At 36.8% G+C, this 72,089-nt stretch overlaps 3 protein-coding genes across 3 annotated transcripts; 1 reads left to right on the forward strand and 2 right to left on the reverse strand.

The window, feature by feature from the left end:
- Positions 1–10,874: 10,874 nt before the first annotated feature.
- On the reverse strand, positions 10,875–20,825 carry LOC121382739 (microsomal glutathione S-transferase 1-like). The gene is made up of 3 exons (XM_041512311.1): positions 20,593–20,825; positions 12,392–12,477; positions 10,875–11,252 (listed from the first exon to the last, which is right to left on the reverse strand). The coding sequence occupies exons 1-3, from the start codon at positions 20,719–20,721 to the stop codon at positions 11,009–11,011; spliced, it is 459 nt and encodes a 152-aa protein (XP_041368245.1). The 5' UTR covers positions 20,722–20,825; the 3' UTR covers positions 10,875–11,008.
- A 5,365-nt stretch (positions 20,826–26,190) lies between these two features.
- LOC121383838 (cap-specific mRNA (nucleoside-2'-O-)-methyltransferase 2-like) lies at positions 26,191–58,555 on the forward strand. The gene is given in 13 exon segments (XM_041513936.1): positions 26,191–26,322; positions 29,208–29,680; positions 34,028–34,236; positions 34,898–35,095; positions 38,311–38,338; positions 38,341–38,427; positions 41,584–41,849; positions 43,765–43,965; positions 44,291–44,428; positions 45,486–45,809; positions 46,377–46,475; positions 47,778–47,961; positions 50,087–58,555. Coding segments are annotated over 12 exon segments (2,310 nt in total). The 5' UTR covers positions 26,191–26,322; positions 29,208–29,214; the 3' UTR covers positions 50,197–58,555.
- Positions 58,556–70,282: 11,727 nt separating this feature from the next.
- Positions 70,283–71,939, reverse strand: LOC121383839. The gene has a single exon (XM_041513937.1). The coding sequence runs from the start codon at positions 71,912–71,914 to the stop codon at positions 70,451–70,453; it is 1,464 nt and encodes a 487-aa protein (XP_041369871.1). The 5' UTR covers positions 71,915–71,939; the 3' UTR covers positions 70,283–70,450.
- Between the last annotated feature and the right edge of the window lie 150 nt (positions 71,940–72,089).

Genomic DNA, 72,089 nt, shown 5'->3' on the forward strand with positions numbered 1-72,089 from the left:
ATATAGAAAACAATAGATCGAGTTTGAGCCGTTACGTCACTGTTACCGGTAACACCAGAATTCAGGACAGTCCCTTTAAATTTTTATGAATATTTATTCAAATACATACCTTCAAATGTGTTATCAGATTTGATATCGTCTTCCCTTTGGCTGAGTTATGAACATATATGAGGTATATTGTCAAAATGCATGTGAACAATTGATTTACTAGCCATTTTTTCACAATAAAGTTCGACACTTCATGAACGTGCAGTTATATATGCATGTGTGTTAGTCCATGGGCCAGATACCGAAACCCTCCCCCCCCCCCCCCCCCCCCCGGGATTTTGGGAGACAAGTATTTTTAGATACCTCATTATATATGTATTTAATATCTGCTTGTTTGCAGCAAAAATGTTGGTGGATTAAAAAAATATCGCCATTTGAATGGGGGTACCGTACCGTTGCACATTTTGTGCCCCCAAAACACTATATTATAAAATAAAAAAATATAGTGATAAAGTTGTCATCCATATAAATGTTTAACAGATATAAGGCCAAAATGAATGATATTCATCCTATACTAGATGTTAATAGTAACAAACCAAATAACAATGCAATATGTGGTATGAATAATGATATACTCATCAGCAAAAGTTAAGCAATGCCTGAAATGCATTATTTTCTATATTTACACATATTTTGGGCTGCTTGAACCTTTTACTATTAGAAATTGCACTGTATTTAATATATTGAGGCAGCATTATTCAAATATGGTTCAGTATATCTGCCTATACTATACTCAACAAAATTAATTAAGGTCCAATATATATTTTAGCATTTTTCTTTAAATATGGGGGGAAAATACAACTTCTTCCGTTGAAAGTTGTCAGCATTGTGGCATGTTCTTGAACTTAATGACTTAAATAACAATTTTGAGGGAACACAATAACAAAAAACATTCTGAACATATGTGTAACAAATACTTGCCTAATGCTCATTTCAATATTTTTCATAAGTATGTGAAATACCCAGTGTTTTTTGCATGTATAATGTTTACTGAAATAATGTATAGAAGCCATATATATGACCAAAACATGCTAAATTAATATGACAGTAACAAAGAATTATATTATAATATAAGAAAGTTTACTAGCCCTTAATTAATTTTGTTGAGTATGCTTATGCTCAGGTGTATATAATTAGTTTCTACATCAAATATTGTCTAGGAAAGTTTTGACTTCCTTTCATATTCCTTTGCATTTTCATGCAATTAAAATATGTCTGTCATGTTCACAATTTCTGGTATTCTCCTTCTTCAGACTCTGCTCTGGTTCCTCCATCAGTATGTCCATTAGCGTTCATAGTATAATATCACTATTTCATCACTAGTGTTCCTTCTAAAATTTCTCAACCATATGACAATTTGGTTGAGGAATAGCCTGGACTGCCTGGCATGACTGATACCAAATGACAACTTGGCAATTTGTTCTCTTTATGTGCATTGTCAGAGCATTCTCAGTGAATACATACATGTAGAGTAGAGTGGAGAAGGCTGATTTACACTCTACTGTAGTTCAATATTATCATCCTTGGTTTGGCAACAAACATTTCCAGATATTTCTCGTCATAATGTTTTTGTATGTTATTCACACCTGCACTCCCATAGATAAGGTATATGAAATGATCTGCTTCTTAAATATATGAACATCAATTTTTGCTGAACTTCATGAGCTAACAACATTTCAAGGAAGTCTTGGTGTTGCTTGAGAATATTCAAAACCTCCAGTTTTCCATTCTGCATAAAAGCACTGTTGGTATCATAGCTAGTAATGGCAAGCACAGCTGGAATTGCAAGTCGGTGTCTTCCCTGCATCCTTAATGATGCGGTGCACATCTATAAGATGCCTCTTGTTGCCAAGTTGAGTGTATAAATTTTTTCGTATCTGGGATGGTGAACTGGCAGCAATGTACAGACATTGAAGTATAATCTTTATTTCTGCATCTTCTTGTGTACTTTACAACACCCCCAGACATGGTTTGCATTTGAAACATGTATTTTGTCTCACAAATAGAACCCTCTTCCCAAGAAGCTGAGGGTAGAGTTTTCTTTTTTTCATTTAAAAGGTCTTCCAGTCTCTTAGACCTTTGTAGGGATTTCTTGATCAAGTGTGGCTTGGAAGAACCCCTTTCACATGAGAAATTTAGTGCCAAACCACAAATGCTGTTATTATGCTACTGTGGATTAGCTTGCAAACCTTCCATCCAGTAGATATTCCCTGTACCAACAGAGCAATTGGAAGAGAGCAAATTGCCATGGTCTCATATTAGTCATATCACAAAGTCCAGGGTATTCCTCAACCACATAGAAATGGCTGAGAAATGTCCAAAGAAATACTGAAGCTGAATTGGATGGTTTGTGATCTGATAATGCAAGAGCTGTTGACATATTGAGGGAGGAACAAGAGCAAAGGCCCAGAGGAAAAATAAAAAATTACAGATATTGCGAACATAATAGACATTATATTTGAGTCAGATGATAAGACTGAAATAGGAAATAAAGTCAAGTGCTAGATATGCCTGATGACTATATCTGATGTCAATTATATAAACCTAAGCATAAATTAAGCACAATTTAAATACAAATATGTTCTTAAAAATAGTACAAGCTTCTGTGAGATAGATGAATTGTAAATGTTTTAACACACATGCCGAGGAAAGGTACTTATAATTGGCTGGTACTAAGAACAGAGAGACATCTTCATAAATTTGTGAACATTGTATATAAACTCCATATACTGAACCACATTTGAATAATGAAGCCTCAATATGTTAAAAAAAAAAAGCCAGGTCTATTTGTTTTTTGAATAATAAAAGCTTCAGGCAATCCTAAGTATGTGTATACATAGAAATTAATACATTGCTTACTAGTAACTTATTTTGAGAAGTATATAATTATTCATACCTCATATTATATTGTTTTGTAATTGTTATTAACATCTACTTTATAGAATAAAAGAAAGGATGTAGAAATAGAAAATTGTAAACTTCACATATATCATATTTGGGTCACATAAAATGATTGAGAATTGGGAATGAAAGTTACATTTTTATAGTGCTAGATATTTGCCTGATGACAATATTCTATGTAGATATCAAATATATACACCAAAACGTAAGTTAAGCATAATATAAATAGAACTGCAATTCTAAAATATTACAAAAAGCAACAAAAAACCCTAGCTATTGTAAGATGAACTGTTGTGAGATAGATAAATTGTATATGTAACGCAGACTTGCCTAGAATTGTATGTAAATTCACTTTTTATGTTTGTAAGACTTGTGTGTAATATTAAAATATTCAAAATATCCATGTAAATGGTTTAGACAGCATGTACTGCACCATATTTAAGTAATGCTGCTCTCAAATATTAAATACCATACAATAATAAAAGGATCACAATATTTTAGGTACGGTATGAATAACATGTACATAGAGAATAACGTATATCGGGAACTGTGTAACTTTTGCTGGTGAGTATACCCCCAGTACTATATCCATACCACATATATTGCATTGCTTTGTGGTTTGTTGTTATGAACATGTAATTTAGCATGAATAGCATTCATAATTTGGTCTTAAACCTGTTCAAAATATGTATGCATGTTAACTTCAACATTGCCATGCAGTTTTTTCATATATTATGTTTGTAATACTCAGGACATTTTAAATTCATTGACTCACTATACTTAGTCAGATGCCAAAAATATATTAGTTTTTGGTGGAATACCAGTAACCCAGCTTTAAAGTAAAAGCAGTGATATAGTCCAGAATTATTTTCAAATATTTTTCAAAATTATGTGGAACATTCACCTTGATCAGAAATTTGCTCTGTTACAAATAAATAGGGTGCCTACACTCAAACGTGCCCTACAGGCACACCCACCAACAGATTGCCTGCAGACAAGCTGATTTGAATATTTTTATGGATAGGCTTCAAAGATATACTCATCTTGAAAAATCCCGGGGGGGGGGGGGGGTATAGTGGGCCCACGGTCTATGTATATCTATACCTATCTATCTATCTATTTCTCTATCTATATCTATCTATCTAACTAACTATATATATATATATAGACACACACACACACATGCACGGGCGCGCGCGCACACACACACACACACACAAGCATGCACGCGCGCACACACACATCTCAATGTTGTACTACGCTTGGGTCGTTTTCTCATCGATAGAATGCAAATAACCATATGTATCATTCGTAAGTCTATGCAATGTTTTTAGACAATCTTAGTCTGTTTAGAGTATTTGTTTTGCCCAATATCTGTACTTTAGCTCAACATAAATTAACACGAAAAAACAAACAAATACATAAACGTACATATTTTATTGGTGAACAACCCAAAGACGCCACGCCGTTAATATTGTCCACAACTTGTGGAATTTACAATAGTTCCACGTGATTGTGCACTCTCTCTCTCTCTCTCTCTCACACACACACACTCTCTCTCTCTCTCTCTCTCTCTCTCTCTCTCTCTCTCTCTCTCTCTCTCTCTCTCTCTCTCTCTCTCTCTCTCTCTCTCTCTCTCTCTCTCGATTTTGTTTTCGTTTATTTTTCTTATTACCGACATTGGTGGCGACGTGGTTAAGTTATTGACCTGAAGGTTGCAAAAGGCTCAATGGGTAGGTGTAAACCACTTGCACCGACCAGTGATCCATAACTGGTTCAACAAAGGCCATGTTTTGTGCTATCCTGCCTGTGGTTGCAAGGAGTTGGGTTTGCATCCCTGTAGCGGTGCAACATTTAATATGCACTCCCCAGTCATTATTATACGTATAATATGCACTCCCCCAGTTACTATTAGAATTTTATAATACACATTCCCCTTGTATTATTTGCACTCTCCCAGTTATTATTATACATATAATATGCACTCCCCACTACTATGTTACTTTTGAGTGATAATAATTCAAGTGCTATTTCTAAGGCCAGTTTGTTGTCTGAAGAAGAGATATGAAGAAAACATACATCCCGTTATACACGCATTCGGCTTGAATCTACCGGCCTCGGTGGCGTCGTGGCAGGCCATCGGTCTACAGGCTGGTAGGTACTGGGTTCGGATCCCAGTCGAGGCATGGGATTTTTAATCGAGATACCGACTCCAAACCCTGAGTGAGTGCTCCGCAAGGCTCAATGGGTAGGTGTAAACCACTTGCACCGACCAGTGATCCAAACTGGTTCAACAAAGGCCATGGTTTGTGCTATCCTGCCTGTGGGAAGCGCAAATAAAAGATCCCTTGCTGTCTGTCGTAAAAAGAGTAGCCTATGTGGCGACAGCGGGTTTCCTCTAAAAACAGTGTCAGAATGACCATATGTTTGACGTCCAATAGCCGATGATAAGATAAAAAATCAATGTGCTCTAGCGGTGTCGTTAAATAAAACAAACAAACAAAAATCGGCTTGAATCTAAAATCTATTGAAAACACACACACACACACACACACACACACACACACACACACACACACACACACACACACACACACACACACACATTAACCAAGAGGTGGGATCCATTCGATCACAACACATGATGAAGAAAGGAAGGAAATGTTTTCTTTAACGACGCACTCAACACATTTTATTTACGATTATATGGCGTCAGACATATGGTTAAGGACCACACAGATATTGAAGGAGGAAACCTGCTGTCACCACTTCATGGGCTACTCTTTTCGATTGGCAGCAACAGATATTTTATATGCACCATCCTATAGACAGGATAGCACATACCACGGCCTTTGATGTACCAGTCGTGGTGCACTGGCTGGAGCGAGAAATAGCTCAATGGGCCCACTGACAGGGATCGATCCCAAACCGACCGCGCATCAAGCGAGCGCTTTACCACTGGGCTACGTCTCGCCCCTAACAAATGATGAGTTATTATTTTTATTTTGCCCCCCTGATTTATATACCTAACACACTCGTCTAGATTCGCCACTGTGATTTATACCAACTTTTAAAAAGTGCACTGGTCATACAAACATAAAAAACACACCAAAAATATAATTAGGTGAGTGCATAAAAAAGTATTATAGTCTACGTATAATCCCAGATGTTCTCAATGGCACCGCCGAGGGACCATTAACAGAATACTACTGAATTAAACAATCAGATAACAGTCGCAACGCAAAAACTAATATTCTCTTGCCAATAAACCATTACATTTGAGGTGGTTTACAAACATTTCGGCAACAAGTATATTGATTAAAAGAATAATACAATTAAACATTCAAATAACTAAATAAGTTTATAACACATAGTTAATCACTTTCACACATGTACACTATAATATACAGGTAATATAATCAAACTTACAAATAAGTAACTTACGAAAGATAAATGTTTTAAAACAAGTCGTTAATCAAATTAATAAATGTACATAATTTCTTTATATTTGATATTTTTGTGGAGTTCAATAGCTGACTTAAAGGGACATACCCTAGTTTTTAAACACTAAGGCATATTTGTTACTATTAGAGCCGTTTTTTGATAACTGAAATCATACTTTACTTAGATTTTATTGTTTAGATTATCAATTTCCGTACATTCGAAGTGTTTTTGGTTATCCTGGTGTTTTTAACATCACAAAATACCTTTCTCATATTTTAAAAAACGCACGTTCGTCTGAGAAGTAACAGTTATGGAGTCGAATTTTAGTCTATTTTAGAAGGTATTTCACCATTTCAAAGTCACAGATTCATGTTTCATTGAAATGTAACTTTATCCAAATGTGTTGCAGGTTTGCAGATTAACTAAACTTAGTGTTAATTTTTACGTGTTGAAACTAGGGTATGTCCCTTTAATTTAAAGGTGTTGGGTCTAATGTCAAAATATTTCTTTTATATGTACTTCTTTCATTAGTAAAATGAGGACACTGAAATAATGGAACTCATCACTAACTGCAATGTTACAGAGAGGGCATATTATATCTTGTGGGGGTTTTTTTTCATTATTCTGTCATCTGCCTGTTTCAATCGGTAGATACTGATTGCTTGTTCTGAAGCGGCTAAAAATAATGCGAAGTTTTTCAAGCAAGTACAGAAGGTAGTTTTCACATTAATTTTTCGTTTTAAATATCCTATAGGTAATGCATTTTGGATAAGAGTTTTAGTTATCATTCCAAGCGTGTAGGTATTGATCTCTTAGTCGTTCAGAAACTCTACGAATAAAAGCTTTTTTATTTAAAATGTTTTAGTTTAACCAGTAATTACCCAAAGTTAGTTTTGGGTGTCTTTCCGGTAATCAACGTAGCCCAAAAACTTAGCATCCTAATTTTTATCTTCATATCTAATGGAAAAGCTCCTAATTCTCCGTAACTCGTGGGCAGTGGTGTACTCTTTCTTAGCCTCAATATATCTCCATAGTGACTATATCAGATTGTATAACCAGGCGAAAAATCATGTTTATATGATCTACATATAGCACCTAAAACACTAGAAGTCAAGAGTAGAAGGTTATACCAGACTTTTCTATGTACAAGTATTGTTATATTTGTAAACCATACTCTTTATATTCAGCATGTTGCTTTTACATGTAGTTATATACAACATAATGCCTAATGTTTTCTCCCAAGGACCATAATGAACATTTGTAGGGGGGTTTTTTTTATGGCTAGACAATATTAACAGTAACTGGAACACTGGAAAAATAAAAAAACATTAATGAGTTAAAATGCACACAAATGTACATAAATGCGCGCGCGCGCACACACAGATATATATATGTGTGTGTGTGTATGTGTGTGTGTGTATATATGTGTGTGTGTGTGTGTGTGTGTATATATATATATATATATATATATATATATATATATATATACATATATAGTCACAATATGTTGATTATGGTTACTGGGGGTGGCAGGAGTCGATTGTATACAATAAACAAATCAGGGAAAATACAGGAAATTTTAATTTGAAAATTCAGTGGGTACCCTGTATAGACAATCTATATTGCTTTATAACAATTAAATGTGTACATATATAATAACTGATCCCTCCAGTTTGCCTCCCACCCCAGTTACCGGCCTCTCCTGACGCTTATGTTTCGAGGACTTGTTTATATCCATCATCTTAAAATGGATCAGCAACATTATGAAATAATGCCAGACCTGACAATTGACAGGACAAAGATTTTCCTCCATCATGATTTGATATTCATTTGGTATATTATTATTAACCGCAAGTTAACCAATGTCAGATATATGCCCATTTTTCAACCTCTATACCTATAATGGAAGGTTCACACATCGCTATAAACTAGTTATCTGACATAACAGGAAAGTTTCAGGTATATATAAAATATGGATGGAGATATTTGGCCCAATATCTGGTGATAAGAAAATGACAGGAAAACAATACAAAAGAGAAATGAGAGCAAAAACTAGCATCTCAAGCTCTCCAACGTTTAATCGTTTTGCAATTAATGCTTTTCATAAACAGAAATGCAGCAACATTCACCAGACTTTTTTTAAAGCATGACAACGATGTATGTTCCTATTGTTCACAAAATTTAATATTAACCAGAATGCTAATTTCGAATTTTTATTAATGGTTTCAGTGTTTACAAGGGCAGTGCTTGGCGATCACTGGGATCAGTATCTGTACTCGTATTGGTACATGTTGCCATGGTTTTATAGATATATGTGTATGATCACATTAACTACAATTTAAGTGCACTGTCTATCATGCAGATGCTCATCGGTTGCTACATGAAATCCTTCGTGAATGGTTGTGTGTAATTTTATGGTCAAAAGGCCCAAAACGCCAAACTGCAATATAGTACAATCAGGTACAATCCTTGAGTTGAATAAGACATTTTACACCGACTATTTACAGCATACAAAGCCGGCCTGGAAGTGAAAACTTTGCTGATCATAAAGAATGACTTGCTACCCATACCGGGCGGGACGTAGCCCAGTGATACAGCGCTCGCTTGATGCGCGATCGGTTTGGGATCGATCCCCGTCGGTGGGCCCATTTCTCGTTCCAGCCAGTGCACCACGACTGGTATATCAAAAGCCGTGGTATGTGCTATCCTGTCTTGCTACTAAAACAAAAATGTAGCGGGTTTCCTCTCTAAGACTATATGTAAAAAATACCAAATGTTTGACATCCAATAGCCAATGATTAATAAATCAATGTCCTCTAGTGGTGTCGTTAAACAAAACAAACTATTTATTTTGGATCCACCATCTTGTTTTTCATCTTTTTGGTACAAAACTAAATTTTCAACAGATTTTTATGAATTAAATGTATCCACATATATGTTAATGTCAAAACAAATCCTATAAAGATCGTTGGGATACTTTTTATTAGGCAATTTTCCGCCATTTTCTTTTTGGCCATTTTGAACTATAAAACATAATTTCTCAGATAGCCAACATATTTTTGGGGGGATTCAGCATAACAAAATTAGGTTAAAAATCTATGTTGGACCAAATCCTAAATAAATGCCTGTACATGTCACATTTCTGAAAAATGGGACCAGACTATTAATGGATCATGAATAAAATGTCCACAAATTAGCAACTGATATCGTTATGACTAAAAACAAACAAAACTCTATTTCATTAAGATCACAAATATTTATTGATAGAAAAATATAAATATATATAAATTATTTCACACCATTCCACCGATGTGAAATAAATGTTTTTGTTATGAAATGCCGTAAATTCACACCACATTTTGGCAACACACAATAATCAAGGGTACCATGTATTTTTAATTCCTAATAATTTCGATTTATAATCATACCTGCCACACCCCTCCCCCAACACGACTACATGACCAGTCTTCCATTCCTCGAATAAAAATTAAGAAAAACATTCCCGCTACATGACAGTACGTCTTCAAGTACCAGGGCCGTAGCTATTTTGTTTTACTGGTTATTGATATTGAAGTTTTAAGTATGTAAGCTCCCTGAAATGACTGCAAAATGCAAAATGCCTCTGTATTTCAAAATTTCCGAGAGGGGTGGGGGATGGGGTGGAGGCATGCCCCCCCCCCCCCCCCCCCCCCAAAAAAAAAAAATCCTAACTACGGCCCTGCGTACTTTATGGATGTATGTGATTCCTAAACGGTACATGCAAAAGCCCAGAAATATCAACATATTGATGCCAGGCGCGTGTAGAAATTTATGCAGGGAGGGGTCTAGCCTGTAGCGAGAGGAGTTTATAAAGGAGTCGAGTGATGCTCTCCCGGGAAATATATTGAAGCCCTCCCCTGCACACGCGCCTGGGTGCGTACCAATCAGTCACATTAGGAGACTGTCTTGGGCTATTTATTTATAGACATTATGATAGCCAAGAACATTGGATGGCGAACGTTCGAAAATTAATATTCTAATCTAGAAAATTTAACATTCAACTAAAGTTATTGTACTGGGTCCCGTTCCACGAAGCGCTAAGATAGCTAAGGATATAATGCATTTAAGGTGATCTTTGGGCTAAGATTGTTTCGTGGTAACTGAATAACTCATGTCACAAGCAAAACTGTTTCCTAGCTATATTACAATTATTATTATTAATATTATTATTAATATTATTATTATTATTATTATTACTGTACCATGTACTACCATTACTATTACTACTACTGCTACTATTATTATACTACTACGACTACCATTACTGCTACCACCATTATTATTATTACTACTACTAATAATACTACTACTGTTACAGTTATTATCAATTAATATCATATACAAGTAAATACATGTATTATGTATTATCATATGTTATTATTTCATCCTCCTGTAAATCATCTTGTCACGTTTATACTATTTATTATGTATGTTCCTCTAACGCCGTTGTGGAACGGCCTGAGTGTAATAAAGTTCTGTTCTGTGGACCGGGCGTCGAAGCGATCTTAGCGCCAAGATCGTTAAGGGGATCGCTTCGTGGAACGGGACCGGTTTTTTATTTTAAAGGACTGTAACTTCAAAAGGACACAGCCAACAGGGTGCTGACTGCCATGGATGCTGTCGCTAAAATGCCAACAGTAAATAAAATCGCCCTCGCCGGCTGAGGAACAGCTAGCAGATAGACGACCGTGTGAGCCAATCGTGATCCGGCAAACAGCCGGAAGTGCAGGAGAGCCGAGGACAGACTCGGACCTGTAGCCACGTACAGCAGACCAATCAGGACAAACGGAATGACGTTCTCAAGGTCGTTTAGATGGCATCTGGAAAAAAAATAATACTTTTTTAAATCAAAAATTACTCCTCAACCATGACATTCCAGGTAGAACATGACTCAGTAGAAAGTCCCCTCCACTACCCCCACCCCCGGTTTCCAAAGTACCACTGAACACTGTATTAGTGTTTGACGTATGTATGTAATAAATTTATTTATTTGTTTAATTGTTGGTCTTGGTCAACTGAATGTTTTTTGTGAATATTTTCATATATATGTATATGTATATATATGTATATGTATATATATGCAATCCTTAAATAATCCTGCATCTGTTCCTTTTTACCGGCCTCGGTGGCGTCGTGGTTAGGCCATCGGTCTACAGGCTGGTAGGTACTGGGTTCGGATCCCAGTCGAGGCATGGGATTTTTAATCCACATACTGACTCAAAACCCTGAGTGAGTCTTCCGCAAGGCTCATTGTGTAGGTGTAAACCACTTGCACCGACCAGTGATCCATAACTGGTTCAACAAAGGCCATGGTTTGTGCTATCCTGCCTGTGGGAAACGCAAATAAATGATCCCTTGTTGCCTGTCGTAAAAGAGTAGCCTATGTAGCAACACCGGGTTTCCTCTAAAAAAACAAAACAGTGTCAGAATGACCATATATTTGGCGTCCATTAGCCGATGATAAGATAAAAAAATCAATCTGCTCTAGTGGGGTCGTTAAATAAAACAAACTTTACTGTTCCTTTTTATTTTAGATGTTCTCCTTTTTTCCAGTTGCTGAAAACCGTATACTACTGGATGGTGCATATAAAAGATCCCTTGCTGCTAACCGAAATGAGTAGCCCATGAAGTGGCGGCAATGGGCTTTCTCTCTCAATATCTGTGTGGACCGTAACCATATGTATGACGCACTATAACCGTGAATAAAATGTGTTAGTGCGTCTTTAAATAAAACATTTCCTTCCTTCTTCTCTTATACTACTGTGCCTTGATTTTCTTCTCTCTTTTTGTTCTTGTCTTGTCTTGTCTTGTCTTGTCTTGTTTTCTTTTTTTTTAACAGCAATTCTGATACAAATAATGGGAACCGATATTAAATATTGCAGAATGTACATAGAAATAAAATTGGTTTCCCAAGTAAAAAAAAAGAGTCAAGTTTTATGTCGCATTCTGTCCTACATACCTCCGTATTCTCTCCACACCAGGATTATTCGTAACCAGTTTTGTCTGTTTTCCGAAAGAGCTAGCATCCTCGGGATTAATGAACACCTGTAAATGAAATAATAAAAACTTTTTATAGGCATCACAAAATTACAGCAACTGGAATGGGGTCATACATTAATTTCCGTTTTCATCGGGAAGGGCGTCAGTGCATTGTCTTCAACGTTGGATGGGCAATGCTGTCCCTCCCTACCATTCTCGACGCCCATGCTTTTATTCACCAAGGTGAATCCATTACCTCTCGGGCAAATTGAAATGAGTTCCGAGAAAACAATTTTATCATTCAAACTTTTTTTTTTTATACTGTCCTTGTTATAGGTCCATGATCATCTGTAATAGCCAGTGTAAAAAACCCCTAATTAAAACATTTTTATTCAGGGCACAGTATCTCACGCGATCCAATCGGTTACGTAATGAACCATTCTATTCTAAAAATAAAGAGTTACAAACTTAAGGATCATCAGAACTTTATTCAAAATACAAATATAATCGGTTACCTAGGCGAAAATCACGCGAACAGAGTTCTGGTAACCAAAGCTTTTAAAATATTGTCCCCCATTTATAATCAACTGCTAGTGGAATGGTGACGACAACATTGTCCCCCATTTATAATCAACTGCTAGTGGAATGGTGACGACAACATTATCCCCCATTTATAATCAACTGCTAGTGGAATGGTGACGACAACATTTATATTTCTTAACAATTATAAATTAGGTTTAGGACATTAGACAAACCTAACCTCAGAATTATATTTCAGATCGGGGGGGGGGGGGGGGGGGGGGGGGGGGTGGGGTGGGGGGGGGTTACATATTTGATTTTTAACTGGCCCATTGAGTTCAGAACAACAGATGACTGAAAACTACCTTACCCCCTATTCGCGAATGCCAATGTGATACGTTTTATTAATTTCTGAATAGACGAACACAAATTTGGCAGAAGGTCACGGATAAATACAACTGAATTGATAAGGAAAATTATGACATATATAAGACTAAAGTTAAACTTTGAATAATAGGTACATGTACACGGATATAATCATTACATTTTTTAAATAGATCTGTAAAACACTTAATTTTCGCGGGAACTAAATTTTCGCGTTATTGGCACAAAGACATTTAGCGCGAATTTCAGGATTCCGTAAAAAAATTAAACCCAACAGATTGTGACGAGTTAAATGTTGTAGATGACCCGATAGTGACAACCTGCAACTACTGGTATTCAGCAGCATGCAAATGAACACGGGTGACACGTGATCAAAGAAAAAACCCAAATCACTTTAAATATTTTAATTTATTACAAAAACACAGCGCTAAATGCAATGGCTGAAGTTAATCAACTACTGGTACAGGCGGCAGGAATATACACAATGGCAATAGTGTTTTTGTGGTCAACAATTCGCGAACTTCTCGGTTCTGTGACCTTTGAAAATGTCAAAAAGACACAAAGCTTTTTAATCGCGTGGCTGCCCAAGTTGTTTGCGGGTCTAGGTCACATATACGGGTCGATGACGTTCTGGATTCGTTACTCCAATGGGTTTCCTTGTGGGTTACATCGGTCTGTTTTTCCGGCGTAGATTACTTGGAGTGGTAACATGTCTCCACTTTCGGTGATCGCTAACAAAACAGAAATCTGTCGTTTGACAACACCTGATATTGTCACCGGTTTCGCGACTCTCTCTTCCATAATCCGTTAGAGCCCATTGGGGAATTCGGGATTCGAGTTTCTTCCTGTAGTGCTCGAAAATGATCAATGTAAATATATTTAACATATAATTATGAATGTTCTTGTATTAGAGCGGGAATCTTTGACTACTGTTTGGGAGGCATATACTGCGCAATATTGATATAGATTGAACTGGTATCCTCCCATTTATGGTATGGGTAACTATATTTACGTGCCCCTATCCACGAAGGTTCAGGCACGCCCAATATTGACTCCGGAGCAGATTGGGGGGGGGGGGGGGTAAGTTTTGAAGTGGGCGGAATTTGGAAAAAAGCCATTTAGTAAGCGCGGACCGAATAGCAGACACTTCATAAACAGAAGTAACACCGAGTGGGAGCCGTGTTCTGATTGGCTGAATTTCGATTCCTCGGTGAAGCCTGTTTTTTACCTAAGTCTACAAAGAGTACTGCATACCGATACATGTCTGGACTCTATAATTTTAGCCAAAAAAGGTTAAGACTGCTCGGCCGAAAAGTTTTAAGGTGATTTTGAGCAATTGAACGGGCGCCAAAATAAAATGCGTTAGACTATTTATAAAAAAAAATAAACATAAGAATTTTGAACTGCGTTCCAAAACATTTAAAGTCTAACTAGCCCAATAAAAGAGGTTAGTACTCACGGAGGTAAAGGTTGTTAGGAGGTTGGGGGCTACGGCGAGCCGATGAAGTCGGTGGCGTCCAGTAGTGGAAGAAGATCACGCCGGTAGGGAGAGGCTGCTACCATCTTTGTGATGTGACTGTACTCTGTCCCCGCCAGGATTTTGAGGACGCGATGTAGTGACGGGTTGTCCATCTCCTTAAGTAGCAGCGCTTGATTGTATCTTCCCTTCCGGCGAACGGTGACGCAAACTGCAGTGATATCCACGTCCACCTGGACTCGATGGACAGCAAATTCCCCTTCATCGGGCTCGGTCGGTAGCGGAAGGTATGCGCTATGTTTCGGCTCCTAATGAGGCTGGCGCACGTCCTCGATGTTTGATCTTCATCAGCTGTTGGAACCGCGGATGGAGTTTGCCGGGTTCAGTGTCCATGGTCCCTCTGGTTGTTCATCTGGATTCGGCGGTTGAGTGAGTCGGGCGACTTGGCTTGGCTGGAGTGGCACTCGGGGGAGTGGTCGCCTGTTAACAACAGCCGTCCCGGGCCTTCTCAACGGGTGCCACCGTTTTAATCGGCGACAAGTCCGAAGCCCAGAAAACAGGCATATGACGAACTCCAAGCTGACTCGATGGACGGCTTATCACGGGCTCCGACTTTGGCTTGGCTGGCGTGGCACTCGGGGGAGTGGTCATCGCCCTTCCTCTTAACAACTAACGTATGCAAAGTAATGGCAGGCGGATCGGGTCGGATCAGTTGAGTCCGGCATATTTCCTCGGTTCCTGCAGAGGGGACGTTGATGACTGGGGCCGAGACCACTTCCATCTTCGTCTTCCTCTTCAGTTGGGCGGCGTTGGGCGATCCAGCAGACGGAGTCGCTGCCGGCGGTTTAGCCGCCGGTTTTGTCTCCCCCTGCGCCGCCGCTGGCGCACGTCTCCTCTTCCTCCACCTTCCTTTCTTCGGTGGTACCGGGTCCCCGTACACCAAGGTCACGGAGGCCCGTGACCCGGTGCACGATACCCGGTACTCTAACAGCATTCCGTAGGATTTGAGCAATCCCCCCAGGTGGGGGGGCAGATCGAGAGAGCAAGGGCTGACGTCCGTCTTCATCGATAAATAATACAGAATGCGCAACTGAAAATTTATTACACGTCCTATTTCTTACACGCCTTATAACAACATGCATGGTTGAGTGAACTGCTAATCCCATACCTTCTACCTAGTATGCAATAATAGACTCACCTTATAACAACATGCATGGTTGAGTGAACTGCTAATCCCATACCTTCTACCTAGTATGCAATAATGGACTCGCCTTCTATTAACAATTAACACACAATAACAGAACATATATTCACATTTATTTATTATAAATTATCTATTTACTATGTCATGATAGAGAATCTATGCATGTGGCTGATGTGCTGTAAACTGGAATAATATTGCTCACGGCTTCAGTTGTTAACAATTAAGACCGTTTTAGAAGTAAAACCGTTTATGAAGTAAAACAATACACATGGATTTTTAGTTTAAAGGCATACTGTCACAGATTACATTAACTTTTACAGACCAAATCTAGCTATTGCATCACTTTATCTACACCATGATGGAGTGAAATCCATGTCAACCCTCTCAGCAATGTAAGTTTTTGAATTATGGATCATTGCCATAATTCAATAATTTTTTACAAAATAAGTGGTGGTTATTTAAATGGTTGAATAAAGTATATTTAGGGACAAATCAAATATATATATTATTAAGTAATACTGTGTTAGGACATGTAATAGGTCAATGGTCTGTGACAAATATGCCTTTAAAACACGTGTTAAATTCCCGATTTACAGTATTCATACCAATTTACAAATGCATGTATTATCATTGATTAGTACTTTACCTTCGTTCAAAAGTTTATGTCGAAATTATTTCCTTTTTTTAATATTATTATTAAATAGTCCGATCCTCTCTTCTTTCTCTTATTTATTTTTGGACTGTCCTTCTAAAATGCTCCAAATTATATAAATATTCGGCCGAGCAGTCAATTCTTTTTATTTTTGGCTTGTAATTTTTTATTATTCTATTAACTTATTACTAATTGATATTTTCAAAATTCTGCCCATTTTCAACACTAACCCCCCCCCCCCCCCCCCCCCCACACACACACACATCCCGAGTCCGGCCAACGATCTTATCTAATTTCTTTTTGACCACCCGTTCTAATCTAGCGACCAAATTTAATGAGTAGAATTTTCTTTATTAATTATATTAGAGATGCGCATCAAAATTTTAAAGGCCCACTATTTAATTTTTGGATGTAAATTTCAAAATTGTCCCCTTAATTAATTTTTTTTTTTTTTCTGACCCGGGACAAGCCCCTGGCTATCCAGAGACAGGCCCCGGGACGGACATGCTCGAAACTCTAGTGGTATATGAGCATGTAAAAATTATTCGCACTCGCACTCGGGATGGGCGTGTTCGAAACCCTAGTGGTATATGGGCACGTTAAACTAGTTATCATCATCATCATTAAACGTGACTACTAACAATCGTATATTTTCTTCTTCTTTCCGTTTTTTCCTAGCACCGACTCGCAGCTGGTTACGGATAGTCCCGAGGTGACATTCGGTAAGTTCCGGTTCGCACATTTATCCGTTAGGGTACCGGCCTCGGTGGCGTCGTGGCAGGCCATCGGTCTACAGGCTGGTAGGTACTGGGTTCGGATCCCAGTCGAGGCATGGGATTTTAAATCCAGATACCGACTTCAAATCCTGAGTGAGTGCTCCGCAAGGCTCAATGGGTAGGTGTAAACCACTTGCACCGTCCAGTGATCCATAATTGGTTCAACAAAGGCCATGGTTTGTGCTATCCTGCCTGTGGGAAGCGCAAATAAAAGATCCCTTGCTGCCTGTCGTAAAAAGAGTAGCCTATGTGGCGACAGCGGGTTTCCTCTAAAAACAGTGTCAGAATGACCATATGTTTGACGTCCAATAGCCGATGATAAGATAAAAAATCAATGTGCTCTAGCGGCGTCGTTAAATAAAACAAACTTTACTTTTATCCGTTAGGGTATGCCACCTTGGGATGACACTCCCGATGGGAGCCGACACTTCTTTCGAATTAATTAACCAATAAATATACTATTCATTCCTCACTCCTTCTATTTTCCTTTTCCTTTCTTTTTTTCTTTAACCCTTCTATTGGGTCTAGTTGGCCTCAGATTACAGTTATCTTCCCATTTGGTTGTCCAAAAATCCGGAAGTTTCACCGCGCAAGTAGTCTGCTGTTTGACTGTGATTATTTCACGGCAGACAGCTATGAAGTGGCAACTGTTTGACTGAAGTGACAGGGGATAGCATGTAGTTTGTAAACATGTGTAACTTGTTGACATTGAAGACTTGTTTGTGGTAATTCCGGCCCATGCAAAAGTAGTGCTTTTTGTGTAAAATGGGTGTACTCCGGCCTGGTTTAGAGGGTGTGTCTGTTTAAACCAATATGCTGGGAGAAAGAGCTGGACAACAGGGGTTGTCCTTTTCAGGGTATGTGTCCCCCATGCAGGCAAAGGTACATACAAAACATCACGGGCCTGCTGATATTAATAAAAAATGTTATAGCCACTAAGGCTATATAGAAACATATAGCTAAATTAATTGTGGTCTGAGGCCAGTTGAATTGGTCTTGTTCTCGCGACAAGACCAACCAAGGAATCCAATATCAACCAATGATATTGTTGCAAATTATGGTGTCTGCTAGTCGATCCCGACAGGTATATGCGCCGCCAAGCCACGGTGACGTATCTCACACTCACTCAGACAGTCTAACAATAGGCTTACCTGAAAGTTTTTGTCTACCAGCGGTACGCGGATCGACTAGCAGACACCATAATTTGCAACAATATCATTGGTTGATATTGGATTCCTTGGTTGGTCTTGTCGCGAGAACGAGACCAATTCAACTAGACCCAATAGAAGGGTTAAAGAAAAAAAGAAAGGAAAAGGAAAATAGAAGGAGTGAGGAATGAATAGTATATTTATTGGTTAATTAATTCGAAAGAAGTGTCGGCTCCCATCGGGAGTGTCATCCCAAGGTGGCATACCCTAACGGATAAATGTGCGTTATACAGGGGGAGTCCCGGCGTACCGGAACTTACCGAATGTCACCTCGGGACTATCCGTAACCAGCTGCGAGTCGGTGCTAGGAAAAAGGAAAGAAGAAGAAAATATCATACGATTGTTAGTAGTCACGTTTAATGATGATGATGATAACTAGTTTAACGTGCCCATATACTACTAGGGTTTCGAACACGCCCATCCCGAGTGCGAGTGCGAATAATTTTTACATGCTCATATACCACTAGAGTTTCGAGCATGTCCGTCCCGGGGCCTGTCTCTGGATAGCCAGGGGCTTGTCACGGGTCAGAAAAAAAAGAAAAAAAAAATTACGGGGACAATTTTGAAATTTACATCCAAAAATTAAATAGTGGGCCTTTAAATTTTGATGCGCATCTCTAATATAATTAATAAAGAAAATTCTACTCATTAAATTTGCACGCTGGATTAGAACGGGTGGTCAAAAAGAAATTAGATAAGATCGTTGGCCGGACTGGGGATGTGTGTGTGTGTGTGTGTGTGTGGGGGGGGGGGGGGGGCAGGAAAATATCAATTAGTGTTGAAAATGGGCAGAATTTTGAAAATATCAATTAGTAAAAAGTTAATAAAATAATAAAAAATTACAAGCCAAAAATAAAAAGAATTGACTGCTCGGCCGAAAATTTATATAATTTGGAGCATTTTAGAAGGACAGTCCAAAAATAAATAAGAGAAAGAAGAGAGGATCAGACTATTTAATAATAATATTAAAAAAAGGAAATAATTTCGACATAAACTTTTGAACGAAGGTAAAGTACTAATCAAAATTATACCCAGGTGATTTTCCAGTCTTATATATTAGTTATGAAAATCCCTGGAATAAAAACCATAAAAATGTGTCAGTATTACCATGACCTGTTATGGTAGTCAAAAAATAAACCGGTAGAAAAAAATCTCTAGACACAATAAATGTGACACAACACCCACACGTGTGATATAGATAGAAATAACTGAGATAAAGTACAACTCTATTCCTAACTGGTTAATAATATTACTCACAAAATTTTAATACAGACTAATACTGGTACCTACACAATAAAGAATAACCCTTTACCTAAGTGCTATTTATATATATATATATATATATATTATATATATATATATATATATATATATATATATATCACAGCCTACAGACCCGGCAGCACCGTCGGTATAATTATTAAAATATTTAAAAGTCACATCAGATCGTCAGACTTAATTACGCCGGACTAACGATCGCCCTTCCAATATTTCTCGCAGATATCTCTAAAACCCTAGTATGTAAAAAAAACCGCCTGGGGTACAAGGCGGCAGAGGTATTTTTTCTCAGATCGTAGACTTACTGACGCCACGCCAAATCACGGGTTAAAAACCGCTTAAGTGCACCTAAGTGCATATAAAACTGCACACGGCCCTCTAAAACAATTAATATCGCCACAGGCGAAAAGAAATTAAGAGCATGTACTGTCACAATAAGTCTTAGTTGTTATTTTGTTTTTGTGTTGTTGTTTTTTATATAAAGATAATCTTTAAAACTCTAAAATCCTTAGGTTATAGTGAATACTAATAATTAGCCTAACAGTGTGTTTAAAAAAGTGTGGGAAATACAAGTATAAATCGAAAAGCGTAAGAGTCCGGTGTTTAGAACGTCGCCATTCGTGTCTGCTGAAATTGTCTGCTAGCGTAATTGTCTGCTAGAATCCGCTCGGTCATACACCTACCTTGTTTGTTATTCGGTATGCGGCAGTGATTCCACTCATTAACATCATTTTCAGTACAACAATAGTTGCATAAAATACAAAGTTAGCAAAAACCGGGTTCTCGGTTGTAAAAGGAGAATCTGTAACCATTTTGACTTTTGTTTTGGTAACAGTACTGTCAATCTATGTGTGGCTCTAAGTTAGAGTCTAACACAACGATAATACGACAAGACAAGGCCAGTTCAAAGATCAAAGGTCAGAAACGTTTGATACGTTACCTAAATCTCACCTCAATCGGCGCACCTTTCAAACTGTTGTTCTCAATTTCGGTTTTGGATCATTTTGCGGTAAAACAGAATTAATGACTTTAGTTTCCAATAATACATTTATATGGAACAATATTTCTTCTGCTCTACATAGTCTTTGTCTATCGTCTGCAGGAATATTGGTAAAACCAATCTTATAAATACTGAGCCTACTGGTAAATTAACTAGGAAGTGCCCCTAATTTTTAAACACTAAGGCATATTTTTCATTATTAGAGCTGTTCGTGATCACTGAAATCAAACAGTACTTATATTTTATTATTTACTATCTGATTATCCATTTCCGTACAACCAAAGTGTTTCTGGTCATCCTGGTTTTTCTAATACCACGAAATGCATTTTAAAATATTTTTAAAAATGCACATTTGTCTGAGAAGTAATGGTTATGGAGTTTTTATACTATTTTTAAGGGTAGTTCCCTGTTTCCACGTCACATAATATTGTTTCACTATGTTGTAACTTTATCGAAATGTGTTCCAGGTGTATAGATTAACTAAACTTAGTGTCCATTTTCATGCGTTGAAACTTTGACGAAACAGCACATGCACTCATGATCACTCGCTCACTGGCTTAATCCAGATACCGACTCCAAACCCTGAGTGAGTGATCCGCAAGGCTCAATGGGTAGGTGTCAACCACTTGCACCGACCAGTGATCCATAACTGATTCAGCAAAGTCCATGGTTTGTGTTATCCTGCCTGTGGGAAGCGCAAATAAAAGATCCCTTGCTTCATAACCATATGTCTGACGCCATATAACCGTAAATAAAATGTGTTGAGTGCGTCGTTAAATAAAACATTTCTTTCTTTCATTCACTGGCATGCATCCATACATGCATGAACATTCAGGAACGGTATACATCCATAGATCCAAACACAAACATACACACACACGCACAGCGAGAGAGAGAGAGAGAGAGAGAGAGAGAGAGAGAGAGAGAGAGAGAGAGAGAGAGAGAGAGAGAGAGAGAGAGAGAGAGCCAGGTTTGCCCACTGTTTCTTGCACGTAAGTGGGATCGACCGCATAGCTTGTAGGCCCCATGCATCCTTTTTATGGATGTCTCGATAACTCAGAACAAATCGTAGCAAGTCTGCATGAGAGAATTTGTGAGGCCAGAAAGGATTTAATTATCTTATTCGCTAGTGCATCAATATCTATGTATGTAATAGTCAAACCCGACATACATACAATATATAGATACTCATACATTATAAATAATTGGTTCCCTATAAAAAGGGGTGTTAAACAGGGCGATCCACTCTCACCTTACCTGTAATAAATAAAGACATATCTGGTATACATATTGTAAATGGAAATCATGTTATATGTCAATATGCTGATGATACATAGTTTATATTGGATGGTAGTGAAAAGTAATTTATGAGTACTATTGATACTCTTAATCAGCTAACCGGCCTTGGTGGCGTCGTTTTTAGGCCATCGGTCTACAGGCTGTGTCACGGGGATTCTATAATACCCGTAACTGAATAAAACACGATTGTCCAAATATCTCTCCTAACTGTATATCTATTAGATCTCTCTGTAACAGGCGGTATATACCCGCTGTGGCTCGTTTCTAGGTATGATCAGAGATACGATCTTATATAAAGTATATATTATATAGCACGTTTAGTTCACTAGAAAACACAACAAAAACACAATACACTTTGGAATCTGTATTAACCTACGCTGACAAATGTACAGCCGCAGTAGTTAATTAATAACAACAATAATAACAACCCAGAACTGATCACTTAATTAGTTAATCTCTAGGTGTCTAGTTTACACAATATGCTAATCACTTCACCGTGACACAACACCCACACGTGTGATAATTGAGAAACGCTTCCAGGGGAACTTAATTAATAAAGGAATTACAACACTATTCCTAACTGGTTAATTTTTAATTAACCCTTAACTACTCATTCAGTAACTTTGTAACACAGAATTAATACTGGTACCTATCACAATAAAGACAATAACCTACAGTTTACCTAGGTCCTCTAGGATGACTGGCTAAGCTTTATATTACCAAATACTCGTATAGTGTTAGAACAATAAGTCTACGATTTACTTCGTCAGATGACCGAAGACACTGTCTAAAGAATATTGGTATAATACAATATTAAAATATTTAAAGTAACATCAATCACATCAAGGTTATACAACAGAGCAGAAATAAAATATTTACCAAAGTCCAAACGGACAACGTTCCCGGGAAGCCTTCCTTTTTGGTTCTCCTCGATATCTCTAAACCCTAGCTATTTATTATAAAATCAGAATATCGCCTGGGGGTACAAGGCGGTCCTCCCCCTATCATCTGATATTCCACCTCTCACAGTCGGTATATTTCTCTCTGATCGTCAGTCTGGAGGTCGCCAATCCGCGAGCAATCCCCTGGCCATAAACAGAACTACCGGAGATATTACGTAACTACTAGCCACATGGCCTCCACACCTGCTCTGGGTGTGTATTAGAAAAGCTCGATGACCGTCGCGCAGAAGTATTACGTAACAAGTTGCCCACCTGGATAAGTGCAATTTGGAACTGCACACGGCTTTCTAAAACAATTAATATCGCCACAGGCGAAAACAAAATTAAGAGCATGTACCGTCACAGGCTGGTAGGTACTGGGTTCGGATCCCAGTCGAGGCATGGGATTTTTAATCCAGATACCGACTCCAAACCCTGAGTGAGTGCTCCGCAAGGCTCAATGGGTAAGTGTAAATCACTTGCACCGACCACTGATCCATAACTGGTTCAACAAAGGCCATGGTTTGTGCTATCCTGCCTGTGAGAAGCGCAAATAAAAGATCCCTTGTTGCCTGTCGTAAAAGAGTAGCCTATGTGGCGACAGCGGGTTTCCTCTAAAAAACAGTGTCAAAATGACCATATGTTTGACGTCTAATAGCCGATGATAAGATAAAAAATCAATGTGCTCTAGTGGCGTCGTTAAATAAAACAAAGATTTTACTTAATCAGCTGTTTGCTAGTTTATCGGGTTTTAAACTAATCTACGAAAAGTCAGGCTATATGGATTGGCTCCAAGTAGAATAACACTACAAGATATTTAACCAATCTCAAAATTTAATGGAATCCTACACATTAAAAGATACTTGGAATCACTTTTATTTTGAAACTTAAGGAAATGGTCAATTTGAATTCCAATAATAAGTTGTATGAGATAAAACAAATCATTAATAAGTGGATGATTCGAATTATAACTCCACTGGGGAAAATAGACATTATTAAAGGGAAATTCCTGAGTTTGATGCAATTTTTAAGATGTTATCGACTAAAAGAGACTTTTTAACGATTGTAATTACATATCAAATATATTGTGTTGCATAAAATATTAGTGGCTGTATATTAAACGTGTTTCTGATCGTTCTAATATTTGTACTAGGTTAAATTACATTCTATTTCCTAAAATAAGCTTTTTTTCGTACGTATGCAATTATTTGAAGACAAAATCCAGTTTCGGCTTCTTACAAATATTAAGACGACCAGAAACACATTGAATATACAGACACTGATATTCTAAACGAGAAAATATATTTAATATGTAAATTCAATCGTAGAACTATTTTATTATTGTGAAGCATCCTACAATGCAGCAAACTCAGGATTGTCCCTTTAAATCATTGCTTATTTCTAAACTGTATAATACTCTTTTCAATTGTTGTTTTTTAATGGAATAATAATAAAAAAATTGAAGAGAGTATTATTGAGTTGGGAGACAAAATCACCTGGGGGATTTGGTAGAGTCAAGAACAAATAATTCAGTTTAGAAATAAGCAATGATTTAAAGGGACAATCCTGAGTTTGCTGCATTGTAGGATGCTTCACAATAATAAAATAGTTCTACGATTGAACTTACATATTAAATATATTTTCTCGTTTAGAATATATTGCCTCTTTAAAACTGACATGGATTACACATTTTTAATGAAAAATACTAAATGAAAAAATATACTTTTAGCTGAGTCTTCACAAAAGGCATTTTCGTTTAATTCTGGCAAAAAACAAGCCGCGTGTGTGTGACGTGTGTATGTGCGTATGCGCACGCGTGCGCGCGTGTGGTGTGGTGTGTGTGTGTGGATCGATGACTGTATTAGTCCAAGCTCCAGATTCTGTAGAGGCGCTATTTGTAGTTGGACCTGACATAGTGAGCTGCAGAAGCTTTCTCGTTATTTTATCATTTGTACACATCCCTTTAATTTATGGAATGACTTAAAGTTTATTTCTGTATATGCAGACGATTGGAAAGTGGACCTTCCCTGTTTAGGAATAAATGAGAGGGGGGAGGGGGCATATTCCTGCGGTTATAATACGCAAAATAATGCTTAAAATAGAGGTGTTTTTTTTAAATGGCTAATTTTGCGATTCAGATGCTAAGAAAAGGCGTTTAAAGCCACCCAGTTTAAAAAATTCCCCGGGGGAACATGCCCCCGGACCCCATACACATATCGTGCCATGCTTAACAATGACCGTAATCAGTAGCCCATCCCACTTTAAAAAAAGAAAACGCTCCGACGGGCCTCAAAGCTCCTTATTAATGCAGCTAGCGCTACAGAAAACTGCAGCTAATCATGTAGTGTACACTTCCGTTCGTACACTGTGATATATACAAAAACACATCATCATCATGCAAATATTAAAACATTTCTTAAGACAACATGTTAACGAGCCAATGTGTCTCTTGTTTCTTGCCCCCCCCCCCCCCCTCTAAAAATATGTCCTGGATCCGTCCATGAAAAATTAGTACAATGATGTGTGCGCTAATTTTAAAATAAGTAGGCCTATAATTACATAGTCCCTTTTTAGACATATTTTTAGAGGGGGGAGGAGGGGCAAGAAACAAGAGACACATTGGCTCGTTAAAAGGTCGTCTTAAGGAATGTTTTAATATTGAGAGACTCAGACTGTCCCGTTGTCACGCGTTACGGAATCAGATATATTATATGTGACCTATTACTGCAGATACACATTTTCATCTGCTCTGTAAATCAGATTGAAAACGACTACGATTTGAATGCTTCCCGTAGTCAAATGAAATATTTTGTATGAACAATGCACACTTGAACCGTTCCCCGTGTAATAAAAAAAAGAGGAAATTATGTAGAAAACGACGACGATTTCAGAGAGAGAGAGAGAGAGAGAGAGAGAGAGAGAGAGAGAGAGAGAGAGAGAGAGAGAGAGAGAGAGAGAGAGAGAGAGAGAGAGAGAGAGAGAGAGAGAGAGAGAGAGAGAGTGAGTGTGTGTGTGTGTGTGTGTGTGTGTGTGTGTGTGAGAGAGAGAGGGTGTGTGTGTGTGTATGAGAGAGGGTGCGCGTGAATTGTGGGATGAAATTAATTCAGCGAAATAAAAACGAAAACAGACGATGTTCATGAAGTTGACCAAAATTTGAAGTTTACTCAAAGAAAGTGTGTATTTGTCATGTATATTACCTTGTAGCACATTGTCAAATATATTGTGGTTGTTGTTGCATTCGTTAATTTATTTTTATTACTCTCTGAACGTTCGAAATAAGCGGCCGAGGACGATTTCTATAACTGAGACTAACTACCGTAAATTATTTCAAGTCCGAACCAAAATGTTACCATCGACGTCCCAAACTGCGTTCACCTAACGACAAAAACACGAATACGATATTTATGGAAATATTGTTCTACAGTTTTCAGCTGCAATACGTGAAACAAAATAGATTGTAATCAATTAACGTAAAAAATCAACAATTTGGATGTAAAACAAATTCAGGTAAACAGGAAAGAGTGCGACGTTTCTAACTGCGTTCAGGCGCATGCGTTTGCAAAAAGTATGGTAACGTGCATGTGCTGTTAGTCATTTTCCATTTTTAAAGCCACTAAATGAAAAAATATATGTTTCTTAACTATGCACCGTTGACGAATACTTAGATTAATATTTTTTTAAAAGGAAAAATTCAATTTGTCAAGCGTTCTGGTCCGGTCCGTGTTTTATCAACACACATGAATAACACTTAATGTCAATACTGATAGGCATTACGTTTATACCAGTGAATAGTTTGTAAAATATAAAAAATATTATTTGAATTGATTCTTAATTAACACAATTTATACACTCAAAATTATTTACAATTGTTATGAATGGATTATGAATACTATTCACTACAACAGAGGCACAAAAATGTAGCATACCTTTTGCAGATCGAATATAATAATTGAAAACAAATTCTAACAACAGGGGTCTTAAAAATCCTAAAAATTAAATGCTTTGGCCTTGTTGATATGGCACGTGTGAGGACATGTGACACGCACTGAATGTTAATTCATCTTTCTCCATTTTAGTCAATTTCTACGAATCATGTGGACCCGATATCGGTAATTTTAAGGAATAAACAAAAACGACTTAGTAAAATTAATGGTTTTAGGGGTTTGTAAAGTTTTGTATTTAGATACTTACTTTTCTGAACTTTATTATTTATGAAAATGTTCGTGAACTGTGAAGAAAACCCTCATAAATGAACGACATGCCGATGACAACAAATCGGATGTTGATTGCGCGAACCGTGCACAAGAAAACAAAGTGAACGGAATTGGAAGCATAAAGCAGTTAGGGACGTTGACGATAACAACTACTAAAAATTAATAAATGCTTGATTTTCACTCGCCGTAGCATTTTGACGAGTGTGATTTTTCACTCGCCTAAGCGTTTTGAGGTGTGCGATTTTTCACTCGCCTTTGTTTTTCAAAGGCAAGGACTGATTCTACCACTACACTACTAGCACAAGGTTAGCACTGTAATAGCCAGAGTACTCTGACTGTAAGAGCTAGACGGACATTTGGACATAAATACGCTCTCATTACAGTCAGAGACCAACCTATGTATTTTTGGGGCAATTCCTGACAACCAAAAAGTTGGCAAAGATTCCCGCTCTAATACCACACCAATCCTATGTTTGAAGTCAAATACCTTTACATCGATCATTTTCGAGTTAACTGATTAAAAAAATCCACATATTAATCACTAATACACATACTACAGAAAGAAATCCGACAGCACCTACATTCAGCTACGCTTCGGCAAACTCCGGACAGCAGAATTCTAACTTCGCTGACCTATATCGTGACGTTGCGTCACATGATCGCCCACTCAGCCATTCCGTCTACTAGGCGGAATAGCCAGTGATCTACGTCTCGAAATAGGTCGCCGAGCTTTGTAATTATGGCGACAAAGTGTCACGAAGTGTAGCTAAATGTGGGTGCTGTCGGATTTCTGACAGCCCAGATAACTGAGGTGTGCCCAGGACAGCGTGCTTGAACCTTAATTGGATCTAAGCACGAAAATAAGTTGAAATGTATAGAGAAAACACAAAATTGCTGCCTACCACACAGTAGGCACATTTCTGCTCTTAATACAACAATAATCCTATGTTTGATGCTAAAATACCTTTACTGTGATTATTATCAATACTAACACATTTCACATAGTAACCACTAATACACACACTACAGGAAAAAACCAGACAACACCCCTTTTTAATAATGTTCCGATTAAATATGTAGCATTAAACATACAATTATTGTTGTATTAGAGTGGGAATCTATGCCTACTGTGTATTCCGTATTTTCATTATATAGAGTTATCTCTGATGGCGGAGACCGATCATAAAATTAACCATCCAAATGTTCGTCTAGTTCTACTTCTAGAACAGCAGAGTACTCTGGCTAACCGATGACTACAATCTGTCGGAAGGATCTGCTATAAAAAAAACCATCAGTATTTGTCACGGGAAGCATTCTATTTCCTAGTCGCCCCCATCTTAAATTGTATGCCTAAAGGGTCTTCAGGGGTTACACTGGAAATAATTTAGTTCTAGCCAATTTTTGTATTTCCTTGAACATCATTGAAAAAGGACTAATTTATACCAATTACTAAATGTAGCCATGTTGTATAGTAAATAGCAGTTGGTTAATTTGGCAGTGTGCAGGGTGAGCCTTGATTTTGGAATTCATATATTTATAATTAAAATTTTCCATGCATGTGACATAATTTTCTGCATGCTTGTTATCTCATACAGTTGCACAGTACTTTTTGTACCAGGTAGCTGCCTTTTTTTCCACCTAAAATACTTGTGGGTGTCACCTGGAATTTTTGAAAGGGGTTCATTTTTGTAAGGAACAAGTACAATTTATGGATAATACATGTATTTAAGGTTTCTTTCAAAACAAAGAATTGCATACAAGAAAACCATTGGCCAAGATGGGGGTCAATTGATGATTTATAATACTGAATACATGTACTTATTGGATCGTTCTTGTTTTTCTAGATCACAAATGGGTCCGAAACGAAAAAGAACTGAATCGTATGGTAAATCTGAATTTCGACTCGATGAAAACTGTAAGGAAAAGGTCCTGAAGTTGTTTGAGAAAAATTTTACATACAGTTTACCACACACTATTCCAGGACACTTACCAGAGATTTCTGTAGGAGAGCCATGGCAGGTGGAAGAACTGGAGAAACTGAAAACGGACTTAAACTGTTTGAAAAACCGTCTGAATGACAAGGATATGAGTGAGTGGCACAGACATACGAGTGATACGAACATCGCAGGGACGGTCATTTTAGACCTGAGACGCACGCACCGAGTGGAGATGTGCACTCAAGCTTGGAGCAAGTGTTATGAAATCCTGTCATCATTTCATCTTGTGAAGATTGATGGTTCAGACTTGAACTCTGTTCATCTGTGCGAAGCTCCGGGAGCATTTATTGCAGCATTAAATCATTTTCTTGTAATCCAAGGTAAGTGTTGTTGTTAGTTTTATAAACAACAGTGTATAGTATACAATGGACATACAGAACACAAAGTAAGTTGTGACAACACATGATCACTGGCATCAAAATACATGTATGTTTATGTATAGTTTAGTTAAAAAGATTAAGTGTAAAGCAAATTAGGTTGAAAATGCATGACCACGATTCAAATCTTGGTGATTAAATAAGTTGTGAAAGTAACACCAGCAAACGTTTGTTGCATTTATTTTGCTTTTCAGTGTGTACAATATATATTAAATCAGGGGACAATATTTCGAAATCTGAGGTAACCGGAAGTCGGTTCACGTGGTTTTTACCTAGGTAACCAATTGTTCGGTTACGTGAATTATATTTGCGTAACCCATGGGTTATCTGATCAGTTACCTCAAAATTACGTTGAAATTATATTTTAAATACATAGTTTTTAGCTGAAACATAAAGTTAAAACAAATACAAAAGAAAACATTTAAAAAAAAAAAAATGTCTTTAAAGGGACACCCCCTAGTTACGGCTAGTTGTTAACCATTACGGCGTTGTTTTTCGCTATTAAACCCATTTTTTCACAAATACAATTGCACTTTACTTACCGTTTATTATTTAGAATATACATTTCCATTCACCTGAAGTGTTTTTTGGTAATCCTGGTAATCCTGGTTTTTGTAATTTACCACAAAATGCATTTTTCGTATTTCATAAAATGGCACGGGCCTCTGAGAAAAAACCGTTGAGCAGACAAGGTCTAATCTATTTTTAGACCGGATATTTCCATTTCAATGTCACAGACGTTGGTATACCACGTGACCGTTATCATTTTGGTTCGGTTTGTTTTCTCGTGCACTGTTCGCGCAATCAACATTCGATTTGTTGTTGTTCATTTGTGAGATTTTTCTTCACATTTCATGAACATTTTCAGTAACAATAAAGTTCAGACAAGTAAGTGTCTCAATACAAAACGTTACAAACCCTTAAAACCAATAATTTTGCTAAGTCTTACGATATCTGGAGAGGGGATACAACCAGGACAGAACAGTTGGAACATGTCCAGGAGAGGTGAAAGGAACGCACCCCAAGTCTGTGAAATTTGTCGTGACGTAGGCATTGTTGTGCTTCGAGCGACATCTACCGGTGACATCAGAATACTAACTTTCAAAATTATTTCAAGCAATTGGGACATGGGGATTCCCATGGTATTTATTGATATAAAACCTGCTTTTTCACTCCATTTGATAAAAACGTGATCTAAGTGTGTTACAGGTTTGTAGATTAACCAAATTATAATTTATTTTCGCTGGATGGAACTAGGGTGTGCGGCTTTAATGCTTGCTAAAGTTAACACTATTATAAAAGAACTGGACCCATATTCACAAAAAGGTGTAAATTTACGTCTACCACTAGCACTTACGTCTGCCGTAGATTTATGTTTACGTGCAAGAAGCACCTTATTCTCAAAGACGGTCGTAAATGTAAACGTAACTTAGTTGGACGTAAATCTACGATTTAACACTCACTGGAGTAATTAATAAAAACACATTAGAAACGATGGCTACCAGGTAAATAACAAATGCGCAAAACGCAAGTTTGTTTGTCGTCTGCTAACAATAACATCGCGAACAGTGGGACCATGGCATTTTAGTATTGGTGGGTTTCTGCGTTTTGGTACGAACTTGAGGACATTTCTTAAAAAGGAAAAGATAACTCAGGAGAAATTGGCCGAGTCGAAAACATACGTTCGATCACCAACAAAAATATGTTCAATCCGTGGGCATTCGCCATCGCAAACTGCTTCATTTATTGGAAATGCTGCTAGTTTACGTAAATAATAGTAAATAATGGCGATCGTGCTTGATTTATTATATGTACACAACTTACGTGCAGCGTTAGTTGCAACCTGAAGCACTCTTATATTTACGTCCAACTTTACACATAACTTACGTTTTCGTTGTTTCGTGAATAGCTCTTCAGTCGTAGATTTACGTTTACGTGTAAAACTAGGCTTACGATGTTTTGTGAATATGGATCCTGAATATTAGCCCCAGTACTGAAACAAAATACAGGGGCGTAGCCAGAAATATTCTTAGAATTACGCACGCCAAAGGCGTGCCCGAGTGGGGGGATTAGTGGGGCCTCCCCCTGTGAAAATTTTGAAACTCAGGACGCCTCTAGCTACATTTTTAAAAATCTTTTTTCGATTCAATTTTAAGACGTCTATTTTATAGAACAATTACAGACAGCCTCGACCTATTCCCGGATTTTGTTTTTGAATTACGCACATGCGTAATGGGCGGTACGCCTTTGAAATAGATAACTACTCATTTGTAGGGATTCTTTTTTGCGATTTGCGGTGGCTATGCTACTTTCACTTCATCAATGGTACTTGTATACTACAGTGACATTCCAAATGTTGTTTTTTTAAAGCTCATTATGCGATGTTAGTATTTTTCAATTTTTGTGACACTTTTGGATTCCTATTTGCGTTAAAACTGTTTTTAACATATGTAAAATTATAGCCAATCCAATAGTATGTCTACATATATTCCTTTAGAGATAAAATAGCAGCAGAAAATTTAGAAAAAAAGCGGTCCGAGCACATTTTTTAAAAATTGTTTTAAAACTGTAGACTGGTCGCAAGTTACAACTTTTGCAATTTAACGTTGTTTACTGGTTTGCTGCGCATCAAGTATCTAAAAATCAGTCTAAAACATTTGTCGGAATACCAGTAGTATGTCTGCATGAATAACCTTCCTGTAATCGTGAAGTTTGCAAGTTTTAATTTCTGAACATTTACAGGTCATGACGTAACCGATTTGCGGTTCGCGTAAATTTAACTTTGCGTAACCGACACGCGAACAGAACGGCGGTTCTCATGAAATACTGTGCCCTGTTAAATGTGTATGTAATATATTTTTATTTTAAATGTGTATGTAATATGCAGGGCTCACGCTGTCAGTAGCCAAATTAGCAATTGAACCAAAGTAATAAAAACAGACCGACAATGCGTGTCAATTTGAATACACATGCCAGTTCAGGGCCCGAAAGACATGAAGGCTATCCAAAGGTCTGAGTTCAGCCAGACCGAGCAAAAAGAAAACGTTTGCTAGACTGGTTTGTGCGCTTCACGTTAAACCAAATGGACACGACAGACACCAATCAAATAGTTTGCGAACGTTCGTTGACTGAACTGAGGAAAGCTCTCGGCACAAATACGTCAGGCTTCAGTCAGCTGACACCCACATGTCAAGAGACATTGTTGTGGCCATTAAAAAATACGATTACAAAGGAGTAAATCTTGGATGTAAATTTGTAGAAAAACAATAGTTGTTCGCATCAATGAATACCTAACTGCAGTTTCGGTTATTTCTTTGTCTTTGTTAATTTCGTACCCATGGTAGAGAGCACACATGCAGATCGCGGGAAATGAACATGCGGTATTTATACAAATTGCAGTTAAACGTACACTGAATAAAATTAGTTTACAATAATCATATTTGTTAGATATAGATTTGTAAGACTGTGAGGTGAAATTTAATAAGTTAGCTGGATTTTAAAAAGACCGTAACTTTTTTTCTTTTGTGGGGGGTGGGGTGTTATTATTATTTTTTTAATAAATGGAATATATACGTCAGCATTCTTAGCCTAGGTATTTTACAAGCAGAAATCACAAGCATTTAACATGACGCTGAAATCAACAGCAACAACATGGCGCAAATTATGAAATTGTTAGGGTGGGGAATTGATGGGTCACTTTAAAAAACAAAACAAAACAATTCAACCTAACATAAAGATAGCTATTTCAAGAAATAATGAGCTCTATATTTAAAAAAAACAACCTCTCAAGTTTTTTATTTGGGGAAAAAGAGGAAGAAAGAAAAAACAACACCCTCCATAAACATTCTCCCACCCACATATTTCTGTATGATTGTTAATTTAATGTCATGGGCCTTAGAAGTGGGGGCAGGTGACCCCCCCCCCCCCCCCCCCCCCCAATCAAAGTAATATATTAACTGCCCCTACCCCCATTGCTATCTTTAATTTTGATCAGGTAATACGGTTTTGTTATTCAGATTTATTTCAGTTCGTACACAATTAGCTGAAAAAGATGCATTTTCATATTCATATATAAATACTCTATACAGTACTAGGTAAAACAATTTTGGCTAAAGCGTTTTCAATATGGCTAATAAAAATTCCATTTGGCTAATATTTTGGCTACAGGTATTTTTGATCCAGGGTGAGCCCTGAATATGTTTATATTTTAAATGTGTATGTAATATGTTTGTATATTAAATGTGTATGTAATATGTTTGTATTTTAAATGTGTATGTAATATGTTTGTAGCCTTTGACAACAAATGGCAGTGGCTGGCCACTACTCTGAATCCCTACTACGAAGGCAACTCTCTAGGACAGATGATAAATGATGATCGGTTTATCCGTTCCACAATGAAGAACTGGTACTTCGGCCCCGACGACACAGGGGATCTCATGAAGTCTGAGAATCTCGATGGTTTACAGAATGCAGCAGATAAAATTGGAAAAATAAATTTGGTTTGTGTTGGAATCCATCTTATTGCATGTACATGTACGCTGTTTGCAGGGGATGTTAAAATTAGCATCGTCTGTCCATCTGTCGGGGATTGTTTCCATAGCATAACTCCAAAACTGGTCTATTTTGGCCTTTTGCTGTGGGGGAGTTTTCAGTTTCAATATTTGTTCTGTATCATGGAAACAGCCAGAATTACCAAATTCACTGTTTTTGATGCATAACTCCAAAACTGTTCAAGATAACTTTACAAAATGTTGTACACATATCAATATAGTGGTCTAGTACTGCGTTTTATTATGAGGGAATTTTAATTTTCAATATTTTTCTGTTATCCAGTCAAATAAGTCTAGTTTCCCTTTCATTGGGGAGGTGGAGGGGGGGGGGGGGGGGGGGGGTATTGACAACAGCATTTGCTTGATGAACTTTAATAGCTTGTTATTTGCCAACATAACACAGTTTTCCAAAAGTCTAAAAAATTTGTTGAAATAGCAAATGTTAATTCATTAAAATGTTGAGGTTCATGACATAACCTATTGGCGGTTGCAGTGAATTTAAATTTGCCTAACTGAACAACACTTGAACAATTGTACTCTGTGAGTGTCCATATATTGAACATGAGTATTTACATGCACCACTGATCTAGTTATTCCTGTTTGACTACAGGTGACCGCAGATGGCAGTATTGACTGTCAGTCGACGCCTGCGGAACAAGAACTCGTCGTGTCTCGGCTTCACTGGTTTGAGGTGTTGGCATGTCTGCGAATCCTTGCACCGGGGGGATCTTTTGTTATCAAGCTGTTCACCATGTTCGAGGCCTCCACCATTTGCCTGATGTATCTTCTGTACAGCTGCTTTAGAACGGTAAGTAGACCAAGGTTAAATAAAGTTTGCTTTGTTTTATTACTCCACTAGAGCACATTGATGAATTAATCTGAGGCTTCTAGAATTTTTATAAAAACCACTAGCCACGATTAAAAATTCTCTATCCCTACTTTACTTTAAAGGGACACACCCTAGTTATGGCTAGTTGTTAACCATTATGGCGTTGTTTTTCGCTATTAAACCCATTTTTTCACAAATAAAATTGCACTTTACTTACCGTTTATTATTTAGAATATACATTTCCATTCACCTGAAGTGTTTTTTGGTAATCCTGGTTTTTGTAATACCACAAAATGCATTTTTCGTATTTCCTAAAATGGCACGGGCCTCTGAGAAAAAAACCGTTGAGCAGACAAGGTCTAATCTATTTTTAGAGGGGATATTTCCATTTCAATGTCACAGACGTTGGTATACCACGTGACCGTTATCATTTTGGTTCGGTTTGTTTTTTCGTGCACGGTTTGCGCAATCAACATCCGATTTGTTGTTGTTCATTTGTCAGATTTTTCTTCACAGTTCGTGAACATTTTCAGTAACAATAAAGTTCAGACAAGTAAGTGTCTCAATACAAAACGTTACAAACCCTTAAAACCAATAATGTTGCTAAGTCTTACGATATCTGGACAGGGGATACAACCAGGACAGAACATTTGGAACATGTCCAGGAGAAGTGAAAGGAACGCACCCCAAGTCTGTGAAATTTGTCGTGACGTAGGCATTGTTGTGCTTCGAGCGACATCTACCGGTGACATCAGAATACTAACTTTCAAAATTATTTCAAGCAATTGGGACATGGGGATTCCCATGGTATTTATCGATATAAAACCTGCTTTTTCACTCCATTTGATAAAAACGTGATCTAAGTGTGTTACAGGTTTGTAGATTAACCAAATTATAATTTATTTTCGCTGGATGGAACTAGGGTGTGCGGCTTTAAGGTAATACATAATAGTAAATAATAGTAATAATTGGATGTGTCACCTAAAGAGGGAGATAGAGGTTAAAAACACTAACTGGGGGGTTGGGGTTGTTTAGGATATTCATATTTACAAAATAAACAACTGCAACAGTTGACTTTTTTTCACTAGCCATTGGGCATGGTAATAGTTATTTACTAGCCCAGCATTGAATATCACTAGCCATGGGAGTGGGGCTACCATAATCTAGAAGCCCTGTAATCATCAGCTATTGGATGTCTAACATTTGGTAATTGTGACACATAGTTGTCATGAGGAACCTGCTACATGTTTCCATTAGCAGAAAGTAATAATTTATATACACTGTCCCACAGACAGGACTGCACATATCACACTTCTATATTTTGATCATGAGGCACTGGTTGGAATGGGAAACACATAATGGTCCACCGAGGAGGTTCAGTTCTACAACCGTAAGCACCTATCTAAGGTGCTAAATCCTGTTAGAACTAAAAACAAAAAAATATCTAAATTTTTATTTCCCGATTCTAACATTATTTGAAAACTTACTCTGTGAAAATTCACAGTATGGAGATAAAAAATTACATAAATATTCCAGAATTCTAAATTTTTGAAATTCTTTCTGCCCAGTTCCTCTCATAAATAAATAAAAATAAAATAAAAATAATAAAAATAAAAGATGATAATGCCGTGAACATTTTGTTCAGTATCACATACCAATTCACTTTACAAGTTTCAGAGATTGTTACACAATTTTAATATGCTAAATAGTGGTTGCTAATACATTTTTTAATGATTAAAACTGTTTATCTGTAATGTCAGTTGCAAAACAAAGTGTCGCGCGTAGCATGCGACGTTTACTACCTTCATTTCCGACTTCTATTTTCACCACAGTTGCTCACACTCCAGTTCATATTTTTTTGGTTCTTGTCTGAATGTATAGCTTTGCTTCTATGGGTTAATTTCTTCAGGAAAACTGAGTTCCCATGAATACAGCGTCGTTGCCCCAGTTTTTTAAATATATTTTGTTTTGATTCAGGAGCACATTTTTGTAGACCCAGTGATTTTCCGCGATCCCGGAATTCGCATTGTGAAACAGAATTTACATTTGGAAACAGAATTACGATTTTCTGCGAAGTTAAAAAAAATTAATACTATTTTACTATTGCCACACACTAAAACTGACGATTGACCCATGCGCAATACTATTGGCAAACGCTAGACTGGATTATGCACTTCACGGTAAACCAAATGGTTACATTGGAAACCAGTCAAATACTTTGTGAACGTTAGCGAAACATATGCTGTCTGAACTTGGGGCTGGTTTACTGCTTAGTCTGTTGCGCCTGCGCAGATGAGACAGGTTTTTTTCCCAGGAGTAAGTTTAGCCAGCGGTTTGTCGCTAATGCTTGTCTTGGAAGACATATTTTTACGCTACACATTAAACCAAATGATCATTTCGGGAACCACCAGTCAAAATATGTTTGCAAACGTTAAGCAAAAAACGGCTGGCTGAACGTTGCAATGTTACTTTATTTCCGCTGTGTTATGCGCATACTTCAATTTGCAGACAACGTTAGACTGTCAAAGAGATGATAAAATAAATGTTTACGTTTTGTGAACCCTAAGCCCCGTTGAATAAAGCAGTGCACGTAACTTGGACAATCATGCTTTATGTAGTTATTATAATTGTAGCCTTTGCTCCTAATGTGATTTTTCGCTACTAATATGTCGACGCCAGTAAATTGTAGGACCCTTTAATTTGTCACAACTTGTGTTAGTTCAATTGTTAATTACATATTGTAGTCTGAAACGGAATTTACAAAAACATGAAACAGCAAATAGCTTCTTTCTTTTTTTTTAAACGGAAAACCACTGAGTCATACTTGTTCTATTCTTGGGACAACAATTTCACCAACTATATGCATTACAAGTGGACTACATTGCACATTTCTGTGGTAACAGACTCCGGCCCATAGAGCCCCCCACCCCTCCCCCCTCCCGCATGCCCCCATTACTGAGTGTCTGTAGCTCTCAATAAACCCCCAACTCCTACTCTGTCAGTTCCAATGCCTACTAGTACTTCGTTTTGCAACCGCTGTTTAAGTACAGTAATTAACAGAAAAATCATCCACTTTTAAAAACAGTATTACCAATAACAGATATTGTAATGACTGCATTGAGACCTACGTCATAGTCACTTGTAAATTCTTTTATCCAGATGTACACATTCAGCCATGTTCTCCATCTTTTCAGGTGTCTGTGTTCAAACCCGCAACAAGCAAGTCGGAAACTCTGAGGTCTATGTTATCTGTGAAGATTACAAAACCGTGGATTCGGCTTTCCTGAAGAATTTGAGTCGAGTCTTGTTAAGTAAGTTTGAAACAGCATCGGGTGTATTTTTCTTAAATATTTAGTGTGATTTGCACTTTTCAATCATAGGATTCTGCCCATAGTGGTTGTCACTGGTTGGATATATGACTACACTTTTTGTCACCTTTATGAAGTTAAGAGACGTCATCCATTTGTGCATCAATTGAAGTTCTTAGATCAGTTTCTCACAAACTGTATGTATTTTTACATGTGTCGGTCTGAAATAAATTGTCAAACAGGGCTAGCCCTGGGTTGCTATTTTTGTTCGCCAAAAAATTCGCCAATCTTCAATTTCTTTTGCCAATCTAAATATATATTTGCCAGTAACATATTTGCATTTCAGTCAAAAGATTTTATTTTTAATCTCGTTCTTTATGATAATATAGTATATGCTAAAATGTACTTATTATTCAGTTTACGTCTTGTAATCTAATAATAAAATGCTGGTTTCACATTTCTATATACAATACATTATATTAATTCAAATAAATGTACTTTTTGTAATCGTATGGCAGAGACAACTGAACATCTATTTTATGATTGTTGTTATGTTAAAGAATTTGGGAAAGATATTACAAACTGGATATTCAGTACTATAGAAGAGTGCATAATATAAATAAACACATTGCCATTTTGGGTCTGCTTAAAAAAACAAATACATATGCAATAAATTGGTTAATTATTAACATAAAATATTATATTTATTCCATGAAAATACAAAAACAAAAATTAAACTTCTCTGCCTTAAAAACTATAATTAAAGAAAAGTTGGAAACTGAAAAATGTATCTTATATAAAAATGGTAATTATGAAGATTTCAAGACAGAATGGGAGCAGTGGTATAATTTATTTCAAACATCATAAAAGTTTATTAAATCTATCAAATATTGAGATATATTTATTTCTAAAATACCTTCTTCGCACTTTATACTCCTTCACACACCTTTTCATAATACTTTCTTGTATCAATACTAATTCAGTACATAACATCTTTGCCTTTATCTCTTTTTTTTTTCCTTCTTGGCACCAGATAATAATAATTAAAAAAATTATTGAAAAAAACCCAAACAAAATATCAACAATAACAATATACATAAAGTGTGGATTATATCTATTAGTGTGTATATATTTTGCCATTTATATGTATGTATATAAAACTGTGTATACCAGATGAAATTTAAAAAATACTGTGAGACAGTGAGCTTAGGGCACCCCAACCCTGACACTGCCATTTTATATTCTGGGGACAATAAAAAAATTTTTTTAATAAAAATAATAATAATAATAATAATAATAAAATGCTGCTGATGTCTAGGGCTGGCTGTAGCCCAGTGGTAAAGCACTTGTATGATGTGCAGTCAGTCTAGGGTCGATCCCCGTGGATGGGCTAATTGAAGTCAGTGAATCACGAGTGGTATATCACAAAAGAGATAATTTTACTTTTTGTATGCATCAGAGAATGATATAAATTGTATGTTTCTCTGTATTTTGAAAGAATCATTGAATTTTGATCCAATATACATGTGCCCAAAAAGATTCACCAGACTAAGATATACACTATACATAAATGTTTGCACCAAAAGTGTGAAATGTAAGTACCGGTACATAATGTTTACATATTTAATAGCCTAACAACTTATATCATTCAGTATCTTTTGAGATATGTGTGCAAAATGCTGGAATAAATGAGGTCCAGAACAGGACCCAATACCCTTCTGTTTTTATTACAATATAATTACAAAATAATTTGAAAATGACAAAAGAAGTTTATAAATGTCCAATTATGGAGACGTTCAACAATTACATAATGTAGGATCTGACTTTTTGTGTAACCCTGCACGCGTTATGTTTTGTAATGATGACATTCCCCTCTAAAGTTCTTTAACAATTGTCTCCCACACACGTCCTTCTTTCCCTGTCACTGGCATTAATTTTATTAACATTATAAATTTATAAACATTAGATTTTCTGTTCTTATTTTGGTTATCTTTTTTCTTTTCTTTTTTATATAAAGATAAAACTCAATAGTCCCACCAGAGATTGTGCTACCCCCTCCAGATATTGTTCCAATGCCACAGGCCTGTAGGCATGTACCTTTAATCTGTTAGATGTATTATTGTATATATAATAGAAAAATCATATTTTAAAGAAACAAAATGGCCAGACTGGCTGTTTTATTTTATTTTATGAAAAAAATTTTAAATTAAAAGTGCGTAACTCTTGATCATACCCAATGCCATGACCTCGTTTTGTAACTACCCCCCTAACTTCCCGGTATGATTTATAACTGAATACTATTCATAATTAGTATGGTGTCCAACTCAAGGTTATAGCCAACATAAAGACAAGGAAACGTTTTATGTTGTTGCTACCAAAACACTGGCGTGCGACAGTCTTTCACAAATGGGGGAAAAAACTTTTTCAGTTTCACACCGGTTTTGAGTTTTGTATTTCTGTGCAAGGGACGGAGGGATATATCATATCATCGTTAGTATTATCAGTAGATATAGCACAAATGAATGATAATTTCGCCATTTAATATGTTTGAAATATAATCTGTCAATGTAGAAACTTTTAACTAATTATGATTGTATGCAAGTGAGAAACAATATATATTCCTCACCAACGAACCCACTTCTTGGAAATGAACTCAACCATGTGACCTAGATTTATAACAATAACCGGTATGACCAAAACATGACTAATAAAAAGTAAAACTTGTAGTCGATAGTAATCAAACATTTAGTATGAATGCAACATGTCTTAAATAGTATTTCATTTCATTTAATTGCGTTTTCTAGCTTTACTACAAGCAACTGGCAGTACGCTGCTGAATAGTAGAGTAGCCACGTGGACATGCAAATAACGCTTATTCACACTGCGAGGCGGATCAACTGAACAAAACTGGTTGAACACGTTTGGTTCTAAAAATCGAGATGGGGAAAAAATCTTTTTCAAATTTTTTCGCCAAAGTGAAATTTCTTTCGCTATTTTTTTTCTTTTCGCAATTGGCGACTTTGGTGAACGACAGCGCGAGCCCTGTCAAATATTCAACAGAACCTGAATATTTGCTATATGGTAGTGTTTATGTTTCACAACAAATTGCTTTTATAATGTTTAGTAATGCATGTATTAATACATTTTATCTGATTGCAGGTAAGGAAGCCGATAATACTTTGTGTATATTCAGCCAAACTTCGATTCCAGAAGAATTCATCCGACAGCACGTCAGATGTTGTTCATTTTTCTATGAGTTTCAGTCCGAAACAATTGAAAGCAATCTCCAGCTGTTCCAGTTGATGACGGAGGAATGCCGACTTCAGCTGGACGCAATGAGAGAACACTGTGTGGAAGTGTTTGTTAATAAGTACAACATCAGGCAGATTCCAGGCTATTTCAGGATTGTTCCATATCTAAATAAGGTAATTCTTCTTCACCACCTTCAATAATTAAAACACAACAATAATTAATTGGCATACTCTGCGGTGCACCAACCCAAGATCATATTGTTTCACGGTCTCCCACCCACATTCTGAAATATCGGCAATCTTTATCAGTTTGTTTTTATTTTTCAATCTGGCTAATTCAGAAATAGCAAGTTCCTTAGTGTAATCAAACTTATTATACTACACCCCAAACTTAATTTGTTTCTGTGTTAAAATTTAAACTGAATTTTGTTTCTGTGTTAAAATGAAACTGAATTTTGTTTCTGCATTAAAATGAAACTGAATTTTGTTTCTGCATCAAAATTAAAACTGAATTTTGTTCCCTTCTCTGTGCCAACTATAATCACGTTCTGCTTTTTAACATACTCAGTTTTTTTAGCAGTTCTATGAAACTCTTCTCTAAAACCTTCCAACCTTTCTTAAACTGCATGTTCAGTCTCTATTTTAGAGAATGTTTCAAATTGGTGTCCAACATATTCTCAATGTTCTTGTCCACCTCCATGACAAGTGTGAAATGCATGCACCACAACCGAGATGTTATAAATGCATTTAATACATGTATATAGAGCACCTGAAGCAAGTGCCTATCACTGAGGTACTCACACTCACTGTAATAATGCCTAGAAAGATGCTTTTGTACAGGCAAAGTTAAAGTCGTTCAAAGTTAAAACAAAAAAGTTATATATAACAAAACCACACATTGAATAATCACCAGCTATAGATTGTAAAATATTTGGTAATTCTCGTATTTAGTCTTCGGAGGAAGCCAGCTACACTTTGTCATTTGCAGCTAGGCATCTTTTACATGCACTTATCCACAGATAGGACAACACATACCACAGCCTTTGATATACTATTTGTGGTGTACTGGTTGGGACTGGGAAAAGCCCAATGGGTAGGCAGAGAATGTTCAATCCTATGACCCGATCACCTCAGACGAGTGCTCTACCATCTGAGCCAGCCTTTTCTTTTAAACTGATTTGTCTAGACAATTGTGATGAGGAATAATGACATACATGTATGAATATGATATACCTGTTTAGGGTGGGAAAAGGTTGAACTTGAAAATGCTGGTTCTAATGAACCAGCAGATAAAACATTAATGTACTAATTTAGGTTAAAAACTTTCTCTTTTTTACTGCATTTACCATTCCTATAACCTTTAGACTACTGGATTAATTTTTAACAAAAACCACGTTGAGTGGGTACAAGTTTATAATTTTTACTCACATATATTCACTTAAATGTTTTATAAATACATGAAATAAAGTTCATATATGAATCGGTAAGATTTATTTTCTTGTCTTTTTTTGTAATTTTTATTATTTTAGATCGGCTAATGGTGATTAAAATTAGGCAAAAAATCGAAAAAGTTCCATTTACTTACAGGCATTTGTGGCCAGCTGTCCAGTATTTATGTCCATTATTCCCGATAACAGTGGTTTTCTGACCAGAATTGTTTTTAAAACCCGAACTACGATTCATATTGCAATATTTGGTAATTTTCGTTGTTGGTAAAACGATCAAATTTATTATCAAATTAGCTGTCACAATCAGCTATTGATCCCTGAAAATGACCGCGACGTGCCGCCATTGTTGTCAAGTGAAAATACTTGCCTAAAACCACTTTTTGAACTCAAAATTTCAAGGTATTTTCAATTGAAAAAATCAAAACAAAAGCCACCATTTTGAAAAAAAATCTGTTTTCTTTAATTATATTTCCGTTTCCAGTGAGTGTCATGTGCAAAACAGCGGGAAATATGAATTGGGGAATGCACTGTATACAGTGTACAGTATGTCGACTTCTGTGACGTCGGGCGAGATATCTCGCCTGCAGTACTCAGAAGGTTAAATAGAACTTTATAATATCTTAAATGTTTTTGTTTTTCAGTCAAATGCTCAAAGATTTATTCTAAAGCAGTCCACTGAAGACCAGACACAATGTAACAGGTTGCCAACTATGCAGGAATTGAGGAAGTGGAAAACTGGATCATTTCAGGACAGACTGCAGCAAAAGCAGTTACCGTGGGAACAACAGATTCAGCAAATGAAGCCTTATGATATCAACATCGAGGGCTGTTTGTCTCTTGAGGTATGATCAAACGCCCTCTATCACAAACGTAGCTGCATAGAAGCAGCTTTACAATAAACAATTAAATTCACTGACCTATAGTCCTTATGTGCCTTCATTTAAGGTTTTTTGTGCTAAATAATTTCAGTTTGTTTTGACACGAATAAAGTCAAAGCATTTAAGGAAGTAACAAACTTCTTTTTTTTTGTATGTGCAATTAAAAAAAAAGGTTCAAAAATAAATAAAACTAATACATACCATAATAAGAAAACAATGTTTACAACAATAATGTTTATGTGACAGTATAAATAAAATACTTTCTTCCATCCATGTTTTGTCATTTTAGTGTCAGCATGCTTTAATCTCAGATGAGATTAAGACATGGAGATGTTTAACAGGTCGACGTGTTCACACGATACAGAGCTCTCGGTTTTGTGACGGACGCCTTGTGGAACACATGAATGAACTACTTCTCAACAGCAAGGTCAGAGAGAATGCCAGAATTTTGGTTTTATTACCTTTGCAACCGGACGTTTCAATAAAAAGCGCATGCTTGTTGCACGGTCGGTCTAGGATCAATCCATATTGGTGGGCCTATTGGGCTATTTCTTGTTCCAGCCAGTGCACAACTGGTATATATCAAAGGCCATGTTATGTGCTATCCTGTCTATGGGGGAAAATACAGTGGGTTTCTTCTCTATGACTTTCAAAATGACCAATGATTAATAAATCAATGTGTGGTGTCGTCAAATAAAACAAACTATAGGTTTCATCTCAGACCTTCTGTCTCTGTCTGTCCATCTGTCCCACATATAGTTTTCCATAATATGTTGTTTTTATCACAATGTCTCAAAATATTGACCTGAAATTTTGTGTATAATTTTATTATGTACTGTTACAGATAAAATTTGACTTTAATGATGTTTCATTCATTTTTGACAGAGTTGTGGCCCCTGAACTTAGGATATACGAAAATGTGTTGGGCCTGATAGGGAACATGTATTGCTTTAGCAGTACTCTCAGGATGCTTGTTTAACTTGATAAGATATATTCTGTATTTTATTTCTTTACTTTTTGCTTTGTTTTGCTCAAATGCAAGGTATATAATCATTTATACATACCCCCTGCACGTGCTGTAACCTCACCGTGGTGCAGGGGTGTAACATTCTCTTTGAGAATGGCCAATACAGCACAAATTGAAATTTTGAGTAAAAGTCAGTATCTATCTGTGATATTTGTATTTTTGCACAGTTCTTTACACTGTTTTTGTATTGATCATCACCTTATTTGTTTGCATTACCATAGTTTGACATCCAATAGCTGATGTATTTTTCGTGCTGGGGTGTCGTTAAACATTCATTCATTCATTTATTTATACATACAAACAACAAATATATAATTTGGTTAATTAAAATTTGTTTAGCATGACCTACTTTTATACAAATATTACGAAAAATAGCTGTATACAAATCTTGTGCAATGTAAGCCTTGAATCATTAATTTTATTGTGTTTTCTTTTCTCTTTCTCTTTTAATATATAGATTGATGATCACATGGTCAACAGTATGGACGATTATCATAAATCCTTAGTGACTGAACTGGCAACATGCCTTCGTTTAACGTGCGATAAAGAAACAACTGTTTATTGTTGGGACATTGAAGAAGATATCGTGAAACGATTGCAAGACATGTTTAACTGTTTACATACATTTAAAAAATTACTCGGTCCTAGTGGTCTTGGCAGCATTCCTGATTCTGCACCTGTTTGTGTGGTGTGTGATTCTGTGTTGTGCAATTTCCTCCCAGGTACCAGGGAACTTCCGTCACAGCAGAGGTTATTAAGAAATGTATTGGCACTTCTTCAGGTATGAGTTTGTTATGCTTTAAGATATAGAGTAACATGTAACATGGTGAAAAGCCATTTTTACTTGTATGTAGTCTGTACATTAAAAATAAACTATTGTATAATAACAATTAGCTTTCCAGAAGCAAATTGTGGTTTTTAACATGATGTCGGTCAGTGTTATTTTAAAAATTCTGCCTAGCAGCACCAGCTAATCAGTTTGAAATTTGATTTTGCTGGATAATTTGGTTTCAAAATCTTGATCAGTGATATTTCTAGTCATTTAAAATTGATTAGCAACTACTGTTTAATGTTTGAAAAATGTGTAGCGATCTCTAAAATTTGTGTAACGAATCGTGACATAATACTGAACAACATGTTCCCTGACCAATAACATGATTACTGAAAAGGTTTCTGATGGGCTTTTATGGTCACCTGACACAGAATTGTAAAAATGGTCCCTATACAATTTGAAATCCTGATGAGGCCTGGTTAGTTGGGGGGGGGGGGGGGGGTTTGTGGGTTTTTTTTAATTATTATTATTATTCTGTTTTTATATATATATATATGCTTAGAGATTTTCTTGCAGCATCTTCCACATGGCAGTGATGTTGTGATGATCATCAGCAGTGTGTATACTCGGTTCACAGCAGGCCTTCTCTATATTCTGGCAGCTTCCTTCTCACAGGTACAGGTTATAGTTAGTTTCTAGTTCAAATATAGATGACATCTTTCTACAGTCAAATCTGCCATTTTCGTCTTGCCGTTATGATGTAAAAAAATTAAAAGAGAAAAAAAAGAGATATGGGTATTTCTTTCTTGATGGCTCAACATTAAAGTTTCGCATTTAGACAGAACTTCAGCTCCATTTATTACAAACTGTAAGACCTAGATCATTGAAACTTGGTTTATAGTTGCATCTATGGATGTTCAGCGGCGACATTTAGCTGAGTTGGTTGTGTGCTTGCCTGAGGTGATTGCATTGCTGGATTGAATCACCTCGGTGGATCCATTCAACGGAGTGGGTTTTTTTCCTTGTTCCAACCAGTACACCACAACTGGTATATCAAAGGCCATGGTATGTGCTATTCTGTGTGTGTGATAGTGCATATTAAAGGTCCCTTGCTACTTATGGAAAAATGTAGCTGGTTTCCTCTAAGACTATATGTCAAAATTACCAAATGTTTGACATATAATTAATAAATGAATGTGCTCTAGTGGTGTCATTAAACAAAACTAACTTCACCTTTTTTGACACTGGTACTGGATGAAATCTATTATAACACACACTTAATAAATGAATGTGCTCTAGTGGTGTCGTTAAACAAAACTAACTTCACCTTTTTTGACACTGGTACTGGATGAAATCTATTATAACACACACTTAATAAATGAATGTGCTCTAGTGGTGTTGTTAAACAAAACTAACTTCACCTTTTTTGACACTGGTACTGGATGAAATCTATTATAACACACACTTAATAAATGAATGTGCTCTAGTGGTGTTGTTAAACAAAACAAACTTCAACCTTTTTGACACTGGTACTGAATGAAATCTATTATAACACACACAACTAAATCTACTTTTGAGTATAACGGACAAGACTTAAGCTTCCACCATGACACACAAGACTAATATTTTAGTGGCGGGATTTAGCTCAATCGGTTGAGTGCTCGCTTGAGTTGCTTGCGTTGCAGGATCAAACCACCCCAGTGGATCCATTCAGCTGACAGGGTTTTTTTCTCGTTCCAACCAGTGCACCACAACTGGACATATGCTGTGGTATGACATGTTTACCTGTCTTTGGGAAAGTGCATATAAAAGATTCCATGCTGCATTTAAAAAAATGTAGCAGGTTTCCTCTGATGACTGGCTATCAGTCTGAATTACCAAATGTTTGACATCCAATAGTCGATGATTAATTAATTGATGTGCTCCAGTGATGTCGTTAAACAAAACAAATTTGTTATTATTATTTTATTTAACAAGGTTTCCATTTCCCCGCGTCCAGGAGGACTATCACTAAGTCAGGTGGTGACTCTATCAGACTTCGCTGGAATTCCTACAGATTTGCTGGGACATCTTCAGTCGGTGGACAAAAAGATGGATGAAGATGTTCCAACCTGTGATAGAGCTGTTTTGGAAGTTCTTCCAGTTTCCTGTATTGTCAGTGGTATGTGCTTTTATACACTAATGCAAGTTAGGGCAGTCAGAAGGGGAAAAAAACAAATCCTGCATGGTGTAACCTGACTGTTTTATTTTTTTAGCTTTTGTTTTTATTATATATATCAGGGGTGGGGAAAATTAAAATTGCCAATCGGTCCCACCTATGACATAATTAGTAGCCTTACCCCCCCCCCCCCCCCCCCCCCCCCCGGTTAAAAAAATTTTAAAACTATTTTATAGGCCTACTTGATGAATTTATAGTTTATTATCGTTTTACGGGACTTTACTGCTCGTAAAATATCCGACTGCATGTACACCCAATCCCTCAACGTACATTAAAACACCTACTTATCTGTACATTAAATGATGTTTCTAATAAGGAAGATATTAATTCATTTCATATTATGCTATGGTTCCTTACTATATTGTTTTATTGACGCGTCCTTGAACAACCAACTTGACACCTAATTCAATGATACTATTGATAGAAGTTGCCGACTGAACGATTAATAACGTCGACGCTGATTGGTTCACCTTGAACTTGAGCTACTGTGTATGACAACCGGTGTAAACCATTTTGCTTCCCATAACATATTATATACCCATCCCATTCATAATAAACATGACAAAAAACACCAAGACATTTTCAATTATCAAAATAGCAATTTACTTGTATAATAATGAAAAACACATTTAACAGTCAACAATAAATACATTTAGCACTGTGCTCTTTATGTAAATGTCGTGTAAAGTCTCTCAGCGTTCATGTACGGAAGTACTATTTTACAAAGGCCTGTTGGCGACGCGACCCGACAATTCCCCATACAACTGTCGACCTCCATCATCACAAATTAGCCACTTAAATTGCTTCAACCACGCCGACTGAAAACATCGCACTTTAACTTTCTTCTTAGCTGGGGAAGAACCTGTGTCCGTAACCTCCGCGTCGTCCGTATCTACCTCGTCTTGTTTTCGTTTTTTACTCTTATTTACCCATGTAAGCAATGATATATTGATATCTCAATACAAATCGCAAGCATCTGCTTTTCCCAGCAAAACAGTATACATACGTTAAACTTAAATTTTTTATAGGCATACCTGCAGCGTATTCATATTTGCAAAAATAGTATCACCTTTGATTAAAGATGAACTCTAGGTCTTTGTTTTAATTAAAGCATACGTCATTCCTTCATTATCACCAATAAATGGTATCATCGCTAATAAGTAAACCTTTAATCTCGTGACCGGTTGTGACCGACTGTTCATTGCGGTTTTTGGTGCTAATCCCATTGATGTAATTATTTTGTTATTACGCGCTTGCTTCATGATCACAGTGATATTAAAGATTACTGGCCGACTTAATTAAACCTATTGTAATTGTGTACCGATCGACACCTGTGCAGGAACAAACTGAGAAGTGACACAAATAGCTCATTCACCGTGTTCAATGTTTCTATTTCCGGTCATTGATAGAAAAACAAAACATGACCGATTGATTTGTATTAAACGTGTGACCGGTTTAAATGTATCACGACTCAAAATAAACACCTGTTAGTGAAATAGGTAAGTAATGAGTTGCAGAAACATCAATAACAAATTAAAGTTGTTTCCAATAATAAAAATGGACAGACGCTTCGGACCGAAAAAATAATAAAAGTGGGACCGGCAAACACATGTTTTCAAAAAATTATTTCGGTCTCAAAGATTGTGAATCGGTCCGAGACCGGCAAAAAAGGGCTTTTCCCCACCCCTGATATATATATATATATATATATATATATTTTTTTTTTATTATAAATGTTTTTAAATGATGATTATTTTTTAGCTCTTTGGCAAAGCTTTGACATTCAGTAGCCGATGATTAATAAATCAATGTGCTCTAGTGTGTCATTAAACAAAACAAAACTTTGGCAAAGGACTAATGCTATTGTGAATGTTTTTATTTGGTTTGTTTTTGATGTTTGTTTTTCTTTTTGTAGTTTTAAAATAAAATTAGAATGTCATTTTTAATAGAGTATTTACCCATGAGCTTAGGAGATATGAACATTTGTTGGGCCCGATAGGGAACATGTATTGTTTTAGCAGTACTCTCAGAATGCTTGTTTGATTTTATTTTTTAATTTTAATTTTAGATCACATATTCACTGAATGGTTGCTGTCCATCAATCAAAGACTGACTGTCAGTTTGATCAATGCTGTTATTGACCATGAAAAGACATTGCTGCAGGCAGATCAGCAGTGAAACCGTATGAGAAGTGGAGAAATGAACACCAGTTGTTACCAAACACTCAGAGAGAGACCTATTAAAATGGGATTTTGGAATTGCGGTATATGATGTATTTTGGTGTTTTTATTGGATTGGAATGTGGTTTTTTAATTACTGACCTCTGAAAATTGACAGGATTATAACACGTTATTTGCCTGGTGCTCTCTCAAGTTTTGTTTTGCATAACCCTTATTTCATTTGCATATTAAATTTATAATTGTAACGGGATATAAGAGACAATTTTTTTAATTTTGTGTAACTAGATATTGGTTCACACACTTTTTACTTTTAACAATGGTTCGATGATGTGCATTAAATGTGCAGTGAGCTGCCCTCATATTCTGTCCTTCATTCTAGATCCTGTCCTAGTTTTTCTCTTGTTTTGTTTGTTACAGGCATTACAATGACTTGACAATATTGCAGTGTTAGGGACTATTTACGTTGAGAACTGTCACTACACCATTCTTGCTTTGAAAGCCATGTGGTGTCATCACATGCAGATACTACATTGTTTAACCCATCTGCTGTCACGATACATTGTAAAAATCTAGGTCAAATTGATTCAACATTCAATGTCTCTCCAGTTTTGATGATGATAAACTGGAAATCAGCCTATTGGTACATATCCATTTTCGAATTAAAACTATTTTCACTGATTATCTTGGCCGGTGTTTTGCCCCAGATAAAAAATTCCTGACTCTCAAATAGCCTACCCTGGTTATGAGACCTTGTATCTAGAAATTCAGAAAAAAATTGGTATCTTTGTTTCAGCATCTGTAAATTTTGACCTCCTACTGCTTTTTCAAAACAAAATTACGTGGAGACTTAAACATGATATGGGCCACATCACTTGCAGATAGAAATGTCCAATAATTTGCTGTTATATTTCATCTGATATTCTGGGTAAGACTGGTCATATTCTTCTGATGTAGGACTACTTGCAGGAGTTATTTCAACAATGCTGCACAGATTGATATCAAATCCTCTTTAGTATTCTTCTTCTCCTTTTCTCTCTGCTGAGACATTTTCATAATCCAACCCTGGGGCCACTAATCACTTTTTATTTAATTCACCTGGTTCACCCATCTGTGTTTCTAATTGTGACAACCAAAACCCATAACAATCCTGATACAACAATCATGGGAAACAAAATTTTGGTTCCATGATTTTTCCGACACTACCGGAAACGATAGTTACCGTGAATCCGTGAAAGGCCTGTTCTTTGTCTTTGGTCTGTCGGGTCATCATCATCTTAGTGTGTCCAGTTCATTAATTCTTCTTCTTTCTTATCTTACTCTGGGTTGTCTCTGTCTTTAATATTGTATGGAAAGGGTCTGGGATCCAAGTTGTTTCCAACCTGTAAACCATCCCATCTGGAAGTATTCCGGACTCCACATTTTTTACTGCGCCAGTATAGGCTGTGTTCTACACAGGCGGGCCTTTTCCCTGATGTACTGGAGCCTGTACCCTCTATCGTTTGATCCAGATGGTTCGGTGTGCCAATGAAACAAATCTATGATCCCCCTCTAAACCATTGTATTTATGTTCTGTACTCTGGGCAGCTTTCCTCATCCTGTAGTTCATGAGTGTTAATGGTTTTCCAGGTTTTGGTTTTTCATCTGTTTTCTCTGTATTGGTTGTCTCTCTCTCTTGGTGTTGTCTGTAGGTCCTGAAAATCATTCGGCTTTTCTCTATTTTTACAAAGTTTTTTGAAAAGTTTAGACTCAAACTGTTTTTTAATTCTTGACATATTTTAACCAGCTGTTCTCTTACTATCATCTATTTAAAAATTATTCAAATATATGCCATTAATTTCCAAGATTTTAGTGTATATAATTTTACCCTTTCTACCCTCTTGAAGAAACCCTGTCTAAGATATAAAACCTTTTATAATGGAATCAATAGTTACTGAGTAAGCAACCCAACAATTAAGTCAACCAGTAACCCATAGTTTTGCAGTATGTATTTATTCCCAGAAGAGTTATCTATACGACGGTAACTACAAGTACCCAGCTATTGCCAGAAACCTGTTTGGGTCATCCAACTCCTAGTAGACTGGTTACACGAACAACAGGTGAAATGGTGCTGAATAGTGGAGTCTTTGTGATAAAACCCTACTTCATATCTATTTTATTACCATTAATGGCTTACAGTGGGAAAAGACACTCTGTTTTTGTTATATGAATGTTCACTTGTATCTCACAAACTTCAACTGCTGGCACATTAATACTTCTTTTTTGACTGAGGAATATAGCTATGACCATCTTCACAAATGACATGGACTTTTCTATTTCTATTTTCTGTTCCTATTTTTATTCTAAATAAAACATTTGCCAAGACGGCCAATAAAAGAATAGCCCCATTCAAGTGCTAAGACAACCATTGTTTACCTGATACCAAATTAACAAATTAAACATACTGTAAATCAGAAAATATTAGCGACCTTAAAATTTAGCGAAATCCATATCAGTGACATATTAGCGACATAAACATTTAGCGAGGTCAGCATGTCAAAAAAACCCACCAAAACCGTAAGCCAGTTTTTGACTGACTGGTCACAAGAAAACTCAACACTTTTTGATGTTATGCAGTGCACACTATTTCCGGTTTGAAATTTAGCCTCAAACATCCAAGTGACGCTGCTTGTCTCCAACTTAATTTTAATAAAAACATTACAGTGTTATACATCTAAACTAATTAGTATTTTTTGTTTGATTTATTGCGTAATCTATAGCCTGTTGTTTGACCAGTTAATCGCTGACGAAACAACCACACATAATCAGTCCAATAAAAACGTGTTTTTGGAGTAGTCTATTGTGCGTACAGGGGTCGTAAGCTGTTTCTCCAATGAGACCTACTAGTATTCTTTGCTCTGGTAGTTCTCACTTTGTCAAATAAAGAAAACAATGTTTTAGCGTTAATGACCGTTATACCGTTGTTACCAAGCCCGTAACAATTCGTTTTCATGGATTTGTTTTCTGTGACAGAACTAATTTATTTTTAAACACAATTATGTGTCTTTATTGCTAAAAGTTACAAACATTGAAACTATAAGACTGTATTCATAATACTGACATTTTGTTTTGCTTTGCTGCGACACTGCACCAAAGTGATAATAGTTTTAATTATTGTGCCACGAACGGTAGTGTACATAGGATATGTGTCTTTTTATTTGCCTTGGTTCTGAAATCCAATTTAATTGTTCAGTTGATTAATTCAAATCATTATTAAATATGTATACGTTTTAAGACTTGTTTGAGTTTTGTTTTAATCTGACTTTAGTTTATATTTAGCGTCATGAAATGTTAGCGTTTTTTTATGGCTTTGCTAAATTCGCGAATATTTTATGCTTGCCAACATTTTCTGATTTACAGTATATTAAATTCTCTCTCCTTTGTTATTGAAAAACAGTTTTTTAGCTGCGTACTCAGATAAATTAAATGGAGAATGTCAACAAATACGGTTAATGTGACAGTGTCATTCATTGGCCAATTCGCTTCAATAGTTAAAGTAATGATCAACGAATCGTTTTGTTATACAGATTTCTATTTCATTGCTATTTTTGTGTGGAAAATCAAGTCAATACTCCTTCACTAAATTTAACTAATTGGCCTTGACATTGTTTTGTATGTTACCAATAAGTAGACAGTGTATTGCAACTTGTTACAAGCTTACAGACATCAGGCTTTAGAACTTTACTCATCACATTCTTTGTCATCACTTCCCAATCAGTTGCCATAAATGGTATCATTGGTTTATCAGTTTGGTATTTCAGAAGATACCAATTCGCCATGTTGGCCACAAACACAAAAAAGTGAAGTTCTGCAGGAAGGAGAACATCACTGCAGCCATTTTTCACCACAGTAAATGTAAAGCATTTTTCTGATTCAACCTTTACAACAAATTCCTTTATATGTGGCAAAATTTCCAATACTACTGGTATATTTTCCACCCATCTATGGCCACAGAATTTCAACTCGTAGCTACAAAGTCATCTCGACGTGCAGGGGAATTTTTCATTAGTCTGCGAAAAGTCCATTTGTTTTGTTTGTGTAGCTTTATTGTGGCTTTCATAAAACAACAAAACATACCCATCAGCATTTGTCACTTGATCGCAGAGCAAAGACCTAAAATGTGATGCCAATCCAAAGCAATATAGGCAGTGTGCATACATTGAAAAGTAGTTTATAATGGCTTACTTCAAAGGAGTAATCTGGTGGAGTATGGCAGTGATTTACTCCAGTGTGTACAATGACATTTTGTACATTTGGTTTTTATGATAAGTTTTTCACCTGTTCAGTTTGTTTGTTTACCCCATGGCCTAGGTAAAATAGCACCTTTGATGTACGCTTCGGAACATGCTGACCGATGAAGCGGAGAACAGAATCACCTAGGAAGAGTGACATCACTTCATCACTGATATAAGCTGGACGTACTGTAGCTACTGATGGTCTAGAGCTGTCATGATATTTGTTTGTTTAGACATGATTCGAGTTGGTTTGGGTTTTGTTTTACCTGGATGAATCCATCATTAGATGTGTTAGACTAGTCCTCTGAGCTAACTGTGTCATGTTGTGATTCACTAGTACACACTAATGGCAAGTTTATTGTATGAGGCAAGGACCGTTGTCTATGGTATGAATAATTTCCGTTTCTTGTATTTTTTTAGTAGATGTTTTCTGTATATCCTGAAGGGCTTTGAGCTTGGAGGATAACATTTTATACTTCTTCTCTAGCTGCTCCAATCTGTAGTTGAGTGTGTCATTTTCCTTTCTCATTTGAAGGCTGTTGTAATGTTTCAACAAATCCCTTGTAGGATTCATGCACTTCTTTGAGTTGGTTAGCACACTGCACACTAATATCACTAATCAGCTTTTCTGTATATTTCATCTGATCTGTCAACTTGTGACCAAAGTCTAATGCTGAACCTGTGTCCTGAATACTTTTTCGTATGGAGCGTTTTGAGTGGTTAGATTTGGCTGGTGATTTTTTGGTTTTGAAAAGTTTCTTGACTTTAGTACAGTTGTGATCGTTGTTAATTTGGTATTCCGTATCAGAATCGCAATCAGACCTAGCAAGTTCCAACAACTGGAGCAGTCTCAATATCAGTGGATTAGATTTTGTTGGTATTTTCCATTGTCAATTCTGTATTATGATGAAAGGGTCTCAAGTATTCTCATCTTCAGTAATAGCATTCAGAACATTGCTGTCTTCCAGTTCATCAGTTGGTAGAGATTTGTGTTGCTGCAATTTCTGAAATAATTGGTATTCCATTATTGTACCACAGTTGGGCCTGCCCCTGGAACATTAAATGACAAGTAGTTCTGTAGACATGAAGTGTTCCCAATTTTAAGGGTTTTACATCTTTGTCTACAAGTAGTATACATATTTTATCTTCTGTGATTATCTTCTTTGTGTCATCAGTGACCTCTGTCCATTTAACTCTTAGGCATTGGTCATTTTCACTTTTCATTCCAGTACCTATAAAAAATGTAAACCGTTAATGCACGTCTTCAAGTTTGGCACACAGGATTAGGCCTGCAAAATCTGTAAAAAAAAAAAAAAAAAAAAAAAAAAAAAAAAAAAAAAAATGCATATTGTAAAACATTTCATTTTTATTTAGGCACGCGTGATCACATATTCTGGGAAATTTTTTTGGGTGTTTCTTCATTTTGTCTGTAACTCAATTAGGTACAAAAAATTGGATCCTGATTAGAGAATTGATGAAAGAGGTTTCTCGTCAGCTATTAGGTTTTGGAATCGATCCGTCTGGCAGAATTTTCACCACAATGATAATGGTCCAGTGGAAGCATATCACGTCAAAGATGGTGACACTCGGCATGGATCACCTGATCGATCACCCTCGGTGGGCTAGGGCTGTGGTCGCAGTATTCCATGTCGAATCAACTCTTACTACACGTCATCAAAAGGGAATACATGTACCGGTATGTCCTTAGTAGATGATGAAGACTGTTTGACTGTTACCTTATATCATTGTACAGCATGGTTTTGTGCATAAATAATGACTATTTATCCTCAGATCAGTACGATATCCAGTGTGAAACTGAAAGTTTGCATGCATACTGCCATGATTGGCATCCCTCTATTTAAAGCCACCTGTGATTGCAAAAACATGGCCCACTGCAAGTTTTTTTAAATTTTTTTATATCTCAGTGACTTTGTCATGCAATGTTGAATATTCCTTGAAATGTTTAGTTAGAAGGTTTTTCATTTAAAACAAATCCAAAGTCTTCAATAATAAGAATTAGAGTCAGTTTGTATTAAAGTTAAAAAATGAGTATTATGATATTGATACAATAATTATTTGCCAAAACCACAACCACATCTATTGAAAGTTAGAGAGGAAGTGACATATTCCTAAACGAATGCATTGATATATAAGCTGTACCATATATAATTAATTATCAAATGCAATGCAATGAATCTGATGTTGGAATAAAATACATCTCATAATCATTTAATACAGTTGGTGGGTACTGCTGATTATTATTATTAAAAAGGAATTTTTATGTACATATTTTTTACTTCTCAACATAAAATAAAAGCATAACACAAAAACATTACTTTCTTAGTTCTCCTTCTGCAACTAAAAAGATGGTTTTAATGGAAAGCACACGACAAGAGCCACAACAATGCATTGTAGTACTCTCAGTTAACACAAAGCTGTCGCATGGCGAGCCTTATAAACCTTGAGGATTAATGACACTATACCTAGGGCAGGATCTGGCTCAGTTGGTAGAGCATTGCCTGCCCATTTAGCCATACCCGCCTTCATGACCACTTTCTTCTACCACATTCTGTTCCACACTTAGCTGGACTTGAGGTCATATGCAGACATTGTCCTTGTATGGGTCCTGAATTGACTTGTAGAGGTAATGTTGTCTCTGCAGTGGCAGTCCAGAAGGTTGGATCTCAGTGGTAGGTTGTGACATCCTAATTTCAAAGTGCTGTGAAAACAATTCCCCAGGCCCACACATGGGTATTTTATTTCTGGAACACTATGGTGTATTCTTATTACTTTACTTTTTTCTCCAAATATGTCCATTTAGAAGTTATACAACCAGACTAATTATAACTTGAAAAAGTTACATGTTTTGTAATATTTCAATATGAAATTGGCGCTTGGAAATCATGTAATATCTGGAATGAAAGCCTTCAAATATTTTTTAAATAATAGTTGTTTAGTTTCTAATATAAAAGCATTAATAGGATCATTATTACTTGTCATAAAGCCAAAAAATTATATTTTCTTTGGTAAAGCTTTAGCTGTTTCCAGATTTGTGTGACCTTGCATTCCCAAAATAAGTGTATCATTGTTAATATTTCATGACTGGAAAACAATGCAAAGGGGTGAATCAATATATTCAATAATAAATATTACATAAAAACATTTTGCCAATATTCTGTGAATAATGTTATACTGAAACCATCTTAGTTACATAATCATTAAGGTATTTACCCAGATTTCCAAAACTTTACTTATTTACAACAGTATGGCTGCCTGTCACATGGTCAGTTTGTTTGCAATACTCCCTATTAGTGTTTCTTGCCTCATCATAGTGTGCCCAGAATACACATTAGCCAACCTTTACTGGAGTCCACAACATGCACTGATCTTCAGTTATTACTGTACATCAGACCGTTAGTCTGCCTTAGTGTGTGGATTTCAGTGAAAGGCTCCTGCATATGTGGTGACATTGAGGGCAAGGGTGTTGTTGTTACTCACTATTAGAACTGGCAGTCTGGACAAGCAGACATTGCCGCTAGTACAAGACGACTTACGGTTGTTGTTTCGTCCTTACAAACCATCTGCATATCATTGAAAGTTTAGAACTGTACGACCATGTCGAGTAGTGTAAATGACCCCAAATTGTTTTGAATGTTTTATGCTGAAGTGTTGTTATACATTCATTCATTCATTTACATAGACTAGGAACAAGCAGACATTGCCACTAGTACAAGACAACTTCCGGTTGTTGTTTCGTCCTTACAAACCATCTGCATATCATTGAAAGTTTAGAACTGAACGAACATGTCAAGTGGTGTAAATGACCTCAAATTCTGTTGTAGGTGTGTAACAAAAAAATTTACTTGTAGAGATACATGTATTGTTGTCTCTGCAGTGGCAGACCGGAAAGTTGGATCTTGGTTCCTTCCCTGTCTGGGAAAATCATTCCCAGTAGCAGAACTTTGGAGTGACTCTTGTGATGTTGTTAAACAAAGCAAACTTTTTACCTGTGATATTTGTATTTTTTGTACAGCTCTTTACACTGTGTTTTAATTTAACCTTTTTAAATTATGAGCCAGGAGCCTAATTCACTGAACTGTCACAACTTTGCGATCTTGTAGTGCAATGCTAAAATACTTGCAAAGACGATGCTTTGTTGTCTAGCAGCTAGAGTCTAAGAGAGCTTTGTGAATTAGGCCCCTGGTAACATAAAGGTGATATGACACATGTCAGATTTATGAAATTCAGAATTCACATTATCATGCATTCCTTCACAAACACACTGATACTTTATTCATTAACATCACTGTTCTCATTGTACTAGCACGTGTGTGTCATTTATATTTAAATACCACAACAGAGTTTCTGCCAGAGGGCAAACCGGGTATGGCACTATACCCAAAAGGTTTTTTAGAATTTATTTTTTAAAGTTAATCTTTTAACAAAATTAATTACTCTAATTATTACTGTATGATTTTCTTAACCCTAACACTAAACTTAACCCATTTCCTTTCTGGGGAAGGCACTCCTTACCCACTGTTGACTGTGGTTGCATTCAGTTCCATAACACCATACCCAAATATTTCTTTCTGGCAGAAGCACTGCACAATGCTGAGGTGGAGATTGTTAGTTTTGTTCTAAAAGATTTGTGGAGAATGAAGTACTGTTCTCGACTCTCTTGACATGTAGCCTCCTGGTAACCTGAACGACCATTCTCAATTTCGATGCCTGCTCTATACTTTTATTAAACTAGTATAGCATACTCTCCGAGTTGTAAATGATCTGAAAGTAACTATGATTACATGATTGTGGATGCCTGTATTTAACAAATTTTGAAGTCTTCAGACAAGCCTGTTGGAAAGTATTTAAAGAGAAATGTCGTATTTTTTCAGTAGTCTTATGGACAAATGCATTTTTTGGTTGAAAATAAGTGATAAGTCCAGCCAGAAGTTGAATGTTTATGACATCTTTGAAGAAATTTCAGGTTCATTCAGTCTATTAATTTTTTGTGTGCTGCTAATTCTTTCGTCGTATCCTTGTTTTAATATTTGAGTTGAGTGTGGGTTCCATTCCGTATGTACATATGATTATTGGAACACACTACACTGTCACCTCAACCCCTCTATATTATCAGTCAGACCACCTCATGCCTGGCTTGATACACATAACCAGCTTCTTTAGCCAGAGACCATTTTCTCTTTAGGTTCACTCGTTCCATCAAAGCAGGTCTTACATCCCCTACACTCACGAACCACTTGTTCAGTTCCAACTTGGTTACCACCTACTCAACAACGTACACCACATTTATTTAGCATATCTGTTTACTGGGGGTTTTTGGATGTGCCAAAATGAACATCTAGGACAGTGGTATTTGGTGATCTCCCTGGTGGGCACTGTGTTCTAATAATCCATATGTTGCAGACTTTTCACACACAATTGTGGTCTGCACCTTTCTGAAGGTATTTCAGTACTGTCTGCTTTGTATTTGATTCATGTTGATTAGCAATTTGATAAAAAAAATTATGTTTTGCTCATTTTAGCATTAAGTTGTGTCACATTCTTTCCTCAGTAAAACTAGTGTTGCTTTTCTCTTACTTTTTTAGATATTTTAAAGAAAGTTTTGTGTCTAATGTTTTTAACCCATGCAACTACTCCCAGTGATTCTTGATTAATAGTATTTTATGTTGATACTATTTCCTGGAGCACAATGAAGCTAGTTTTGGTTATTAAATAATAATACAATTCAGCATTTGTAGTAAATGTCATTTTTATTAAATGACGGATAATTGTAATTTCAATTACTATATATGAATGTACATGTATTTACATGTTTAAACAATATTAACATGTACTAATTTATAACCAAAAGGTGGCGTACAAACAAACTGCCCGAGTATTGCACTAAAACCCCAGCAAAAACCTTAATGTAAAAAAAAGCTGGGAAAAGCGATAAACTAGTGTACATCACTTAACTTCATACATCTTCCTAAATTACATAAAAGGAGTGTGAAAGGGGTGGATGGTGGGATAAAGCAAAGTGTTTGTTTATTTATCTGTGACCCACTAAGGCAGAATTCTTCCTCAGAGTGCAGAAGCCTTCCGATTGGTTAATCTATTTATTATTAATTGGAAGAGTTTGAGTGTGTTCATCTGGTGTAACATTTGTAATCACTACTGTAATGTCCACATATGAATACAGGAGTTACAATAGTTCAACATAAATTCATTTATCTGCAATAAATTCTGTTTTCGTTCAAAAGTTGAAAAAGTATAAAGGTTGTACATCATTGTATTGTGAATATATATATATATATATATATATATATATATATATATATATATATATATATATTGTTTAGCGACTCTGCTGTTTAACGACTCTTTGCCATATATTTTGGGGTTGACCGCCAAATATTAAGAAAACTACAAGTGTTTTAATACACATATGGGTCATGTGATTTTGACCAATTTTGGTTTATATCCAAAGTATATAATTATGATGGTAAAACGTAACAAAAATTTGGATATACTTACAAAAAATTGGCCGTTTGACTGTGCGCTTCTGGGAACATAAACAAATAGTAGGTAGCTTTTAAAAATAGGAAAATCCCAAATGCCACAATTTAACAGACACCGCAATTGAACAGGGTTTGAGTATACTTAAAGTTCATTTCCCTTACATCCAGTTAATTGGCGATGTCCTTCCAAATATCTGTCTGGATTTGAAAATCTTTGTGTTCAGACATTGAAGACTGATATAAGCATGGATGACTCCTCACTAACTCTATCAGTTGTTTATATGCTTGTAGTTCAAACTTCATTGTTGACTTAAAATTTCGCCACCACCAGAAGGGATACCCCAATGATAATGACGTAATTAAGACATTTTCCAACATTGTCCACGCAGACAAGCGGAGAAAAATTGCCTCTACATGTGATTTTTTTCGCACAGTCATTAACCCTTTGAACCCTGAACTCCTGGCGTGTTCAGCCCAGCCACTCCTGAAACGAAAATCAGGAAAATCTAAAATTATGTATTTATTTGTATTTCAGCTACTAAGGATATTTTCTTTCATTAGTTTATCAAAATAAAGGCTATTTGAAATAAATATAGACTTACTTGTTATTTATCTCCAATATTCTCTCTTGTGGTGCCAGCTAAAGCAGCAGTTTTTGTCTGGCTGTCCAATGCACATAAACTCCTTATACAGAAGGTACACCAAAACACTGTCTTGCATTGTTTGGTAAGACTTTGTCGTTTGCCTCAGGGCGTTGTTTCTTTGCCTGTAGGTATTTGTCCCTACAAACAGCACACCGGTTATTGCCAGTAGCATTTGGAACTTTTCCACATCGTGGGGAGCATCCACTTGCAGCCGTTTTTCTTCAAGGACATTTTCTGTATTTCGGCAATTACCAAATGGAGACCTGATGTTTTGTGCATCGCCTACAAGTTCCAGACACAGTTTCTCAAGAAATCTGTGGAAAGTGATTGTTCTCTTGTGGGCTGGAGCATGAGGTTTGATGAAGCCTATTAGTATGTAGGCGTTGTAGGAAGCCCACATGACAAACTTTATCAGCAGACGTGGCCATTTATAATGGCGGCGACATTTTTGTAACCTGGTCATTTGATCATTATTGTCTGTTCCACCCATGTAACTGTTGTACGACTTCACTGCTTTGAGACAGGCAACAGTAATCTTTCTCTTTTGAGCAGCATCATATCTCTGAATGTGTTCAGGGGGAGCAGAAACATAGAGCGAGGTGACAAAATAAATGGGTTTCTTGTCTTGCCACACAATAACACCAACTGTTCCATTGAAAAGAATGTCCCAGTCTTCTTTTTGCATTTCTTTAGTTTTCTTGATAAGAGCCTTTGGAAATTCTCTTCTATTAGTCATGGCTGTTCCACACATCCCTATGCCCATGTTTTTGATCAAGTAGGTTACGAATTGAACTTAAGTGTAGAATCTGTCTGTGTACAGTGAATAATTTTGGTCCCTGATTTCCTCCACCATTCTGACAACTAAATCTCCTGTAACCCCAAGATTAGCGATCTCATTTGCATCATCTCTTCTACCAGTGTAGACTTCAGCGTTACAAATGTACCCTGTTTCACTATCACATAGTAGAAATGTTTTGATTCCCCAACATATGGGTTTGTCTTTGATGTACTGTTTGAACGACATCTTGTTTTTTTGTCAAGGAAGAATTCACAATTTGGAACAAAGAAATGCTTGTATATTTTGTCAGTCTTGTTAAGCTGAGGATCATCCTTGTTTACACAATGTAGTAAGGACCAGATTGCCAGGAACCAGTCTCTGGCCATAACCCCTGGGAACCCTGGGGTGTAGGTCAGTGAACTGTCCTTAGTCTGCCAATATTGCTCATATCGGTCTTTGTGTACCAACATTTCCATGGTTACGTGGAGACCCGAAAATGCCTTCAGCTCTGGCAAAGTAACAGGCTTGCAGTGTAACAATTTTGCATAATAATGGTTTGGTTTTGATGCTATTACACGTGCGACTTGGTTATTTGTCTCTTTGAGAAAGAAGGGAATCATCCCAGAATAAACTAAAATAATCAAGAGGTGTGCTGTCAACATTTATATCGTTTGGTAAATATTTTGGTCCTGGCTGCTCACTGGGGCAAAATTCTTGTTCAATGAAGCCCGAAGTGTCACGTGTGTTGAGGCCCATTTTGTAATAAACGACCCATTTTGTAATATGTACCCATTTTGTAATAAAAAACGACCCATTTTGTAATATGTACCCATTTTGTAATAAAAAACGACCCATTTTGTAATATGTACCCATTTTGTAATAAAAAACGACCCATTCTGTAATAAACGTAGGTACCCATTTTGTAATAAAATCGGACCCATTTTGTAATAATAAATAGGTGCCCATTTTGTAATTAAAAAAATGCCCATTCTGTAATAAAGGCTTAAAACGTCAGATTACAACATAGGTGTAGGCCTTTGTTTAATATATACAAAGTGAAATAATATTAAACTTTGTGTTTAGATTTATTTCGATGGTCGATGGTTCGCCTGGGATACGAAATTTCTAACGCTAACCCTATAAATATACATTGTTTTCTTGTTCCAACCAGTGCTATTCGGTTGGGGTATGAAGAACCAAGTATGTATCAAAAATAGTAGCTTGTATGGGTAGTCTGTATCATAATTATCGGAACAGCAACAGCTGATTAAAATACTTTGTGATGTTAAAGAAGCATACATTAAAGATTTAATTAATATTGATAAGTGTATTAGTTTGGCATAAAAATTATAAGTTAAGGCACTCTCTTGTCTAAAAGCATACTAGTTGTCACTTTTCTTTTATACTGTTTGTGAATGTAATACTTTTATGCATGTAGGTAACATTTAGTTTATATATTTCATTGTATTATTACCTAACATGAAAACCAAAAGCGTTAATATGGAGAATAGTGGTACTTTCGGTGATCATATCACCCTGCAGCGAGCTGCGCAATTGTTCTTTGTGAACATTTTAATATTTTCTAGTCTCGGACCTCATGCAACAACCTTACTATTTCCCTCAACTCATTTTAATCCAGCATTGTCAACACTCGTTCTTGGTCATATTGCTGAAGGTCACGGGGAACATTACGTCAGTTTAAGTAATTCAGCCGAAATAGTTCATGACACTATACATCGTTTACAGTCTGACGATGATTCTATATTAGATGATGATCACGAGTATCCTTCTCTTGTAACACATTCCACACCAGTAACTGACGGTGATACGGAATGTCTAATTAGCAACACCGGTATAATTAATGCATCTAACAAAGGGGAGTGCGGTGACGGACAGGCTTTACCAAACGAGATTTTTAAGGAAATAATTAGATGGTGTATGTATGATGACTGTCACATGCTCGGAACGTTTAATAGGGTATCCACTGGACTTAGAAAACTGACAGAATCTTTCTTACCAGAAATACATATTAACGATTTCTTAGCTGAACGACTGCGTTTATGTGGCGCACTTGAAAAAGTTATAAGTGTTCAGAAATTAATTAGAATTGCGGGTAAAAACAGTGGGCTTGGCCTGAGAATACGACAGTTATTCTCACAAAACCGCAGATGGTACAGTGCCTGGTTGGTTGTTTCCGCGTTATATTTTGGGAAATTTATCATAAACGATATATTTTGGAAATGATCGAATTTCTTACATTTTTAAATTCATATTATTCATCATATGGTGGTTACGATCACTAATCATTATTCTATCTCGGCAGTCCTCTAACGACATCCTGCTTCTGCATAATAATAATGTTAGAATAAGTTGTATTGGGAAAAGAAAATTATAAATTTTACGCAACCAAACGGACGCTCTCTCTCTCTCTGTCTCTGTTTCTGTCTGTCTGTCTGTCTGTCTCTCTCTCTCTCTCTCTCTCTCTCTCTCTCTCTCTCTCTCTCTCTCTCTCTCTCTCTCTCTCTCTCTCTCTCTCTCTCTCTCTCTCTCTCTCTCTCCTCCTCTCTCTCTCCTCTCTCTCTCTTCTGTGTGGTGTGTCTGTTGTTTTGTCTATCCGTGTGTGTCTCTGTGAATATATATTTTTGAAAACAGGTTTTTTTCCCATGAAAAGTTTCATTATTCAAGGAGAACTTTTCTTTGTTAGAAACGATGACAGTTTGGTTTTCTTTTCGCAACACAGGTCTGTCTGTTTCTCTCTCTCCCTCACTGGTTCTCTGTATGTCTCATTTTATTTGTATCTCTGTCTATATTGCTTTCTCTGTATATATGTCTGCCTGCCTGCCTGTGTCTGTCTGTCTGTCTGTCTGTCTGTCAGTCAGTCTCTCTCTCTCTCTCTCTCTCTCTCTCTCTCTCTCTCTCTCTCTCTGTGTGTGTGTGTGTCCATCTTTGTATTTATCTGTGTGTGTCTCTGTGAATATATAGTTTTGATAACGGTTTTTTTTTCATGAAAATTTTCATTATTCAAGGAGAACTTTCCTTCATTAGAAACGATGACAGTTTGGCCAACAACTTTCAGTTCTTTTTGCAATACAGGTCTGTTTGTCTGTTTCTCTCTCACCCTCACTGTTTCTCTGTATGTCTCATTATATCTGTATCTCTGTCTCTGTTTCTCTCTGTTTATCTGTCTGTTTTTCTCTCTGCTTGTCTGTCTGTCTGTCTGTCAGTCTGTCTGTCTGTCTCTCTCTCTCTGTGTGTGTCTGTGTGTCCATCTTTGTATTTATCTGTGTGTGTCTCTGTGAATATATAGTTTTGAAAACAAGGGGTTTTTTCCAGTTCTTTTCAAAACATACGTTTATTTTTCAGTGAATTCATACATATATAATAATATTTTGTGTTAACTTCAGGAGGAAGTACCTGTACATGCTTATAATTTATGTAAGAAATAAACCGGTTTTGATACACAATGTTCCTTATCGAAATATTATTAGCACATTTATGAATTAACTTAAATAGTTCCTATTGTCATGCATAAGGGATAGTTCATGTTCAGTTACTACGATTTAACATTTCCTGACACTTCTAGTGTCTCACATGGTATATTTTTAATCTATGGGATCGTTCAGTTAGTTGTGCAGCAATTTATTCAAAGACATCAAATCTTATTCAAAATTCTGTAATATTATTACAGTGTATATATTTAAAATGTTCATATTTATGGGATTATTAGCAAATGTACATAGAAGTTTAGAAAGAAATATATATATATACCTAATATTGCCGGTAACCATAACAAAAGAAGAATAAGAATAAGAAAGGCAAGTGTGGGTAGTTATGTATATATATATATATATATATATATATATATGCATTCAAGACCGCATATGAGCACATAGTCAGGCGGCAAACTAAAGTACAGTGTAAGCGGTAAATCAGTTAATGGACAGTACCTGTACACAATAATTGTAGATTAACTTCCACAACCATCGGCTGAATGATCACATGTGTTTTATGTGTATTGTTCACTTTCTCGTGGTGGGTGGGGGATGGGGTAGGGCGGCTGGGGTGTGTGCGGAGGGAGTGTCAGTGGGAAGTCACTTTTGACGGATACTAGTTTGAGTGTATTTCAGCTTAAGTAGTTGTTGATTAAACCCACTGTTTTTAATCAGCTGCTACGGCTTTTACAACACATTCATGTAGGTTACTTTCTCTTACACATATCTACACTTAGATTATAATGTAACAGTCGTGGTGTAATGGGGGGGGGGGGGGGGGGGGGGGGGGGGGGGGGGGGGGGGGGGGGGGGGGGGGGGGGAAGGAACTGGTTGGAACGGCAAAAAGCCCAATTGATGTGTTCACCGAGGAGGTTCTATCCTGTTACCCAAGTCCCCCAGGCGAACGTTCAACCGATTAAGCTAGATCCCGCCCCGATCATGATAGATAATACCACACGATGGGTTACGAAAAACAGCAAGGATATTTTATATGCACTTTTCCATAGTCAGGATAGTACATACCAGGGCTTTTAGTATACCAGTTTTAGGGTACTGGTTGGAACAGACAAAAAACCCAATTTGTGTGTCCACAGAAGTTCAATCCTGCGACACAAGCACCTCAAGCGAGCGGTCTGGAGTAATGGATGAACGGAAAAACTGAATAGGTTCACTTACAGAATCAACCTTAAGACATATTCGTACCCCTGACGAACTCCCAACCACTGAAAAAAAATCTAAAAACAAAGTTTAAAATTAGTTCAATTTGTATATATTTAACATCTATGTCGTATTCTGACGTTTTAAGCCTTTATTACAGAATGGGCATTTTTTTAATTACAAAATGGGTACCTATTTTTTATTACAAAATGGGTCTGATTTTATTACAAAATGGGTACCTACGTTTATTACAGAATGGGTCGTTTTTTATTACAAAATGGGTACTTATTACAAAATGGGTCGTTTTTTATTACAAAATGGGTACATATTACAAAATGGGTCGTTTATTACAAAATGGGCCTCAACACATGTGTCCACCCTGGTGGAGAACAATCCCTTTTGCCCCGTCTGTGAACCATCCTGTCATTGTTACCTCGACCACCTCCTCAACCAACGGAATGCATGCTACTGCTATGTTCTGAGTGTAGCTGAAAACCGTTATCGCAAGAATGATCACTAGAGCCATGCCCCCTTTCGTCCCCTCTGACAACTGCCCTGTTACTAGACGACTGCACATTGTTATCAATTTCAGTGTTAATAATATGAAGATCACTTTGTAAATCAATTTTGATTCAAAATCACTTTCATTACCATACGTTGTTTCACCTATTTCTTTGTCGTCGGAACTCCGTATCTCAGTTAAAACTTGTTGAACAGCGAACAATTTTTTAGCCATTATTTTGCCGATTTTATACGTGTCAAACGGAAACTTTGTTGGAAACACGGAAGTTACATTCACAGGAAGTGTGGACTGAAAATTAGATAAAACAAAGCCGTTGATTGGTCGGGAAGTTGCCAAACGATATTGTTTATAAACAAAGACATGTGGAGGCCGGTTTTCCGGCTACTGGGGTATTCAGAGGTTGACGTCATGGCCAGTTTTCTGGCCGCTCAGGTTCAAAGGGTTAATCAGCATGGTAATCTGTCCGCATGGAAACGCTTGTATAGTAAATAGTGTGAAGTGATTTTTACAAAAGCAGTGCATGTTCCACACAGACAAAACAGATGCGGTTTCAATGCCGAAACTTGGCAATAATACACGCCATGGAAAAGGGCCTAAAGGAGAATAACTTTGTTGTGGAAAGTATACTGGTTTTCTTACAAATGAGATATGTCCCTGTTGCTCTAGTGAACTGCAGAGACCTGAATAAACTATTTTCAGTGTAAGCTGATTAATCATGAAGCTAATCAGAGACTGTTTGTCTGACCTTAAGTCCAGAGGTGTGGTGTTGGTCGGGTCTTCAGTCTTTATTTATAGGTGAACTGGTACTCCCCTGATCCTAAATGAACATAGAAAGTGTGTAGTTCTTTCAATGTCCAATTTTTTTTATATTACCCTATATAGAGCTGGTTATAAAAACGTTTGGCACAATGGTTCAGCTGTTTCTCAACCAAAATAGTGCAACAACTTATGAACACACAGGCGAAAAACATATAACCTACTATACTCGTGAAATCCCGATTGAAGTACTTGCCACACAGTTAACAAAATAAATCTTCCAACAACCTTCTCCGAAAATTTCCCTGCTATTTCAAACGATTGTTGGCGGCTTCACCAGCTTTGCTTTAAAAAATGACTTATTTTCACTTGGGTCTTTTGTCTGTCTATATCTGTGGTATTACTATGTGTCTGTCTCTCATTAGGGGCAGTGCGTAGCCCAGTGGTAAATAACTCGCTTAATGCGCGATTGGTCTAGGATCGATCCCCATCTGTGGGCCCATTGGGCTATTTCTAGTTCCAGCCAGTGCAGCACGACTGGTATATCAAAGGCTGTGGTGTGTGCTGTCCTGTCTGGGATGGTGCATATAAAAGATCCCTTGTTACTAATGGAAAAATGTAGCAGGTTTCCTCTGATGACTACAAGTCAGAATTACCAAATGTTTGACATCCAATAATAAATCAGTGTGCTTGATAGTGGTGTCATTAAACAAAACAAACAAACTGTCTCTCATTATGTATGTACGCAGTACACAGTACACAGTACACATGTCAGTACTCCAGGACGCATTGCCGTATATCACGTTTCTTGGATAGCTGCCCAAGATTGCCAACATATTTGACTTTAATGTTGTATGTAAACTTTGGATAAGCTTTGAAGGCACTCCCCAGTTCTTCCTTGAGCAGCCCATGATCAGCCAACACTTGTGCCAGTCAGACGACAGATTGTATCCTATCATACATGTATTTTCCTCCAACAGTGTGTCTCTCTCGTTACCTGTGATGTCTGAAACAATGCTGTTGATTATTTTGTTCATCAATCCAACTGTAGTTCCATTTGTATTATGTGCCACATTAGAGAATTACTGTAAACTGATAATTAAGAAACTGACAAAGAGACAGGCGGAGAGAGAGGAGAAATATTATATTCATTTATTTTTGTTACTTCATATTCATATTGGTAGGTATGTGACAAAAAAAAATCAAAGTTAACAGATTCCAACTGTAAAGAGCATGGAAAGACCTTTCTAATGACACCTGGATCATCATCCTTTGACAATTATTAAGGGAGTTATGACATTTTATAAGGCGTCTTTTATGGGTCGTTTCGGTCCATTGTTTTAATGGAAAAGCATGGAATTCTGAATTTGAGGTGTGACCCGTCTCATAAATTTTCCCCGATTTCATGCCATAACTTTCTCAATTCTTATCCGATTTTCAAAAACTTTGTGTCATTGGAAAGCTTAAGAAAAGGGCAATACAAATAATCTATCTCTACACTATTTCATTAATGATTGTGTTACATAATAAAAGAGTAAGCAAGGAGAGGTGTGGTCTGGTCCATCACGGATGGAGAATAATCTCCGAGAGTCCTCCCAATCTTGGTGACACCCAACAGAAATCCTTTTCAGACCATATTCAGTCCATATACTTGCTAGGGCAGGGATGACAGCACCTGAAAGTTGTAATTTATTGGACAATTATGAAGGACTTACCCACAGTAATGTATCAATCTAAGTTCTCTTCTAACAGGAAGACAACGTTGCGGTGACGAGACCATGAAGAAAGTCTATGGTATCATAGAGAAATCAATCCAGTTCATGAGTCTCGGTCATGTCAGTGCCTATGTTCCACAGTCTATTCTTTACCTCATAGTCTCCTAACAGGAAGAAGGGGACAAAAAACTAGTTACAGTAATCTATTCAGTTTATGTTGTAGGAGTTTGTGTTTAACACTGCAATTCACACAGATGAATTCCTCAAGTCTCTCTATCAATCATGTCAGTCAGTGTCCCACAGTCTAAGATAAAGTTAAATCACCACACATCAGATCAGCTGCCAAAGCACATTTCTTCATATCATAGTCAACAGCATTGTCCTCGTAGGTTTCACTCTCACCCCAGTATCCAACAACATACACCCCTCCACCTCCCTTCAACACCTTTTCTATTTTGCCAAAATATACTATCTTCTCTTGATTCTTGATCATACCAAATATGACAGATCCTATGGCCAACAATCTTCCCATCCAAGATGTCTTGAACTTGTTGTCTAGTGTTCACCTCTATATCAGGAAATTCAGTGGCAAGATCAACGCCAGTTTGTTTTAACCTTGCTTCGAGCTTGTTTCTCTGATACGTCACTTGTTGCTGCTTCTTAGCAGCCACCCTTCTGGAAATTTCTTGACGAATTTCAATACATTTCTTCCTTTTCCTTTGACGTACTTTCCGTCCCAAGGTAATAACCAACTTCATCAGTTTCTCTCTCTTTGCAGGTTCAAGACTGTCTAGGTAGTCAACTACTCTGTTCTGGGCACGGAGGCACAAAGAAATATAACACAGTGTGGCATTTGGGGCATTGGCCTTTGCAGCACTAAACATGCCCATTACCTGCTCCGCATCAATGTTGTGACATCTCGCCGATTCCGTCTCCTTTCGTAGTTCATTAGTAACATCCAGATCGAAGTACCGTCTGTACTGTTTCTCCAGAACAGTGACAATGGCAGTCAGGCAGTTCTTCATCATTGACATGAAAAGTTCTTCATCAATCGTTTTCTGCTGCAATTTCATCAGCCGATTATCTGGGGTCAACTCGTCTTCAAAGAAGTCAGTCTTCATTGTGAGAGTTTCCTGGGGGCTTGAGCAACATGCTTTAACTCTGGCGAGGACTTGTTTCACGACACTAATCCCATCTACATGACTGATCTGCGTTGTTGTAGACGTATAAAACCTTCTCATCCATGGCCCGGAAAGAATCTTGCCTATGAGGCCAAGTATTTGGATCTCAACTTTGGCTACTGGAGACAGGAAATCATGCAATATGCTTGCGTGTAAGCCACCACATGAAACAGTTCCTTCTTTAAAAAATGTCTGGAAAAAGGTCTCATGCTCCACCAACTTTCCACAAGTAAGAAACAGAATGTGCAACCTGGTGCCCCAATATCTTGGAATCAATCCTTTCGGGAGACCAGCATCTAAGAGAGCAGTGGTGAATCCCTTGGGATCACCTCGTCCATCCTTGAATCGGAACTTGTTAATGGACAATACAAGTTGGCCGGCCATGCACTCCGTTCCAAACAGTTTCTTGATAAGAACCCTGGGTTCGGCTTCTTTAAGCGCAGATCTACTGGAACTAGCTATTGTATCCAGTGGATGGAGGTGACATTTGAGTTCATTCAAATGAATCCCCCACGTATTCTCGAGACGAACTATGGTGGCATGATTAACGGCTGCACGGTCAGTCATGGTGTTGCGAATGTGGGAGATTATTTTTGAACAGTTAAGAGTCAAAGTCAGTAGTATAGAAAGCACAATACACTTCAGCAACACGGTCAATTGACTCCACAATGTGCATTTCATAATCTTCAGCCGTCCCCCCAGGTAACTGATCCAAGTCGATCACATGACATTCTTCCTGGCCATTGACATGGACTGAATTAACATGAACCCCATCCTGGGTGGTGGTGGCATCAAAACCTAACGTGAGATTTTCCTCCTTCATTAACATTTCAACTGCCTGAAAGTCTGACACAAT

Source organism: Gigantopelta aegis, chromosome 10 (genome assembly GCF_016097555.1).
Source record: "Gigantopelta aegis isolate Gae_Host chromosome 10, Gae_host_genome, whole genome shotgun sequence".
Lineage (NCBI taxonomy): Eukaryota > Metazoa > Mollusca > Gastropoda > Neomphalida > Peltospiridae > Gigantopelta > Gigantopelta aegis.

Coding starts and splice junctions, on each gene's coding strand:
- LOC121382739 (XM_041512311.1), bottom strand. CDS start 20,721: ATGGTTACAGATTCTCCTTTTACAACCGAGAACCCGGTTTTTGCTAAC. Junction 12,478..20,592: donor CATACCGAATAACAAACAAG/GTAGGTGTATGA, acceptor TTTCATTTACAG/GTGTTCATTAATCCCGAGGA. Junction 11,253..12,391: donor GGTGTGGAGAGAATACGGAG/GTATGTAGGACA, acceptor TTTTTTTTCCAG/ATGCCATCTAAACGACCTTG.
- LOC121383839 (XM_041513937.1), bottom strand. CDS start 71,914: ATGAAATGCACATTGTGGAGTCAATTGACCGTGTTGCTGAAGTGTATT.